We start from the raw sequence: 72,089 nt of genomic DNA, 5'->3' as shown, positions 1-72,089 counted from the left end.
TTATTTAAATACAACTGAAACGATAAAAGAAGTATAACATATAATGCAAGAGTGACATCGGATTTTTGCGGGATTTATTAACTTGCTGGATTGATTTTTACGAATCAACGTTTTGAGAAATTTCTCGAGTACCTTAACGGAAGAAATTTTGGCGGGAATGAATTCGGCGGATGGCTGGAAAAATAAAGTTTTGCAGGAATTTATTTTATTTTAGCGGATTTTGGCTAGATCCGCCAAATTTTCTTTCCGCCCAAATTTCTTCCCATAAGGTACTTAGCGAATGAGCTGAAGATCAACTGAAAAAGGAACAAAAAATCCTTGTTCCAAATTTCTAAATATATAATATATTTTAAGCTATGCATTTGATTTTAATTTCGCAAGCTAGCTAAACAACGCGGTTTCGCAAGATTTATTTTCGCGAAAAAGGCCAAGATTTGCGAAAAAACGAAATTAAATCTCGTGAAAATTAATCTAATCAAAGTATAGTAAATTTTTGGGCGAAACAATGAACACTAGGCAATTCTTAAAAGATCGAAATCCCCACAAAGAAGTCGAGCCAAAAGTGTGGTAAAAGACAGTGATTAGATGAAGAACGCTCTCTAGGGAGTTGAAAGACATCTTCATGGGTGGTCCCAAAAACACCTTACCGCCAAAGGCGGAAAACAGGCATTTGTGATCACTCAAGACTAATATACTTAACGAGACCACCATAGAAGGATAATTGTGATGTCACAACACAATTTTGTTTGTCTAGCGGTCGTCAATAACAACAGAATAAATAGAAGAAAGAATAACACTAATTAAAAATTTAAGATGCAAAAACAATGACATATAAATCGAATCTATGGAAAATGAAGAATATTGATTTAGTTCTTTTTTGCCGATTCAGCAGAAAAATGTTCTCAGCTATATCTAGGACATCGTTTGACGTAGCTGTTAAAAACATCCATATGTTTCCCGTGAATCATTTTTCAACAGAGATAAAAAAGGGGGAGAATGGGGGAAGAGGAATGGTTTATGAATTTTTTACCCCCCTGATGTTCATGAGCTGAACTGTTAAGTTTTCTTTCCTTTTGTTTGTTACTAGTTATCAATTCTTTGTTTTCTTCACTTTCTTTTTTGTGGGATTGTTATTAAGGTGAGAGGAGTTACTTTATAAAAGAAATTTAAGAAAGTATGTGAAAATATTTCAAAAAGAAGTTTTTTTTTCTGAGTTGAAGAGTTTATTAGTAAAAAGGTTTATCCTCTGATTAATTGGTTTTGGTTTGTAGCTTGTTTTTACTTCTTTAAAACCCTTTAGGGTGAATACTTCTGAATAGGTTTTTTATTCTTAAGTGAAATTATTTGTTGACTTTCTATGTCTGTTGATAAATAGTTTCAATCCAAAATCGTTAAAATCTCAAATCTCCTTACGGGAGATGTTCTGGTCCTTTTACACAGACAGAAAGGCAGAAATTCTCGAGTTCACACGGACTCCAGTGACCCGAGGGTGGGGAGGGGGTGGTACTTCTATTCCGAATCCCCCCCCCAAAGGGTACCCTACGGGGGACTGATTTTTCTATTTTGGTGCTTTTGCGACCCTTCCTGGAACACATGGAGGTTAACAGCCCCCCTCCCAGGTCCAGTGTAATACGGAGCAAAACAAAAGCTTACGTTACAAAATGATAAATACAAATGTTCATGGATATTTTCATTATTTTTTGGACACGAGTAACCCCATAACTTAAATATTTACATAAATGATTTTGATTTCTCGAATAGTACATCATTCCACAGTTTCAAAAAACTTGGCTAAAATAAAAGTTAAGGTGGCCATCCACTGAGTTTGAAAATAGTGATACTTTTTTGGTGGTTTTTTATTTTTTTGGCTTAAAGTCAAGTATAACTTCTCTGGAACAACCTCTGAAAATTTCAATTCATAAAAGTAAAGAATAAGCAGAAAATTTTAGGTTTTAAAATACCTAACTTTAAGCTTTTAATGCTTCGCCCATGGACGCCCTGCTTCCCGCCCGTTAGTAAAACAGCAATTCTACCTTCTCTAGCTGCTCAAACGGCTTGAAAATCTTTACGGGTCGTCTTCAAGTCGCTAGAAACATTTCTAGAAGGTTTGAAGTCGCTTGGTGTACCCATATTCAGTTTTCAAACTTTGTAAACAATGACCGCCCTCGAATTTTAAAGATGGTTTTTGGGGTATCCGGTTTTTGGACAATTTTGGAGGATGAAGCTCACTGACTTTTGATGAGTGTTTATTCCACATTTGTTGCTGTAAATGATGTTTTATGGTTCTCTTATTATACAAGGAGGTTTGAGAGAGAAGCAATAACTACACCCAACGCACAAATAACTTCGCACCAAGAAACAATAATCTAAATCAGTTAACTAATAACTACAATCAAAGACCCCCGCGAATCCTGCAAAGGCCACAGCAAAACAACGCCCCCGACCGTGACGAGCAAATTGACAAACTGCAGGAACAAATACGTGAGCTAAGATCACAAAGAACAACAAGATATACACCTGAAGAGCCTGGACCTTCAAAAAACTACAAGCCTGCCCCTTCTCAAGGGGCACAAAGCACAAACGATATAATAAACCTCATAAACACTACCATGAAAACGTTAAGCGACTTTGCAACACAATTCCAACAACAAGATACGCCACAGACCCCTCAGGGAATGTAGTTAATCTTTCAAAACAAAAATTCACAAAAGCAGAATACAACCTACTTGGTAAAAACCTAAACTTTTGTCCAACACAACAGAACAACGCTACAGAACGACATAAACGACTTCGCAAGAAAAATTAAACTAAAAGCACATTTTGGAAACGACCCTAATGTAACAATGGCTAAAAAGCCATTCTACATAAAAAAGAAAAATAACCAATGGACACCAAATAACCCACATCACACAGTCAAAACTTTTATTGACGCCTTTGAAAACGAGATAAATAACCATGAGGTCACAAGAACCAAACGCAAATACAATCTGAAAAAAGAAGAACGTGAAGCTTTAGAACAACTAAGGAGAAAAGAAGACATCATCATCACAAACGCCGATAAAGGAGGCGCCGTAGTAATCCAAGACGTTGCAGATTATATAAATGAAGCCCTAAGACAACTAAACGATCAGACTTTCTACAAGGAGTGTGACCAAGATCTCACACCAAAACATAACAAAAAGATACAAGACATCATAGAATCACTGAGAAAATCCAAGCTACTAGACGATAAAACCACTGAAATGCTTACCGAGACACAGCCAAATACACCAAAATTTTACACCACACCCAAAATACACAAACCAGATAACCCAGGAAGACCTGTCATCAGCTCCATCAATTGTCACACAGCACGTATCTCCCAATATGTTGATTATCACCTACAAGACCATGCGAAATCACTGCCTTCATATATCAAAGACACAACAGACTTTATCAACAAAACCAAAGATTTACATATACCAGCACACGCAATACTTGTAACCATGGATGTGTCGGCATTATATACCAACATCCCGAATGTCGAAGGCATAGCCTCCATTCGTAAATCATTAACAAACGTCGAGTCGTCCATTAAACACATGACAGTAATTTTAACATTCTTACGCCTCATCCTCACCCTTAATAACTTCATATTCAACGACAAACACTATCTCCAAATCAAAGGATGCGCAATGGGTACTAAATGTGCCCCATCGTATGCAAACATTTTTATGGGAGAGTTCGAAGAACGAGAAATCTATCCACGCATAACTAACAACATCATAAAATACCTCAGATTCATTGATGACATATTTTTTATATGGAAAGGCACAGAAAGTGATCTAAAAGAATTTTTCACAATCATCAACACAGTTCACCCATCAATTAAATTCACGACGGAATACTCTCATAGCGAGATCAACTTCCTGGACACAACGATAACCATAAAGAACAATCGACTAGATTACAAGATCTTCAAAAAACCAACAGATCGGTCATCATACCTCCATAATACCTCATACCACCCAAACAACCTAAAAAACAACATCCCATACGGTCAAGCACTAAGGATAAAAAAGATTTGCTCCAACCCCGAAGAATACAACCAATCCCTCCTCCAAATGAAAGATGCATTCATCAGAAGAGGATACAAAGCTGAAAACCTCAATAAACAGTTCGACAAAGTTAAGATTAAGAACCGGGAAGATCTCCTAAAATACAACAACACCAAGAATAAACAACAAATCGCCTTCATCACTACCTTCAACAAAAACTTACCACCTATCCGTACCTTACTGGAAAAGCACTGGGATATCCTAAACATCAACGAACGGTTTCAAGATACCTTCCAACAAACACCAGTCATTGCGTATAGACGCAACAAAAACTTGAAAGATCTACTTGGACAAACATCAATATCCAACAACAAAGTCTCAAGAAAACAACAAAAACTGAAAGGAAAGTGCCAGCCTTGCTTAACAAGGACAGGAAACCTTTGCTGTAAACAAATAATGTCAACCTCAACCTTCACCAGTCAACAAACCAAAAGGACGTACCAGATCTTCCACAACGTTAACTGCAAAAGCACTCGCATCATCTACCTCCTGGAATGCAACAAATGTCACATCCAATATATTGGAAAAAGCGAGACCCAATTCAATCAAAGACTCAATAACCATAGAAGTAATGCATACAGACCACGACAAGAGACAATCCCAGCGTGTAAACATTTCCACCAAACCAACCACGATTTCAACAGAGACGCAAAGTTCACCATCATCGAACAGATCAACGAGACAGATATAGAAAGAATGAAAAGGATAATACTACAGAGAGAAAACTTCTGGATCAAAGAACTGAGAACCCTCGCACCTCATGGGTTGAACCAAGAACTCAATCTTCTCCAACCGAGCGCCTAAGTCTGATTTACACGTTCATTTTAGACCAAATTCAACTTATCAGATGGCCCCATTTACACCAACCCATTTTCAAGCCGAAATCGCCTAAAATGACGTATTTGTCCAATTTGACGTCAAATAATTTTGTATAAAAACGCTTTTTTTTTCTATAGAAATATCATTCCCTTGAGAACGGACCGAGTCCGAAACATGTCGGGAAAAATCAAAATATAATAGCCGCATTCTTTTTCACCGTCCAACATATACAAGGAGGTTTGTAAAGCTCTAAGGAATATTTAATCATGATTTAACTTGTGATTTCTTTTGATTAAGAGCACGGTCGGTTGTTGTGTAGCTAGTGCGCCAAAGGCAAAAGGTAGGTAGAACTTTTGTTTGCTTGTTTATTCTTTTTTGGGTGCTATTTTAATGTTTTTTTGCCAGGAATCTCTTAGAAAACAACACAATCATCTTCAAATTACTTTTTCAACTGTGTGGGATTAGATTTTGACGGTTTCATTATGCTTTCAGCGATGGCATGAAAGTGAAAGTGAAAGTGCCCTGTAACACGATAATGAGTCTTCAGTTCCAGAGCTTTTTGAATGAATATTTTAACTTAATTGATGTAGTTTTTAATCCCTGCTGATAGGAATAGTCTTACAATGAATGTGGGCATTGTTATTTACATTTCGGGGTGGTTTTCGTGGTGAAAATGAGTTTTGCGGTCTTTTTTCAAAGTTTTGCGGTTTTCTGGAAATGATCAAAATGTCACTCAAATTGGCCAAAATTTTCACTGTAAATAGTTTTAAATCCTTATTTCCTTTGAAATAATGTAGAAAACTCCCTTATAGGCTCAAATCATAAAAAAATCCCTATTGAAAACTATAATCTTTTCATTTAACCGCAATTATTAAGGGCTCTGACCATAGTCCAAAAATTGGTATTTGGTATTTGAACATAAAAGTTATATTTCAGGTTCCTTTACACTTTTAACAAAGAATTGCCTTTATAAATTGCTTTTTAATCGAATCCCTTAAGAGTAATTAAGAATTTAATTGCAAAAATGACGTTATGAACTTTAAAAAGATGTTAATAATATGTTGCATCACCCTCTTTTACAAAAAGTGCTTAGTTTTAATGGGTAATTAACTTTTTTGTTTCAAAATTTCTTTACCCTGTCCGCAAAGAATTGAACTATTTTAAATTTTGCGGAAAATTTTTCTAAAAAGATGTGTTATAAGTTATGACTGTTTTTTAAGCAAAATCCAGATGAAAAATTGATGAAAAACCACTACTTTGAAGATTTCGAGACAAAGAAGCATTAACAAAAATTTTCCGATGCACCATCTACTGCGAAAATGTTTTCAAAGTGTTTTTTCTTCGCCGAAACTAAGCTCTTTAAAGTTGAAATACTCTTCCTCGCAAAAGTCTTCATTTTCTTCTTCATCAAATTTTTTCAATGCAATTTTTGAATTTTCAGATTCAGGAATAGTTTGTCTAACAGAAAATGTATAACATGCCATAGTTTTGTTTTTCACTGTCGAACGTGGTAAACACACTGGCTCAACTCTAGCTCAGTATCTTTTAAATTACTCGTAGGCCCAATTGTAAACATCAACAGAAAATCTTTTATGTAAATAAGAAATGTTTTAGCTTCGTTTTAGGGTAAACCTTGTGAGTGACTACGCCATTAAAATGAAATTTTGAAAAAAATGAATAAAACACCCCCAGATAATCTCTCAAGGAACAAGTGTGCAAAATTTCAGCCGAATCCGACCATTTTTAAGTCTTCAGCCTGATCTAAAGTTTTGAGGTGACAGACAGACAGACAAACATTCTCAGATTTCTAGCTCAAGTTGAGAATTCTAGTCGAATGATTGCATTCGTCGATTTGTAGGTATTAATCAGAAACAAACTAAGCTCTAGCCATTACTTGAGGTAGACCCTTAGCCTGGAGATCCATGCTATGATTTCTTATTCTATATACTGATGGCGAAATATATAGCATGGTATGGACTGAGAGTTTGAATTTCCCAGATCCTAATAACGGTTGAAAACATAACCAATCAAATTTTGTTATTATTTTACTGGTCACACTTTATTAGAGAAAGCGCGAGTTTATTTTAGTAAGTGAGGACAACGCTAAATTTGAATTTCCCACTGTAAATATTTTGAGGTAGAAATCTGCCTCACAGGTCATACCCGTCCTGTATACATCAGATTATAAAAATCCAGGACGGGTCTCCTGTCTAGCAGGAGGGTTCCTATCCTAGGGTATGAGCACTCTTTTCTTGGCTTCAACTACTTTTCTTTTTCAAACTACAATATAATGAACCATAACCTTAACTTGTGGACTTTACAAAAATAAACATTGAGCTAATACTGTAACTTGAGTCTGATAGAACTTTCCCGATTCATAAATTATCAAACTTACACTTCGACAACATTCTGACAACTTGAAAACCTAGCTTTATAAAAATAAGAGTTAAATCAGTTTTTAGAGAATTTTTTAAATCAGTAATCTTTAAGCATGTCAGCTTATCATTTTTGAAACATATGCAGACAGCTACTTGGTGTGCTAAAAGACAGGTTGAAAAACAGCAAGATATTTAAAACGTTTTCATTTTATTCTCCAGCATTTACAATTTACTGTATGTACAATTTATATGTCTCGGGCAGACCAGGTATATATACGAAGATTCATCATGCCGAAGCCGAAAAAAATACAAAACAATGTGAAAAGAATGCGAATCTGATTGAATCAAATTGTAATGATTTTCAAAAGATGGAGACTTTAGTATAACTTTTTACCCCCTTGGAAAAATGAAAAAACACCTCCTGCAATTTTTTCCTGGATTACCCTCTGGAAATGCTCTTCCACCCCCTGTATGGATATAAAATAGAATGGCCCAATAACTCAATAAATACTGATGACTTTTTCTGTTTGGTATTTTCGCGACCCTATTGGAAGACTTGCAGAGTCCTGTCTATCTCACGTTTATCGTTTTGTAGTACACTCTGTGTCATGGCTCCGAATGGGGTTCTAGGTCCCCCCAACAAATTTAGGTCCCCCCTACGATTTAGGTCCCCCCACTTTTCAGTAAGGTTCAGGTCCCAGTTGAAATATAAAGGTTCAGGTCCCTGCAAAAATTACTTTCAAGGTTCAGGTCCCAGCAAAAAAAGCTTCTGTCAGTTCTGGTAGTATTATTACTAGTTTTTTTACGTATCAACATGGCACGTCAACCAACTGAGGAAGAGAAGAACGAATTCATGTACATCATAAAAATGCATAAATATTTGGTTACATATCTTGGCAAAATGCTGATTATACAAGCCACGATGATAATAAATTTCAAGAACCTGAACTACCATGGGCCCCGGGTTGGGATTAAAAGTCGGGGGTCCAAATTGAAAATTTAAATAAATGTTGCCCACCATGGTTGGGCAACGAGAAAATTTTGGAATTTTAAGGGTAGAAATCTGCCATTTTAGCCTACATTTTGATAGAATGTAAGAGATAAGTTCAATAGAAAAATCCTTAACTTATTAACCAAAACAATAGTGAGGGGGTATTTTACAGTTTTCTAATTAGCCCCCAGAACTTTAGTGTAGCCCTTCAACACCCCCCACTTTTTTAGGTCCCCCCTGAGTTTAAAAAATGAGACAGCTCCCACCCACTTTTAGGCCAATTTAAGATTTACACCCCCCCAAATAAGTGGGGGGGGGCGGAGCCATGTGTGTGTATTGTCTGTTTGATACAAAATTTCCCTTACGGAAACCTCTGCGATGAAATGTGATTTATAAATAGCAACACTTCTCTCGTTGTCTCCCCTTTCTCACCCGCACTCCATCGCAGAATCAGAAAAGACAATCACAACGAAATCTACGGCAATGAATTTAGCCGTATAAATCGAGGGTGTGTACAGACTAAGAACTATCTAGCGGCACATCCCGTAGCCTTTTTTCGTTTTCAGAGACAGTGTTTAGTTCTATGGATACAGATTGGTAAAAGGTCCTCTAGAAATCTGTAGTAGTACGAATAATGAAGATTCAAGTAAAATATTGACCTTATAAATGCTAGTGTCGCGTCTCTGTTTACAGACAGATTTTCTGACTGTGCTTGAAAAGTCGTAGACTGAAAGGTTTAATATGAGCTATTATCTTATTGCAAACATGCAAAGGGAAACAGCTAGGACGTCATAAAATAACCCCGATCTAATGTGCATGTCAAATGAGGATAAAAGGCTGAAAGATAGAAGCACAGCTTCTTCAGAAAACATTAGTCGATGATAGAGATCTACCATATGGACACAATCCTCAATAAACTATATCTAAAGAAAAATACATTTGGAAAATGATTCAGTTATCCAGTAAAAAGTTTGCCTACCACTGAGGATATGATTTTGGCTATTTTGTTTAATTCTGCTTGGCATTTTGTACATGTTTTTTGAGGTTGATTGGACAAGCAAACCCTTGATAAAACGCTTCCTAACCTTCACTATAAGGGTCGGTATGAGAGATGATGTACTTTAACTTTAGTTTTAGGGGTGTAAAAAATGAGACAGTACAGTATAAGTACAGTAAAAGCAAAAGACCAGTAAAATCCGTCCTAACATAACTAGGGCAATGTGATGAGAGCCCTTGGGGGGGGGTACTAGGGTTGCGAGCTGACGGAGGTGCCGACCGACTTTCGAACTTTGGACCCTTACCAGGACTAAAAAGGAGAAAACAAAGGAAAATTTTTGGGAATTTTACGACCCTTAGCGGGACAAATTTGATTTTCTGATTTTTCCAACCCTTAGCGGGACTTTGGAAGTCTAAAAAAGGTACCCTTAGGGGCGGCACTACCTAATTACCCCCCCCCCTCCCGGGACGAGAGACAGTACAGATTTGGAACGAATTTTGCTCAAAGGATAAGCTCTGTTATTATTTTGAAAATAAAAGTAACCTAGACTGTAGACTTTATATCAATGGAAAAAATATAGAGGGATAAGAATCTAAAGAGAACTCCTATTAATACACATGTCTATAAAAGAGTAGGGCAAAGGCTGATGTATGAATTGCAAACTGGAATTTCGCTATCATAGCCCTGGAGGGTTACTTAGGAGATGAAGATGGTATTTGATAAGATAAGAGTCCTTTTGTAGCTATCTTTAGCAAAGAACTAGAACACCAAGGTACAACCGTCCAATTTGATTGAGATTTTTGATTGGCAAGAAAATTTTATGTCTATAATGGGTTTTCGTGCGAACCCCTGGAAAATATATTTTCAACTTTCGAATAAAAATAAAATATTAAAGGATATTCAAATAGTGATGAAAAAGGGGGAGAAAGTCGTACCCATACGATTATTGCTTCCCAGTAACTTGGCGGAAGGTCTTGAAAATTAGAGGGTTTGGAATATTTTTAAGATTTCTAAAATAATGTGAAATATCTTGTGTGAGTAGATTTCTTATTTTTTGTTGAGGGAGTCGATTCTAAGAGGGAAGATAGCGGAGAAAAAAGTGGATTGAAATTTAGCAGATTGAAAGTAGGGTTTAGCCCCTTTAGTATGAGCTCTAAAGTAATTATGTCTCCGAAAAGATAAAACATATTTAAAAGACAGTAGGCTGTTTTTGACGACTTATACAAAGCAATGAAATCTTGAAGACGAAGAAAACTATTTTTCCTTTGTACACCCCCTTCTCACAGACCCACTGGAAAAATTGGCAAAAAATATCGTCCCCACTGGAAAATTATACTCCAATTGTTATCCCCAAAATATTGTGCTATTTTTTCCATCCCCCACTGAATTTTCTTTCTCAAATACAATGGAATTCAAATCCCCAGCCATAAAAAATATGAGAGTGTCAATCACCATCGAGTTTTGGTCCGTTATTTTTACCCCCACTGTCTGATAAAACCCCACCGGGTCTGTGAGAAGGGGGTGTCTTTATTGATTATAAAAGCATTTATTTGTATTTCAGGGAAATTTGGGCCTCAAAAGTTGTTAGAAGAAATGAATAAAAACAGTACTAAACGGGCGTGGTCCAGTCAAAATGTCATTCAAAATGTCTGGTATTTCTTAGAAAATCGAAAAACTAGACCAGGAAGAAAAAGATTTAAAAACAGATCTATCGAAGATTATCTTAAATCTTTTATTAAAGTTTTGAATTTTCCAAAGAAATGTTAAAGATGTTCGTCATAAAACGAAATAAATCTTTGACAATCTGTTCTCTCATATTTGACTTCCAGGAGATATGAGGACAACATAACTCTAGCTTTATCATAGACATATCTTGGGTACTTCTAAGCACAATCAAAATTTGATCGGCCAATCAGAGACAGTTTAACGAAAACCTCCAACAAAACTTTTTTACTTCTTGGGAGGGGAAAAGAAATGACGTCATATAATGTCATTTGAAAATGAAAAAGACAAAAACATTTCAAAATGTAGGAAATTTAGGAAAAAGTCTTCAGTGAGGGTCCATTAATCAACGTATTCGAATTATTCAGAAAAAGGCAGGAACTCCATGTGGACCAAAGGGTCTTGATTAAATAGAAAGGCAAGTCATGTTCGGAGACTTCAAGGTGACTACAATAATGAGTCAAATATTAATAAAAGTTTTGAGTCAGCGAGAAAAAACAATAATCCGAAATCCGAAAAAGAGAATGATTTGAAAAAAGTTTTTTAGAGGCTAGGCGAAGTGAATCTCACTAGTCTGAACTCTTGACTAACTTCAAAAGTGCTGTAGAGAAGAACATGAAATGAAATTAGAACAAAAAGAAGGCTATAAACTAAAGCGACTTGTAATATTGTCACGATCGAACAACTTATATTGCTTTTGCAAGATTTTGAATGGTTTGATGATATTTAATGGGCGAAAATTTTTCGGTGTGCAGGGTATTAAAACCAATATCAGAGGAGTTGAATAATAAGATAATCACAGTGTACAAAATTTCTAACTTTATCCTTCGCACATTACAAACTCTATCTGTACAATTTTTTAAAGTTAGTTTATTAGTATATACATCTATAAAGTTTGGTAAGTTGGAATGGCGAATGTTAAATTTTCGAGTTGCTGGAAGTGTTTGTAGAAAAAAGCAAAAATAAGGAAAACATAAATACATCAACGCAGAAATTGGGCTCTTCCAGAAAAAAATTGTACATGGGGGGTGGAGGATATAACAATTTTTAGTGATTTACCCCCCGAACAGGGTGACTTTTGGCTCCCCGGACAATAGATTTTACCCCCCGGACAAGCATCTGCTGTCCCCTGGACACCCCAAATTACCCCCGGACAGAGCAAATTTACCCCCTGGACAAGGCAAATTTTGATGATTTTTTGCTACCCCCCGGACAAAATATCCTCCACCCCCCCATGTACAATTTTTTTCTGGAAGAGCCCATTGTAATATATCAAAACTGTGGACAAAGTATAGAGTAATGGTAAAATCATTCAATTTTTATTTTATTTTAGTGAAAGTTAAAAAAAAATCATGGTCGAAAAACGAAAAGCATCTTTGTCACAAATCTTCCGTGGCAACAATCATTTCCTAATCGACTTGGTATGCCCTGATAACACCTCTATCAATAGATCACACTCTATTCGAGACACTGTTGCTGACGTGTTACAAGACTCGTGCAAAGAGTTGGGAATTAAGCGTGCAGATATATTTGGTGTAGCGCTACATGAATATAACGAATATCGGTTTATATCGGATAAGAAAGCATTGTATAAATTTTTACCGAGTGAAGCTATTTTACCGTATGACCAAAGATCAAGTATAGATGAAACTTGTACTAAGAAATTTACCATCAATAACGCCATTAAAACATGTCGCCTTTATTTGAGAGTCCGCATATTTCTACCCAACGTAGATAGCCTGAATGGGCGATCACTTTATTTCTATTACGAGCAAGCTAGACTGGACTCTCTACGTTATCAAAACTGGCTACAATTTTCCGGGCTAACCGAAATCTATCATAATATAGGGGCTATCGCTATTTGGCTGAAATATGGAGAATCCTCTTTGGAGGGCATCGAAAATCGAACAATGCATTTAAACATGTATCTACCAATCAACGAGCAGAATGATAACACGTGGTGCATGTTAAAAAAAAGATTACAAGATTTAAACACTGAATATGGTTACCATGACTACAGAGTAAACACACCTGTGATAAAAGAGAGTTTAATCACTAAGCTACCATTATCTAAGTCAGATTCGAACCAATCAGCAATTAGTGTTACGCGCATGCGTAAAGATACGGTAACCGAAGATGATGTTGTTATTGTGGATGATCGAGACACAATCATGGTCAAATTAATAAACGAAGCAAAGAGGTTACCTTTTTACGGAGTTCATTTTTATCATGTGTCAATGCAGAAAGATGAGGATAGTAAAAACTTAACTAATTGTAAATTAGGTTTAGGGCCAGTTGGTATTACAGTTGTCGTGTCACCTTTTTATACAACTTGGAGAGAGAGTTTGAGTCTTGGTTGGAGCTCCATTGAAGAAATGAAGTACGATAGAAATATTTTGTATATCACAGAGAAAAGTCGAGGGAAGGGAAAGAAATTAAAATCAAATGAAAGCGCGTCATCATTATCACATCAATTTATCTGTGTGAACGAGAAAGAAGCTAAATATCTTTTCGATCAGTTAAGAGACTATCACTTCATACAGACCACTATTCAACAAGAACGAAAAGCTGATCGAACTAAACGAAATTCCATCGGAATTCTTAACGCACCTCCGGTAACAAAAGACAACAAATTATCTGCCTCACCAATCCCAAGACGAAGTTTATCCTTCAATTTATTATTGTTTCCTAGGAAATATTCAACATAGATGGCAGGCAGAATAACAAGCTGAAGTTTGTTCTTAACCTAAGAATAAATTAAGAACAATTTGACCAAAAAATTACGATGAGTGGGACCATCTTTAAGATGGAAAGTCTAGTTCTAATTAAAGGTTTTGTTTTTACATAAGTGTTCCCGTTTCATATCATACCGGGACAGTGTCCGTCTATTGTTATATTATGCTGATATAAGCAAAAAATGTTTTTCTTTTCCTCTTTCTGATCAATCTTGCTCCACACCTGTGTCAATCCAATGTAAAAAAACTTGTGAATCAAAATTGATGAGTAAGCAAATGATATCACTCTTATCTAAAAACAAAACCTTTAAAATGCTGTTACGGTAAAATTGAAGTTAGGTTTAAGTCCATTATTTACGTTTACTTATGCTAATTTACTTTCATACCTTAAGGGAACTTATTTTGGCGAGAACTAATTTTGGCGAATTTGGCGAATTTACCCAAAATTAGTTCCCGCCAAAATTAGTATTTTGCTCACTCGTCAAAATAAGTTCCCGGCAAAATTTAAGTTTTTGTTTTCTTGCTTAAATAGCCCCTGAAATTCATCAAAATTGCTCAAAATAAGACAAAATAGAACAAATTTACGCCGTCCTTCGCCAAAATAAGTTCCCACCAAAATTAAAAAATTTCATCATTCGCCAAAATAAGTTCCCGCCAAAATTAAAAGTCTTTAAGATTTTTGCTGAACGCCAAAATTAGTTCCCGTTAAAATAAGTTCCCTTAAGGTATTTAATAATTTGTTATTTATTTTGTACAATCATAGAGAGATCTTTATATTTTACGTTTGAACATAAAGAAAAAAAACATTGCCTGTTTTCTGGATGGAAGGACTTCTTATTTACTTATAGACCCCTCTTATGCCAGCCCTTGTTACCCTAAACATTTAACTCTTCTGAGTAATGAGTTGAACTATCCTTTCTTACTTAAGAAAACTTTGATAGAAGAAATTTTCACGAATAAGTTGATTTGATATAATTTAGCAAAATCTCGCGAAATTAATGGCGAAATATGAAATTTTATGGTTTTCCGAATCGCAGAGTGGAAAAGAATTAAATTTGATTTTAATGTTGGTAAAGTTCGCCAAATTCGCCAAAGTTTCTTCTTTTAAAAACGTACAACAAAATAAATAATTACAAATAAAACAAGACGACTGATAGTCGAAAATTTCGCCTTTTGTGCGATTATTAAATAGATAAAATTAAGAATTAAAAGCCCGAGGTCGCCCGAGGTACAAGTCAGAATCGAATAGACGAAAAAATTACCCTTAGAGAGAAATGTCTGGTAAAGTTCAAAAAGAGCAAAATAATCTTTTTATACTTACTAGTTATACTAGAACAGAGATACTAGAACCTTAAGATTTCCGTTTTCTCAAAATTCATATACACAAAATTATCTTTCCAACAAAATACTACTTTTAATTAACAAAAAAAAATTAAATCACCTCTAACAATATTCTGTTCTATTTCAGAACAGGTAGACTTGATAGACTTGATCTACTTTAGTCAAAGAATTTGGCTCTGACTCTTTCTGTTATACTGTTGACGAGAGGGGCAGATAATACCTGCAGACCCCTTCTATTAAGTGACATAATTATGAACTTTTTGTTGAAAAAATGTTTGTCTTTTCATATTTGAGACATTCATTTGTCCTTTTTCTTTTGGAATGTGATGTAGAGAATTCCCCCCTTAGTGACACACTGTCATATTTAATAGACCTTTTACTACCTAGTTAGGATGTCATGTTGAATAATCAAAATTCCAGCATCAAAACAATGATAAGAAACACAAATGTACAATTAATAAAATAATTATGCATTAATGTGTCAATTTTTTATAATGCTGGAGTTTTTAATTATTCAACATGACATCCTAACTAGCAAAAGGTCTTTATATAATGAAAAACTCAAGCATCACAACATGCCCCACAGTAAGTTAGTCTAATGTCTAACTTACTGTGGGGTACTTTCTGTTTGAAAAAATAAGAAGCTCCAAATCGCTGATTTTTACTATCTATTTCTTGCTTAGCAGTCAGAGAAATAAAAGATCTTTTGTCAATACTCCTTTAGGCTAACACGACTGCCTATTGTACTTAGCTTAAATTTATGATACCTTTATACTTAGTAAATGCAAGTATAAGTTTTGTTCATATTGGCTATGAAATATAAGGGTTTTATTTCCATTGTACGTAGCAAATAATTTCTGGCCTGAATGGCTGGAGTAATTTAATATGCAGAATTGGGTCAATAGGTCATAGGTTGACGCGTTTTTCCAAACAACTGTCAGGCAAAGCAACCTTCCTGTTATTCCTATCTTCAAAGAAGGGTGACAGACAGACAGAATTAGATGAGCAATAGACCAGCTTATGGTAACACACGAAAGCATATTTAGTATAAACACGTGTAACTAGATATTTCCTTATTATTGTTTTTATGCTGGATTCAGTGGAGTTGTTGATTATATAATCGTTTGGGATAACGTGACAACCTATTCACTCAGTTCCGCATATCGAATTACTCCACCCATTCGGGCCAGAAATTACCGTGAAGTCGGGTAACTTACATCAGTGGAGGGAAACTTGCATAGCCATCAAATGACTGACCAATCAAAGCAGCAAAACTTCAAAACAAATGAACTCACAGCTCTACTCTACCATTTTTGTTTTGATTTAATTTTGTATTTCATTGACCAGCCGAATCATTCATTTGAGGGCTATACATGTTAACCTAACCTCCACTGATGCAAGTTACCCAATCTCACGGTACAAAGGAAGGGAATGTTACGCCGGAGCTGCGCTAACTTAACTGGGAAAAGTTGGAAGCAGCAGATCTCAAACCTCAAATCTACGCCGGAGATATCCGGCACACAAGCCGCAATTTCCAGACTGGCCTGCTCCGTATTACGAAAATAAACCCTAATATTTGAGCTAACATTTTATTGAGCAATGCCCAAGAGGATTCGCAGCCTTATGACGTGCTAATTTAGGAGAATGTTAGCGTGCCAATTTCCTGCTTGCTTGTTTTACCTGCATCTATGGACTTACTGAAGTGTGGAGCAATTATTCATGCAATAGACCGTCGCGTTCGCCAAAAGGAGTATTCAACATGGAGAACGTTGCGTCCTACACAAAAGGCATTTCTTCTATCACTTCGATAGACTACATATTCTTTCCTACAAAAAATAGAAGATCATACCTGTGTTGTTGTAGTGATGAAGTGTAATGTGTGGTGGAGAAGTTCGAAAAGTATACTTTAAATCTATGTCAAGATCCCTAGCCCTATAATAGTTAGTTGGTGCATTCACTAACTACACAAACATAAAATACTAAGTACAACTGGAAACGAATATAAATCTCTTTAAATAATCTAAAAAAAAACTCCAAAAAACGAACATTATAATGATACACCACTCAACTCAAGCTCGAGCAGCCATTAAAAAAACTCTCACGAGGAATGTTTACAAATGCTTGGTTACGTTAACTGTGCATTTTGCGGTCTCAAAACACTAGGTTTTATCTTAGCAAGTGAATCCATTTTTTGAATCTATTCGAGAATATTCTAGAAGTTTCTACGTTTCTACACCGTGTTAGTTATACTTTCGTTTTCTAAATTTTCGTCCGATATCGCACCATGCCTATTGTAATACTTTCGCTAAGGCGAAATTAATAAAAATTGCCACGAATAGCACGTTATATACTATAATTCACTCTGATGAATGGACATCAGCCGATAGAATTTGTAAGCTTTGGAACATTTTAGCCTTTAAACCATCATCATTATTTATAAAAGTAACGTCAGAGGTATAAAGTGAGTATCCATCCAGTCCTGTCTGACCTTCTATCATTTCCCATTCGGTTATACAAAATCCATAATCTTGCGCCGACTTTCCTTCTTGTGATATAACTTCATCAATTTTCCGAACAAATGGTAAGCATAGCTCTGCAGCAAACTTTCGTTCCTCCTCCGTGAATTCACGTATTTCAATCTCATCACCTGCTTCATACTCTCTCTGCTCCTTTGTAGCACGCTCTCGGATTTCTTCGTTTGCGACCAAGTTTTGAAAACCATCGCTGTTAATAACTCCATTCATCCAACCACTACTTCCTATATCCGAAAACCAGTAAGATTTTGTATTATCAAACTGCGGACCAGTTTCTGCGTTCCATTGATTCCGTAAATAAAACGACTGTTTTCCGTATACGGTATTTTCCCCGGAACCACCCCGGAACTGTAAAGTTGCATAATTTCCAGATGAGTGGATTATTTGTATTTTACAATCTTTGAGAGAATCTACTCGTCTTTTGTAATCTTTCAATAAATGTCCCCACCAACATTTTGACCAGTGATTATCGTCAGCTGTATCACGCTCTTGTTGAAGCCTTTTTATCATTATTTACTGAATTGTTTTATTCACTTGAAAAAAAAGACAATACAAATCAATTTATCGTAATACACGTTTTTTATAAGACATCCACAATTTTTGAAGCTTTTAACCATATGTTCTTATCGTGTTCTTATGTTATTTTAGAAACCTTGTGTTTTTATAAAAAAATGGATTTTTATCCGGGAAAAGGGCTGGGTTCGAAAGGAAACGGCTTATAAAATTCATAACCCCACAGGGCATTCTATCAATAAACCAAAATAGTTCACTAACTTATAGTGAACAAAAATCAACCAAAATGAGATTTCAGCCCGGGGTTTCAAGTTAAAACCAATTATTGCCGGCTAGATAAGAGCGTTGTTTCAAAACCCCCGGGGGGGGGGGGGTAGTCAGGCAAATTGACCGACGGGTATGTGCGGCGGTTAAGGGTGGACTTTAGATGAATGCACTGTAAGGGTGGAAATTTCAGCAAATTTGGGAAAAATTGCAAATTTTTGCTCGAAAATGTTGATTTTTTTTCTCTAAAAGAGTTTAAAATTTGAAAAAATGCACTGTAAGGGTATGAATTTCACCAATTTTTTTCTGCACTGTAAGGGTGCGATTCTAAAAGCCATTTTTTTCGCCGCACATACCTTCAGTTGGTAAACCCACTGCCCCTGGGTTCAAAACCAAGACATTTAACATCATCTCCAGTCTATTGCTAAGCAGTGTTCTAAAAATAACATAACAGTGTTAAGAGCTTTCCGAAAGAGAGGAAACTGAAGTCATTTCGGGACCTTTAATAGACAAACCACTAATCATAATAATGGCTTGCATGTTCCTTCTTGCGTAGGAGTATTAATGAGTGTGCACGCATGTAGAAAGCTTTTTATACGCATTCGGCCACTATTTTTTCACAATCACAATATATTACAAGCTTTTTTAAAGAGCCAGTAAATTTTGATCGAGGCTCGGCTGTTCTTATTTTTTCGTAATTACCAACCATAAATATCCTTACATTGTTCTTAATTTTCTGACCTCTTTTTAACTTTTGGCTTAAAGGGGCTTAATTCCTACCTTTTCAATACCATTTCGGAAATCGTAGCATTAAGTTGTTCTTAATTTGTTCTTATGCTTTGGTTATGTTTCGTCAGAGACTACGGGTAAAAAAATACACATTTTTATATGAGAACTACCTTTGTAAGAGTATAAGCCTTTGATGTTAACAACATTTATTTAGGAAATTGCACCAAAAACTCTCAAAACAGTGAAAATAAAAACACATTAAAAACATTTTCAGGCTTTAAACTAAAAAATTTAAGAACATTCGAAGTGTCCAAAAAAACTTTTTAATTATAAAAATGTTTTAAAAAGTTATTCCAAATACATACAAAGGCACCACTGGAGTTATGTCAAATCCAAACAAGTACACAACGCGGTTGGTTTCAACGAACATTCATCTAACGCTCTGCATTGCTGTTATGAACGTTGACACTACGTTGCGTGCTAGTTATGATAATATCTTTATGCAGGGAGTTTCTAAACATCGACCAGAATGGCGACCACGACCAGCGACCGGCGACCGGCGACCAGACCGGTCGTTGTCGCTGGTCGCCATTTCTGGTCGATGTTTAGAAACTCCCCTTCATGCAAAACACAGCTGTTGATTCATCGAAAGACATTGTATCGTGTGGCACTTTTCCACTTATACAACCTAACGAAAATTTATGTGGTCGTTTGGATGCAAAAGCAGGATCATTTAGATTGAACTATCGACCTTAAAAAAGTTACACAACTTAATGCAAGGACCAATGAAGTATAAGCCCGAAGGGCTAGAAGTCAATCTCTTTGGTAGGATTTGAAGCCAACAAATCCTACCAAAGTTGCGCGGCCTTGAGCCTCCCGTCTGGTTTTTTACACAAATGACAGATTGAAACTAAAATTTACCGCTTAATTTCGAAAAATATATCACTCAAAAACAAAGGAATTGCTAGATTCAATCCGTCATCAAAAATACGGCGCATATTTTAAGGCTTCAATTTTTCTTGCCTGAAAAAGGTTAGAGATTGACCTCTAGCCCTTCGGGCTTGAAACTCAATGGCAAGGACACGCAATGTTCAAGGTCATAACTCATAACCCCCTTTAGGCTTGGGAAGACTAAATAGCAAAAGTAACAATAGAGGTTAGTAGCAGTAGCTTACAAGAAGAAGGACGGAAAACCTGATATATGGGCTAATTGTCAAAGACAAGGCAAAGTAAGTTACTCTCAGTTGGGGGGGGGGTCGGAATAAAGGAAGAAACCCTCCAAAAATAAGGTAAATATAGGCGAAAACCTGGCAATTTTGAGCAAAGGGACTCTTCTTTTGACAGCTGAAGATATTTCAAAAAATTAATTACCGGAGAAGGTGGTCCTACTGGGGCCTTTGGGGGTTTAGGAAAAAAGTACAAAAATTATCAAGTGTGGGAGGGAGGGTTTATTAGACACCTGAGAGTAGTTGATTCAGTTAAATCCTGATATTTGGAAAGGTTTATCATTTTCTCTCACAGTTGTCAAAGATTATAATTTTTATGGACCATATTCTAAATACCCCATTGTTGATTTAGCTGCAACAACAACTTGTTCCAGACCATTCTTAACTTCGAAAGACAGTGGGTTGGGACTTATTTTTCTTCTATTCAAATCCTGGATATGCCAGTGCGCTTGAAAACTCAGCATTTTATGATACTTCAAACACTCCTGTCTCACAGCCCCGGTGGGACTTTTTCCCTCAACGGGGATAAAAACTTCTATCGAAATCCTAATGGGGATAGAAGTTCTATTGTTCCCGAGCCTAAAATATCAAGTGGGGATGGTTTTGGACAGCAAATTTTTGCATTGAATTTCCAATGAGGAAATTTTTTTAGTGGGGCTGGGGTCCCAGTGGGTCTGTGACACAGGGGTGTCTTTAAGCTAAGGGGAAAGGGGAAAGGGGAAAGGGGAAATGTTGAAATCAATGGAAATATATTTTTCGCAGAAGTCCGGTAAAAAAATTCACTCTTTTTGAATAAACCCATTTTCGGGAAGATGCATTTCTGCACGTTATTTGCTGAGTCAGCGAAAATTTCAAACTCAATATCTAGTCAAGGGAATCAAATAAACCTCGAATACTTTTGGAGATGTTTCCTGGAAGTAATTCTTGCAAATAATATTTTCAAAAAGATGCTTATGCCTACGTCAGCATAAAATATTCCAATTTCGAAAACACATCAACCATTTCTAGAAACTAAATCAGAAGAAAAACCAGGAAATTTAAAAATAGACTTTCTAAAGATGACAAGATGACCTACCCCCTTCAAGGCTTTTAGAAAACATTTCCTCTGGAAGTTCGAAGGGGTCATATAAGGAGGAAAATAAAACAAAAAGCCACTATACTGCTTGCTTGTAAAGGTTGAAACAAGAGAAACTAGTTCTCCGCCGGTCTAAAAGATAAACAATTGAGAATTTATTTGTCATATCCACCATTTTTTTATATTAACATTCTCGATTTTGTCTTCTGCCTAAACTTTCTTTTTAACTGATTGAAACTGCTATACTATGAAGGTTTAAAAGCGCGAGGAAAAAGTAAATCTCGTTAAATCTTTCCATGTCACAGCCATTCAAGATATTGCTAAAAAGCCAAGAAAAAGATCTTGACCCTCTCCGCATTCTCCAAAACATAGATTCAAAAAATACATCCCAACTTTCACGTATTCTCATTTTTGACGACAAATAAAGCGTTACTTAAAATTTGATCAACGACAGTCCTTGCACGTTCGTCCACGACCACACTTGCACTATTCTCATCGTCATTGGTCGCACTGCCCGGTAAATAAACCGGAGGCTGTGGTTCATTGCGAGTATTTATCCGTTGTTCGTCTTTTAGGGTACTAGAATGTTTCGGTAAATCGGCTGTAGTTTGAGGTGAGCGGTTTTCATCGTTTTTATCTTCCGTTTCATCGTTTTTAACTTGTAACATAGCTTTCGACATGATATCATTAACAAGGAAATTAGCGTTCGATCTCAAATGTGTACTATCAAGACTCGCGTTTAATTTATTGTTTTGATCCCGTGATTGTTTATTCATATCCTCTAATATCTGGTTTTCTTTTTCCAAATCTTCTGAGTCTGTGGACAGTCTGAGGATTTCAACGAGGTTCTGATCATACTCCAGTTTTTGGTTGGAAGTCTTGTTTGGAGAATATTCATTATAAGTTCTTTCACTTTCACTTTCGTTTTCGTTTTCATTCTCAAGTTCTTGTACGGGTGTGTGTTTTTTCTTACGTTTCGTTTTCTTTTTGACGATGTTTTGTGGCGTTGTATTTTGCTCGCACAAAATGTGATCTTTTGGAGATGGGGTGCCTTCTTCAGGTACGGAATTCACATTTGGCGCTAAAAAGAGAAACTCTGCACGTAAACAATGCCGTAGTGGAAAATGATTCTAACCAAAATAAAGGGCAAATAGAGCTGACGATTAAGGCAAAACTTTAAATTCATTGAAAACATGAAAGTTACTTTTACTTGCTTCCGGAAGCGGTTATAACTATATACGGTTTTAACTGTATATGCGTAAAACCCCGTGTAAAAGAGTTATGAACTATTTTAGGTTGTGAGAAAACCACTTTGAGGTTTTGATATTAAGATACATTAAAGACACAATTAAGACAAGGAACTTAGCAGTTAAATAGGCGTAACTTTCATAGGTTTATTTGTCGGTTACTGACGTTTAAATAAGATGTACTTTTTGAACTTCTTAATTTGATAAAATTGGGGATGGTAGAGAAGTGACTTCAAATTTATGATAAGGAATTTTTTACTATTTCAGTATCCGTTCCCTGGTAATAATAAAACTACCAAACTTTTACCAAACAACCCATTTTTCTCATCGGAGTCATCAGAAAGGTAATGAAAGGTTAACTTACTTGATTGTCTTGAGGAGTTTCTTCTCACTTTATTAACTTCCTCTGGTGCAAGTTCACTGAGTCTACGCAAACGACTTCTACTTTCTTCTTCTCTCCGTTTACGAGCGTCTACGATGGAGAGACGATCTCCACGTATGTGATTACCGTTCGATTGAGTGTCTTTGTCTAAAAGAAGTAAAGAAAGAATGATTGAAATACATAGGAGTAGGAACTGGTGGATGTTTATTATCACTGATATCACTCATATCATCATCGACAAAGGTTATACCAATTTTGGGAAAATTCTTTAATAATTGACTATAAGCTTTAAGGGAATTGGAAATCTACGAATTGAAATGAGTTTTATTTATTTAAGAATAATAACGGTAAAACTGAGCCTCCATATCTCGAATACACGCACGGGGAACACAAATTTGTTCCAATTATCGAAATTTCGAGTTATGGAGGTGACGGTTTATATTAGACAATACTAAGTGAGGGAACAAGAGATAAGGAGACATTCGAGTTGTAGAGGTTCGAGTTATGAAGACTGAACTGTACTTGGATTTCATTTTAGCTAAAGTAAAATATTAAAGTATTTAACGTGAAAGATACAAGAAGTAACTAAAGCCAAAGATTGTACTGTTAGAATTCGGTTAATTTGAAGGTTTGTGCATCAATTTTCAGTCAGTCTCAGACATGACTCATGGGAAAAAAGAAAAAGAAAAACATTCACCGATATCTTTTACTGACGTCAAACAAACCACAGAATGGAAGGGAAAACAATTAGCTGGGTTTAAATAAGCAGCATGTAAGGAATTAGCATTTGTGCAGGCTTAGCATTACACGAAAAATAACATGAGAAAATGCACGGTTGAGGAGTCCATTATTACAGAACGTAATTTCCAGTTGATGACTTTTTTAATCCAACCAAAGCAGTAGGGTTTTTTCCTTTCATTATCATTATTTATTTAACGTTATTTATCGACCAGTATACGTAGGTTTGTGATTTAGGTGGCTGAGAAGTCAAATTGTGACTCAAAATGGCTTTTTCCCAAGCTAGCAAATTATATTGCAAAATTCCCGCATCATAAATCAAAAAAGGTCACAGAAACAAGGTCAACCACTCGTAATGCCGTGTAAAAGAGTAAGAGTTAAGACTACACGTTTTTTTTTATAAAAACAAGCTATATAAGAACATAAGGCTTCGATGGCCAAAATGTTAAGAACAAGTTAAGTACATTTTAAGGCTTTTTGAGTCCCAATCAAACACCCAATTTCCTAGGAAAATGGACGAAATTGCTCAAAAAATGGTGAAAACCAAGAACATGTTAAGAACATTATTAGGCTTGGAACTTAAAAAGTTAAGGACATCCGAAGGCTTCAAAAATTTTGGATGTTTTTATAAAAAAAACGTGTAGGAGTAAGACTAAAGGGTAAAGAAATATGCACTCTACGTCAAGATTCTTTAACTGGTTATTCTGCAACATACTAATCATTTTACTATAATACTTTGCTTTGATAAGTTTACAAGTTGCATGGTTAGCAGGGATATTGGAACCAAGTCTTCCTGTGACGTCATTAGTTTATAAAATCATTAATCATAAAGGAACAATGCAATTATCAAAAATAAGCGAGAATTGGATGTGAAAAGAAGAATTACTCAATTTTTTGACAAATAGACAACAAATCTATAATAAGCGTTAGGATATTACGAAATTCCATAATTAGAAATGATAATTTATAAGCAAAATTTGCGGGGGAATAAACTCTCTAATAGTCATTGTTTATGATGAAGTTTCTTGAACTAGAGCAAATATATATATAAATATCTTGTTACATGAAAGAGACGACCGTTTCCATGGTTACCGCTCAAAATAACTATTTTTAGGGGTCACGGTAAGGTCTGATTTCAAAAGTAGACACTTTAAACACACTTGTGTTTTCTTTTACTTGATACTAGTAATGATTTTGGTGAAATTCAGATACACGTTTTTTTATAAGAACATCCAAAATCTTTAAAGCCTTTCGATGTTCTTAACTTTTTGAGTTTCAAGCCTAAAGATGTTCTTAACATGTTCTTATTCTACCCATTTTGTGAGATGTTTGTCCATTTTCCTAAAAAGTCGGGTATCTTTGAGTCCCAAAGCCTTAAAATGTTCTTAACTTGTTCTTAGCATTTTGGCAATCGAAGCCTAATTTTCTTATATATAATTTGTTCTCATAAAGAAAAACGTGTATTAGGATTTCCCTAAGGAAAAAGATTAGTGGTAATTTCCCAATTTATGAAGCTTAATATTTAGAAAAATTAACAGTCGTCGTCAAGTGTAATTCAAATGAAAATTTTACAGCCTAAGAATTAGTGATTCCAGATACATACAGTATAGCAGTTTGGTCAAAAACTATGTATAATAACTCAGTGGCAAAATATCGATAAAAATGCGAATATAAAATACCCTTTTTTACTCAACTTTTATACAGATAAATTGTCCAGGGGTACCGAAAAACAAACTGCCATACTATATGTCTTTGGGGAAAATTGTTATTGTCAAAGTTGGGCAGATAATTTATTAATATATCCTCTATTCCCCATTAGCAGATTTTTTCTGGAGAGCTTATAAAAACAGATAACAAATGAGAAACAAATCAATTGACACAACTTACCATTTCCCTTCGTTGTAGGTTTGACTTTGACCGAGCTTGAGCATCCCATCTCTTGTGCCAGCAACAAAAAAAATTGTATCCAAAATGTAGCCAACAAAATTTGATATTCTTTCTGTAATAGCAAGTCTGTTCAAGGTGTTTGCTTTGTGAGTTTATAAAAAAAATCTTTGGTTTGTATCAATCTAATATTTTGATAATGTCATCTGTGTATACAACATTCACATTAAATAAGAAACTATGTTGATTTTAATAGAAATACAGAAGTCCGCTAGGGATAGTAATTTTATACCTCAAACTTCAGGAGAGAAATCAAGTCTCAGGTTTGCAAAAGACATGTTAAAAAGATAAAAACTAAAAAAATAACAACGTTTTTGCAAGGACTAACAATAATTGAACTAGTAGAATTCTTTTTTTTAGCACTTTTGCCAATTTTAGCCTCAAGTCGTTCATGAGCCTAAGTATAAGAGGGTAGATGAGGCTCATTTTATGAGGCGATTTTATGAAATTGTTCAAGAATTAAACAAAAAATCATGTTATATGTTTTCTACATGTTTAACCTTTTTTATTCGGTTTAAAGCATGAAAATGTTCAAAAGATGTTCCAGGATGTTCTAATAACTGGGATTTTCCTGAGTATTTTGATGTAAGGCTAACCTTTGGTTTATCACTCCTTTTGCCCCATAATATACGCTTGAAACAGTCCGAATTCCTACACATTAATTCTTTTTAGAGAAAGAATTAGCGAAAAATGAAAGTGTCATAGAAGCCCCACCAAAAACCTGTCAAAGTGGACTAATTGTCAAAGAAAAGGTCATTTCATCTAAACTAAAATCTTTTCAAACATATAATCTAATAAATGGATTAGCTTCCTTATGATAATGAAAATCGAGAGTTGTAAGGTCATAATTGTTTGAGATTTGATTGATCTATTTGAATTCTACTTTGCAATTAAAAAAGGCTCAAGTTTCCAAATGGGCTGATAAAATGACGGTCTTTAAGCAATGAAATACATAAAGAACTTAAAACATAAGCATATGTGGCACGATTTAAGAGAAAAATAAGAACAGCTCAGACTAAATTTACCGATAAATTGAATATGTGAAAAAAATGTGAAGAAGAAATTTTGTTATAAGAGGAGTAAAATAATCTTGATGTAGCTTTTGTAAAAAACCATTGCAATTTCCTTTTGTTGAAAAGATATTTTGAAGTGGATCTAAAATAAGAGACAATGATGGTGCCATTTTAGTGAGGCTAAAAGAAATTCTATAGATAAAAAAACCCGCAAAAGTAAACAAACAGCGCAGAGGCTATCCGAAAAAATAACCATTCAAAATAACACATACAACCAACTTTCTTTACAACTCCATTCACAGAAACTTAACAAAAATAAATAGCAGAGAAAAAACTGAATTGAAAATGCATCCTCATCGTTTCACTAAACAATAGAAACACTGCGGTAACTACACAAAACAATAACAATCGAAATTAAAGATGCCATCTTGAATTATGATAATAATAATTAAATTTGTTGAGAGTACTTTGTTTTATAATGGCAATCTATTTATTGTCATGTAATTATGGCTACTGCTTAAAATCTTTATAGTGATAATGATATTATTTCAAAATAGCAACATTTGAGAAAAATGAGTATTTTCCTCCTACTGCTGACTTGACGATGATTGCAATAAAGTTGCATAATCTATAAAGCTGATTGTAAATTTAAGAGCTATTTATTTAATGTGGCAGAGAATGCCTGGGTCATAATGGTGGCTTCAAATTAATTATTTGCATAAAATTTCCATTCTTTCCCTAACCATTTCAGCACAGATTCTCAGTTTGGAGATTTTAGTGTATCATGTATTAAAGACTCTCCAGACAAAGAATTTCCATGTGGTCTAGCCTCTTTAAACGTGTAGAAAACCAAGAAAATAGGTTAATTTAGCTTGCTTTTTGCTTAGGATTCCCCTTAGCAACGGTAAAGAATTGTATAGCAATAGCCTTCTGCTGGCTTCCTAACTCTTATAAAAAAATGTGTTCAAAATAACTAAAATATTTTCCTCCTGCAGAAAAAGTCCAAATGAATGTTAATATTAATACTCCTGAAACTTTTGATTACGTACTAAAAAGCAAAGGAAAATTTGCATGGCTCTGGTTTGTTTGTGCTTATCATTGAGTACTGTCCGATAATATCTTTCGTGATAACCATTCTCTTATGGAACAGCCCCTTGGTAATAAGCCAACCTATTGTATCGAGACTACAATTTTTTTTTGAACCAAGTTTATAAGAACATTTAGGCTGAAATCTTAGGGAAATAAGAACATCGTAAGAACATGGCCAGTGAGAATCGAAATTGAGTTCCCAAGTTTGCTTAAAATTATCTGAATTCATTAGAAAATTTCGTAATTGCAGTAATTCTTTTCTCCTCAACTTTAAATTAGAGCAGACTTGTTCGACTTGAGAACCATTTTTGTATATTTAAGTAAATCAATTCCAAGAAAGTCAATAAGAAGCTCAAAGTTGTCAGAAAAAAAGCACATGTAATAAAAACCACCAAATTCACCAAATTGTTCAAGATAAACGTGAAGGAACATGGATCTTAAAGTTTTCACGCGTACCTTTCACGTTTTGTTAAAAACTCATCCATGTTTTTATAATTTGATTTCTAACACTGTAGTGTGGACTTGTTAATATCACTATAGTAACACTAAACCTTCAAAATGTTCGAAAAAATTCTTTGAAAAGCTCAAATCTCATACTTTTTACGGTTCTAAAAGAATTAAAGTCCCAACATATTATTTTTGTTTTGACCCTAGTGTTATAAAGCCCAGCATGCGAGATAACAATATTAGAAAATAGAGGCCTCTATTTTTTTTCTTTGAATTTTTCACACAATCAACAAAACAAAATCGATAATGAAAAACGTTTAAAAAGGCTTTTAAAAATTTATTCGTTTTGGCCCACTTCCATTTTCTTAATCGTAACATCTAGCCTGAGTTCAAAAAATAAGAGACGAAAATTAGAAACGCAGTAAGCCAGTGATCACACACCCTTCTCCAAAGCTGAAAATAAATCTATTTCGCATTTATCAGTCAAAGTTTTAGATTTATTTGAATTTCATTTACAAAGTTCAGAAATGGCATTAAACATTGAATAAATATTTAAGAAAAGCTTTCATTCGAAGGTTTACTTTTACAGTGTAGAGGGGAAAACTAACGACAAGATCTAAGATGTCACTAAAAAATGGAATGGCTCAGGAAACTATTAGCGTGGGTTTTGTGAGAATATTTTATAATATAACTTCTGCCCCAATATACCTTAAAGTGGGTTAGGAAACTTCTCTTCTACCACCACGACAAAAGACACAGGAACCAAATATTCCTCTTTGTCCCAGCGTACTTATCGTTAACTTTTAGTTTGGAGGCACAATTTTAAGCATCACTTCCTTTTCACTGGAGGAGTATGATCTAAGTGAAGGATCATGTCAGTAGCCTACCTACATCCCTGTATCACAGGCCCCAGCCCCCACTGGAAAGATTTGCCAAAGTTTCGTCTCCAGTGGGAAAAATACCCTTCATTTTCAGCCCCACTGGAATATTGATTTTGATTCATTCCCATTTAAATTTAAATAGAAAAAAATTGGCCTCTAAAACCTGGATTTTTGTATAATAGAATTTCTATCCCAATTGGACTCGACAGGAATTTTCATCCACACTGTGGAAAGTAGCTCCACCGGGGTTGTGAGACAGGGGTGATATTCGAAAATGCTTCTTGAGACAATATAAATTTAGTTGTAGTTTTCAGTATAAATGGTTGTTTATGATAGGTTGGCGACTGGCGATTATCTTTGTAGGTGTCTCATTAGTTAGTTATTGAGGAAAGTTCATTAATTTTGTCCGAATTATCGTTGCTTTCTTCCTATTTTGATATAATTTGTACATAAAAAAAATTTACAAAAGTGATTTGTCTCTAACTTGTACGATAATTTTTTCCTTGATTAAAGTATTTGTCAGGAGAGACGGACCATAGAAAAGTATGCTCATACCTTGATGAAGGTGTGGCCAAACTAACTGAAAAGATCACGAAGGATTTTCTGCTAAAAACCTTTTACACATGTGACCAATCTTTGTGATGTTTTGGAAAAATACAATCTTGATGACTCCCCGTACAATTTGAACATTTTCTGAAAAGGGAAGAATTTGGATCTAATTATCAAACACGGATCGGTGATATTAAGTGAGAAGCGGAAAAAAACTAAATGTTTATTAAATAATAATAATAATAATAATTTATATCTGTAGTCAAATGAAGGGATGTTGTATACTAAGGGCATCGGTTCGCTTGGCTACGCAAGGGAAAAGTAGTTCTAACCAACCCTAAAATGTGTCTCTATTTAGTAGTGCTGAGCAGTCAGTGGCACCTTCTCACTAAACTTTTTGATAAAGATAACGTTGCCACATTAGTTTTGCATTGACATCATGGTCAAACAGAGGATGAGAATTTGAAAATAGGAAAATAATGCATTTGTATATTTTTCTACTAACCTGGATTGGGTGCTGGTTGAGGGCGACCGAGTTGGTCACGATCAATGAACCGGTCGGGTGAATTATTACTGATCTGTTAATAGGTAAGCAAAATAATCATTATGAGAAACTGGATCAGTTGCTCCCACTGACCTTTATATATCCCTGAACCAAGCTATATCCGCCAACTCGATCGAAGTTTTTTGAAAGTTGGTACCCGCAAAGAAGCCATTGTAGTGTTTGAAACTTTGCCTAACGACAAACCACGCTACATCATTAGTGTACAAGCGAAACTAGATCTAGCGCTCTCTCCGCGGGTACCAATTTCAAAAAACTCCGATCATAATACTTTGCCTGGCCGGCATTGAGTAGATTGGTCCAGGGATATATAAAGGTCAGTGGTTGCTCCAACCAAAGGAGGAGTAAGAATAAAAAAATAGAAGCTTACTAATGTCCTTAAAAAAATATTCTTAACATTTCGATGTCATTCGTGACATAATCCAGAAAGGCATGTCTAGATTAAAATCAAAAAAACAAACGTAGAGAGTCGTACGTAAAATGATCTGTCAATAGAAAATACTTACTTTTAAATATTTCCAAATGGCGCTCAATATATTGTATACTTCTTTCGGTTTGATGTGTGGGAAGATGTCATCAATGCTATCGAAATCTGACGGTATCCAACCAGCCTGGTCAAAGGAGATAAACAAGAGTTAATTTGCAGTTCAAATAAATTATTGAAAATGAATTGATACTCCTTGGAATAAGGCCAATGCAAAATGAAACTCTCAGAAAAAGTCTTCTTTACACCATAAAGGGAGGGTGGATGAACTAAAATCGGTCTTTTGCCCCTTTGAAGCTTTGGAATAACATTTTACCCCCTGGAAAAATGAAAAAACTTTCCTTAGATCCCTTGGAAATTCTTTTCGGATTAACCCCTGAAAATGTTCGTCCAACCCCTTTGTATGAATATAATATTGTTAGCTTTTTTGTCCAGTCATTTTACAGTGAACTCCCGTTAATTCGAACTTCTATAATTCGAATCGTTCTGCAATTTGATCTTATTTTCAAGAAGAAACGCTCCTAAAACTGTTTCTCAATTCAAATGTCTCAGTGATTCAAACAAATTAGATTTCCCTTTCGGATTCGATTTAGCGAGAGTCAACTGCAAAAACTTTCCATTTTCCCACTACACCAATCAATAGCAATATACAACTGGTTTACACTATAATAACGATGAGCTTCAAGTTGATTCTCGCTTATTCAAGTTCGAACGGGAAATCTAAGGTTTGAGAATGATAAAACCTCGAACAAGCAATTACGTAGTCAACTGTTTTACCCAGGGGTCGGGGTAATTTGTCTCTAAAATTGGTTTCTGAGATCTACTGGGTCTACTAGAGCAGTCTACGTCAAAATTTGAAACTTATGGAAACTTTTTTTGAACCACCAGGTATTTCACTGCAAGGGTATCTATACATGTTTTTTTTATAAGCAAGTGCAGGCCCCTTAGTCAGGCTCCTGTATGCTTAAGTTCTCAAAACATTCAGGCATAGATTATGCTTTATTATATGCTTATAAATCATGCTTATGATTCACCCCGAGCTAAGTTTTTAGTGAATTTTCAGAAATTTTGTAAAAATTTGTTCAGATTTTGGGAGCAATGGAATGTAGCCAGCCGTGGAATATCCTTTTTTACTTGACCTCTACCAAACCTTTTTAAACAGATAGAAAATGACAACTTGAAAAATATTTCAGGCTGACATATATGCTTATGTTATACTTAGGAATTCTGCAAATCTGAGCCTTTATATGCTTATAAGTGTTATGCTTATATAAAAGAAAAAACATGTACAATGTTTGAAAAATTGCACTGTAAGGGTATGTTTTTAGTGAAAATCAAAGCCCTGTAATAGTCGTTTTGGAAACACCCAGTTTTGGGACGCACATAACGTCTCCTGGGCTGTGAAAAAATCAAAATAAAGGAAGTACTTGTTTTAATATATTGAGAATGCGTCGAATATTTGCCAATTCTTTTGGTGTTGATGTAGTGTTTGGTCTACGGTTGGATTGCCAGAAGTTCAAGGAGGTGCCAAATAAACTTTGGATGAGAACTGAACAGTGATATAATGAAGGTCGAGCTGGAAAGTGAAATAAAAATATTTGATGACACGTTCTAAAAACCTTAGATGAGAAGTATACCAAGATCAAAGACAAAGTAATAAAAATGTTTTCTTCTTGAGTCTCAGTTTAACAAGTAACGCTTTCATTGATCGCGTGAACAAAGTGGAATCGTGGTTTGTTTAGATCGTTCTAGAGCACCATGTGGTAAGCCAAACTTTAGGTATACATGTGTAGAGTCTTACCAGTGGAAACCAGGTCTAATACATCCCAAAGTATCGATTCTTGATCAAATGCATTCTTCACTTTCAAATCCCTTGAAGGTAAGACAGAGAGGTTATCAGAATGAATCATGGGAAGGAATTATTTTTAAGAATTTTAAGAAGTTGTATAACTTACTACCGGGTGCGCCAATAAAAAGAGCTATGCTAATTTGGAAATGCCCAAAACTGTCGAAATTCATTAAAAACAGTGATCAAAATTTTGAATGTAGAATTACCATAATAGTTGTAAATTTAGAGGTAATGGTAATTTCATTGAGATGAGACTTTTAAGCATCGTTTTTTGGGAAAATATTGTATTCATGTTCTTTCACGACCCTCAAAATACTATACCGTATAACAACAATTCAAATGAGGCGTAAAACATTATTGGCCTCGATATAGTGGCATTTTGAAACATTCTCTTAAGTTTTGGGTGCTTTTTAATAATTTTAGGACTATTCAAGTGGTTTATACAAAATTTAAGTTTAGCCTAAATAAAAATGGAAACCTTTCTATAGTATATTTCAAGAAATCTTCATCCGGCCACGGACATACTGGAACACATTCAGGACATACTAACTCAACCAGCAAATTAGCAGTGTACGCATAACCAGTAGGAAAGGCTCTTGAGAATTTGGCGTCTTCCCATGAAGTGAAAAAAGTCTGTTGGCTTTTCATCTCCTCATCATCATCATCTTCATGGGTGGATTTGGGTGAAGCGTAACCAGAATTAGTGGAGAGCACCAAAAAGAGTGTTTTCATGAAGCGTTGATGTAAGTTTGACTATTAACAAGACAGGGAAAAAGTTATAAAAATCTCATTTATTTCATCCTTTCATTTTGCAATGGAAGAAACCTATTTTCATTATTTAAGAGACGTCGAAAAAATAAGACGGCACTGAGAGGGGGAACAATTCATAGCAGTAGATACAACTTAAACCCTTCTTCTGGGATAGCCCTGGTGAAAAGCTTTAGCCGAAGTCATCTTAAACAAAACCAGTCAAAGTGAAAATTTTTTTGTAAACGTATACCTGATTTACACCGGAACTTTCTGAATTTAGACTCCTTTTGTTCAACCGGAGACCATCTTTAAATACCATTGAGGTTATATTTCCATGGAAACGGTTTTGTTTGATCATTTTGTAATTTTTATCCATTAGTCCAGATTTTTCTGATGACTCTTCAGGTTCTAGAAGACAACAGAAAATGTGTTGTCATGTTGTCATGCACTAGACCAGCGGCCGAGGTAGTGGATTGTGTCACTTCGTAGGGCACCCCTTAGATCAGGGCAAATTTTTGATATTATGCTCCTAATAGGGTGCAGAATTGACAAAAAAAATTTGCCCTTCGAATCTCCTGCAGTTTTCGAGTGAATCGATTTTTAGTTAATCGATAGAACTTATCAAGGGTCCCCCCTTTACTAACGGTTTTTTCGAAGTCTGAAAATCAAATATCTGAGACTAGTAACGGATTTAGCGTGAAAAGTAGATAAAGAAAATGGGGTTATTTGTTAAATTTCGATCACCTGGTGCCGAGAAATGGCATTTTTAAGGCGAAAATCGACGTTTTTGGGCGTTTTCCGATGACGTCAGCATTTTCATAGAAGCATTTTCAGAAAAAATCATTCCCACAAATGGATAGTCCTGAATTAGTAGTATCCAAAAATGGTATGGTTTGTTAACTTTCGATGTCTAGATCTCGAGATATTTTGGTTTAAATATTGAAAATTATCGATATTTTTTGCTGAGTCAGCAGTTTTTCAGCATATTTATCCACCTTAAAAATGAATTATCTCGAGATCTATACATTGAAAGTTGACAAACCATACCATTTTTGGATACTACTAATTCAGGGCTATCCAGCTGTGGGAATGATTTTTTCTGAAAATGCTCCTAGGAAAATGCTGACGTCATCGGAAAACGCCAAAAACGTCGATTTTTCGCCTTAAAAATGCCATTTCTCGGGACCAGGTGGTCGAAATTTAACAAATAACCCCATTTTCTTTATCTACTTTTCACGCTGAATCCGTTGGTAGTCTCAGATATTTGATTTTCAGACTTCGAAAAAACCGTTAGTAAAGGGGGGACCCTTGATAAGTTCTATCGATTAACTAAAACTCGATTCACTCGAAAACTGCAGGAGATTCGAAGGGCAAATTTTTTTTGTCAATTCTGCACCCTATTAGGAGCACAATATCAAAAATTTGCCCTGATCTAAGGGGTGCCCTACGAAAACCATTTTTAAGGCCTTTTTTGAATCTCGGACGCTGGTCTACACCAGACGTGAGAAAATTCATTCGAGATTCACCTTAGTCTAGAGGGTTGGGCTCACAAATCTTTGTAGGAAATCTTTCTCTAAAATGTAGAGGTATGTGTAAGGAGACATTTCTGTACGGTAAAAGCTAATCTTAAAGAGCGGTTATCGCTCGTTCACAGGCCAAAATGTCAGACAGGCCCCCTCAATCTCTGTGTTTCCTGTTTTACAGCCTAAAAAGTTTAGTACAAAATATGTTAGTAAGGAGGTTGCATAATCTATGAAGAGGGTTGATAACAAGTCTCTCTTTAAGCTCAAAAATTACCCTTTGAAGCCTACGCGGAAAAGAGATGAATCAAGAATGAATGAGTCATGAATTTTCTATCAATCATGCTGATCCAGTTAGCAGCAGTAGCGTAGACAGGAGGGGCGCAAAATTTGTGTAGGAGAAGAGCGAACTTTTGTATTATGATTAGATAATTAGTGTTATTAAAATCTGCTCTCCTAAACAAATTTTGCACCCCTGCTGCCTACGCTATTGAGCAGTTCTTATAAAAAAAATACTTGACCAACTGAAGATGGCCAATGTGAAGAATTCCATCTGTTTGAATTAGACAGACGGTTGAAATTTCCATCCAACAAAAACTAACCTGTGTCGAAATGCTCCTTATCCTATGAAACAAACAAAGTTGAAAAACATGAGATTAAGAACTAGTGGCTTTGTGACTCATAAATCCCTCACAGATAAGCCAGAAGGCACAAAGCAAGTTGAAAAACAAAGGAAATGTGTTACGGATGATCCGTTGTTATGACGAGAACAAGTTCTACTGCACTAAAGCTTGGTCAGTAAACAAAAGATAAAAACTAAACCATCTTGGTACTTCATGGTATCGAAGTTTTTTCTTTAACCCTATTCGGCCTAGGGGAGGAGGGGGGGCTGTTTCTGTTCGGAGGTCAAATTATTAGTAATAACTCCTGAAATATTAAAGCTTTTGCCATGAAATTTTCTATAAATTCCCAACTTTTATTTAGCTTCAAAAAAAAAAATTTGACACCTAAAATCTTTCACACCTTGAGCATGATGACATTTCTGACAGTAAGGTGTCACAAAAATTGACACTTTTCCAATATAAATTTATTTTTTATGTCAAATATATCGTTTAAACCGTAATTTATTGAACATTTAGGATAAAATAAGCAATTTAAACTAAGGCAACTTTTTTGTAAAGCCTTTGTTAGAATACAATAGCTATTTATAAGAACAAAGGAAATTTTCGGTTTTTGCTCACTTTGCACATGATGAGTGACGTCACCAAAAGAAATTTTTGTCAAAAGTTACCTTATGTGACAAGGGTCTTGTGTGCCAAATTTCATCCAAAAAGACCCACTAGATCAAAAGTTAAGGTGGGGTACAGGAAAAGCCCCCCCCCCCCTAGTTCTGAGCCGCCCCTAAAAGCCTAGGTTGAATAGGGTTAAGGCCGGTCTCCATTTACGCGCATTGCGATCACACCGTTTGGCTTCAATCCTTTTTGCTTGGAAAAAAGATTACGTCATAAAAATGTAGCGTGTCAGATCACGCCAATGGAATTGCTTCATTTTTCTTTCGACCAATAGTGTGGAAGCTTGACAGATAAAGTGCGATCGCAGCGCGCGCAAGTGGAGAGCGGCCTTTAAGTTGATTTATAATAGATTTATAAAGCCCGAAGGGCTAGATCGAGTACCTTAGGCTGAAAAGTGTGCCGTTGTTCGTCAATAAATCCTACCTAGGTCACGTGACATTACAAGACAATTTCAGTGCTTGACCAATCAGAAGCTTCGCGGATTTTCGAAAATAATGGCAACAATATTTTTTTGCTTGGAAAAGCTTAAAGCATTCCATCTAGCCCTTCGTAACCTGTTAACAGCTGGTCGTAATTTTCTTACGGGCACGGTAAACCTCTGAGGAATATAGTCTTCCCGCAGAAAATTCTACAACAAGAATCTTTTTGTGCGCCGGAAAGTTATAAACTAAATTGAAACTAAACTGATAAGGCCCTATCTTTAAAAACAATCACGCAACTTTGTTGTAATTCCCAGTTCTTTGAGACGAGCACGGTCCTTTCAAAATCGAGATTGTATATTCATCAGATTGTTATGTTTTCAACCAATTCTATTGGTGGACAGAAAACAATCACGATCTGATCTCAAGTTAGCCCTTTGTACTTTACATAAATCCCCCATGACCACTAAGACTATATAATGAACGACAATGAGCTATTCCAGAAAAGCATTTCTTTTTTTTGAGAATAGGAGGTCAACATTTTGAATGTCAACCAACCAGGATCAATTTTGGACACCCCTTGAACCTTACCAAGACAGACCAACCTACATTACATTGACCGCAAACCTTCTGGATTTTTACCCTTTAAATCAGATGACCACTTATATCACACATCTTCCCCTACGATGTACAGGATAGTTCAAAAGGCCTCTCAAAACTTTCAAAACGAGTATATTCACTTTACTTTAGTATACAAAAGTTAAAGATCATTAAACTGCTGTACCTTTTTCAAAATAGCTTCCACCAGTAGTCTGATGACGTATTGTTGTATGGGTTTATGCGTGTTCGTCAAATTCTTCAATATTAAATCGTAAGGTAAACTCGATTGATCGCTTGTGTTCCCCCCTGAGAAAAAAGAAGAATCTTTTCTTGTTTGTTTCTACACAGTCCGGGAATTGACCATTTATCTACCAGACAAAATTTTTCTCCGGTCCATTTTTGCAAAGTCTGTACAGAGATCCAATATTTACGGCTAAAATATATACAGAGTAATTTTATCAGGGCTGTGACAGAATTCAAGGAAAGTGACTAAATTATTTTGCCGACAGACTTTGCCTTGCTAAAAGCGCTCCTATATTTTTTTTGTGATTCTAGGTGCAGCATTCCATAAAGGGCGTCGCTTTTTTTTGAAATCTGAAATATCCATCCTAAATGATGACCTCTCAGCTCATACAAAGAACACAAATTTCAAAATTCTACTTAAAAACATGAACTTTAGTGGTGTATGTTATATGGTTAGTAAGACTTTGCAATTCCACTCTTGAGAGTACGGCGATGTAGAGGGAAAGAGAGTACCGCTCTTCTAAAAGTATTGATTTTAGTAGGCTGCTGGCATTCACGAACGGATTTATGCCCCATACTACCAGCGGTTTTGTAGAGATTCAGACTACGATTTATGTAAGACACTTTTAAAGTTGTAAATAGGTACATTTTAATACGGGTATGGATTATGGTTCAAAGAAAGGAGAAAACTTTACTATACTTCATACTATCATACTTCAAATGAAGATATACCTTTATTTTTTTTGGTACAATATAAAAAGACCATCCATTTAAACAATATCTCATAATAACACTGGATGGTGTTTAAAACGCTGGGTGAAAGATCTACCTAACTGATGAAGCTTCAGCCCATCCAATAAGTTCGAAAATAAAAACGGCAACCCAAAATATTCACATAGGCTCAAACGTGTAAAATTTGAGCAGACTTCAACTATTTCGAAGTATCCAGGCTGCTCCAGTCTAGCTTGGAAAGTAAATCCGTGTCTGATCTGATAGCAAATAAAATCCTAGTAATAAATAGATAGATATACCTGTGAACATTTTAAAGTAATTGTGCAGCACAGCTTGAGCCACAAGAGCATATTCAGACATGCGCAACTCATGAGCGGAGAATGTTTCCAGCATACGAAAAGCTTCTTTCAATACAGACTCGTTTTGTACCGAGATGCAAATCTTGGCAATGACTCCTATGTATTTCTTGATTTGCGTACCAGCAGCAAGGCTAAGAGAAATATATAGGGACAGGGAAGTAGTTGAAAATTTAAGAATGACTTAGCTCGGCTATTCCAGAGGAACGGGTACGTCACTTTACGTCACGCTCGTTTTTGACTGAATGCCACCAGTAGGGACCCAGGAGCGCCACGACTCATACACCATTTCATAGCTTCCATTGAGGCGGCGCGGTTCAATTGGGCATACACTCCAATCGTGGTTGGCAATTTCTCGGAATAGCCCAGTTGCACTTTACAAATATATTATACTTTTTTTCGGTTTGAAGTCGAAAAAATACCGAATGGGATTTTCCAGAAAAAAAATTGATTATGGGGGTTGAAAGATACAAATTGTTTTGGAATTATTTGGGACATTGTGACTTTTGACCTCCGGACAACAGGTCTATCCCCCAGGCAAGCATCAGTTGGCCCATTGGACATTCAAAATTACTCTCAAACAGAGCAAAATTACCCCAAAATAGACAAGGCAAATTTTGTAGATTTTTCACTACCCCGACACTATATCCTCCACAAGGATTTTATATTTGAAAAGGCTAAAACGATTCCACCTAGGTATTGATGATTGCAAAATATCTCACAAACACTATCGGCTTGAAGGAAAAATTCTCTTTAAAATGAGAGTTGATTTTAGAAGGTCTACGTCTCTTTACTTTGTTCTTGTGTAAGTTTATCTCTCACAAGAATTTCTTCAGAAGCCAGGCCCCTCTTTTAATATTCTAATACCGTATATGATGAAATAAAGGTCGCATAGAGGAACTCTATCAGACATAAGCAACCGCACTAATTACATATTCCCAGAACAAAAGAATATTCGAAAATTTGCGGCTGAAAGTTAAGAGTACGGTTACATTGAGAAAAAGGTGGAGAAAAAGAAGAACAAACAAAACAAAAGGAACAAAGGAAGAAAGGGATTAACTAAATTTTGATGGAGAGAGTATATTACCTTTCGTCCTTCTGTTCGTAAAGATGTCGAAGATTTCGTAATAGCTTATTCACCTTGAGAAGAAATATAAGAGAGAAGAATGTCATGACGCTCATTTGTTGCTATTGGCCAAATATGGTCGAAGCAAAATGAAAACTATCAGTAAAGCCAAAGCGTCATGTATATGTCTAATAGGTTTTGGTTCAATTCCACAGTTTTTTAAATAATTTCCCTCATTTCCCATAATACGTTCTCACTACGTTTTGGACTGGGCAGTGACTTAAATTTTCTCCGAATAAGTAACGATCGACCGATCCTAAGATCTAACTTTTTGTTGTTGTACGTGAACCAAGCAAAATATACAGAGACAAAATATTTAGCAAAAACTAAGCTTTAAAATACAATATCAAAAGTTTTGATTGTGGAAATATACTCATTGGAAAAATCAGCGATGAAAAAGAGGCAAATTCAAAAGATTGAAAATCAAGTATAAGGCTAGAAAGCTAGATTTAACTTTTTCGACGGATTGAATATAGCGCTTAATACGAGATCTGCCGTTAAATATTACTTTCGATAAAGCTCATGTTTGAAACCCACGCGGGCTACATTACTAATGTCGGAAATAAGTTGCTTCAAATTCGATTCTAAACCTTCAGTTTAATACTTCTATGAATACCTGCGAAGCTGTGTAAGGTGACGAGAGGTTGATGGAGTTGAATACATCATTCACCGTCTCTTCAAACAGCTTACTTTCATTCATACCAAAATCATTCAAGAAGGACGTCAATGTGTTTTTCTAAACAAAAAAGCAAAACACAAAAATTATTTTCAAAATGGAGAACCAATTCGGTCTAAAAACCAAAAAAGTCTACTTGAATCTCAAAGTGTCACTTTTTTAAGTTGAATTTGCAAGAAAATTGGAAAACGGATATTATTGTCCTGAATTGTCAAATGTTTTTGTCATGTATCACTTTAATGATTGAAAACTATATCTGGTAAATGTAAAAATAGTGAAAACATGCTGCTTGATGAAAATAAAAATTCAAACGAAAAAGTTTTGAGAATTACCTTTTTCGCAACATTGAGTAAAAAATCAGGAAAAGATATTGCGACGATTGTGCACAAAAACCCGATTTTTAGCCAGTTTTTACACACTTTTCAGGCACTTTTTTGAATTTTTGATTTGAATTTCAATTTGTCACTGGGAGATAATTCTCGCCATTTTCCTTTATTAGTTGGACTTTTTTTATTTTGAACAATCGCTCCCCCTCGAAAAGAAAAGAAAGAATTTCAAGGTCTTACAATTTTGCCTGGAAAACATAAAATTGGTAAGAATCAAATTTCGAATCAACATCCTAAAATTGACTAAATGCAATTGTCAAACTTATTACCCAATATTTTAAATGCTGTTTTATTTTGGAGCTTCAGCAAACCTCTGGCCCTTGTCTTTGAACCAAAAAACAAGAGGGGTGATACTTACATCCGATTCCATGGTTGTATTGACGAGAATGAAACTGAGGATCTCCTTCATTTTCTCACGCCCTTCTTGAAGTGCCATCAGTGTGACAAAATCTTGTAAAATCTCTTTCCTAACGAAAAAAAAACGTGAAACTCAAATTTGGCCTAAAGAAATTAAGATTAAACCCTATTCATCCTAGGGGGGGCTGTTTCTGTTCGGAGGTCAAATTATTGGTAATAATAGAGCTTTTGCCATGAAATTTTCTGTAAATTCTAACTTTTATTTAGCTTCAAATAAAAAAAAAAATTTGACACCTAAAATTCTCACACCTTGAGCATGATGACATTTCCGACAGTAAGGGTGTCACAAAAATTGACACTTTTCCAATGCAAATATATTTTTGATGTCAAATATATCGTTTAAACCGTAATTTATTGAATATTTAGGATATAATAAGCATTTTAGCCTCAGGCAACTTTTTTCTAAAGCCTTTGTTAGAATACAATAGCTATTTATAAGAACAAAGGAAATTTTCGGTTTTTGCTCACGTTGGGCATGATGAGTGACGTCATCAAAATTTTTTTTTGTCAAAAATTACCTTATGTGACAAGGATCTTGTGTGCCAAATTTCATCCAAAAAGACCCACTAGATCAAAAGTTAAGGGGTGGCAGGAAAAGCCCCCCTACTTTTGAACCACCCCTAAAAGCCTAGTATGAGTAGGGTTAAGTAACTTTGTTTTTAAGGCCATTCTAAGTATGTTAAAGCCTGAACATCCCTAAGAAATACAAGCAGCCGGGTTTTACCTAAAACCTTTCGGACCAGTTAAATGGTAATCCAATATAAAATCCCTTAGTAAAAAAGAATAGGATTTTGTCTGAACCAAGTAATCTGTTAGTTAAAGGTTTTCAAAACTTTTGACACATCTTATCACTATAGTCGGCAGAAAACCGAAAACAAGTAATATCCTAGACATAAGATCCTTTTTTTCCGGGAAAAGATTAATATTTTACTGTCTGACTTCTTTCATAACTTAACCATGATCACAAAAAAGTTTAAACTTCTAAGAAATGGGAAACAGACATATAAATTATATTAAAGGATAAAACAGCCAGTTTTTTAAAACGACTATCATACTTTAAAGAATCCTTCAATTTTTGTTCGTATAATTTTTACCTTAGTATTGGCCAGTACTTGAACCATGACACTATTTATCAGGGCTTATTCGTCTTAACAGTCTTCTATCGAATGAGCCAAAAAAAATAATTGTCGATGACGTCAAAAGTTCGAATGTTTAGAGACCGAAAACCCAAGCTCCAAACATTCGAAAAAATTGCGTGAAATAGACGTCACTGCGTAAAAAAAGACACGACGTGTAGTATAGGCTACTCCGTACTGTAGTAGCGGAAATATCTAGCAGCCCATTAAGTGTGTCGGTACATGACGGGACAGCACCTGTTTTGTTTTACCCTGTCCGAATAGAAAACCAAACCGAGAGTAAAAAAAAAAATTTTCAGTAAGGAAATCAAAAGATATTCGGAAAGTTGAAGTTACGGAATAATGGGATTCACTGTTTGTTCTCACAAAGGAGCCCCGCAATCCAGGAATCCCTATTTTTTACCCTGCCCGAATAAAAAACCAGTCCGAGACTGACGATTATTTCTCAGTTAGGTAGTCAAAAGATATTCAGAAAGTTGAAGTTACGGAGGAGTGAAAATGATAGGATTCACTGTCAATTCTTACTTGGTTCCAGATGAAGATGAAAGTTGTTGACAGCATTGCTTCGTCGATGGTGTTAACGAATGTAAGAAGGGCGCTTTCATCGGATCTTCGCCCTTGATTTTGATTGGTTCTTTCACACTACGGGCGTATAAGTGCACGTCATGACGTAACTGCAAGAGTAGCGATTCCTTGAAAAAAAATATGTGAAGAAATAAGAATTTCTGTCAATCAGGAGATATATATGACAGAGCAGCATATGCATTTCGTTCTTATTGGGACTCATCAGCACTGCATACTGCACCCTGGCTAGGCAGATTGGATTCCCTATCATCTCATTTATATAAAATCAAAAAGTGTTCGAAAATGAGGTCGATCATTTGAACTTCATGTCGAAAGTAAATAAGTTCAGTCTTAACCATTAATCATGGAAGATGACCAATTCAGATCACCTTCACAAATTTATGTGAATGTGGAACAGGTGAATGATTAATGATTCGAAAAATTGTTAAATTTTAAGAAAAATACACGCTTTTTATTTTTAAGATCAATTTCATGAGAACACCAACCTCATATTTAGGCCCTCAGAACATTAGCTCTATTGTTTGGAAAAAAAGAAAGTTTTTAAGAACAATCTCATGAGGCTTAGCTAAAACCTACTGGTTATTATAAAAAAAAACAAGCGTGTATTAAGAAGTTGGAACAAGGAAAACAAAAATGACAAGCTTAATAACTGAATTATAATGAAACGTACCAATATAACGAAGGCGACGTTCTGAACTGATTTTGCCAAGTCGGGATGTTCTAAAAAATCAACGACAATACCAAAATAATTTTCATAAATTTCTATCGATTTAAAAACTTTTAATTGGGATGTAAAGTCAATTTCCCAGTAGGGCTGAAATTGTAGGGTATTTTTTCCAACCAAGACGAAATTTGGGGCAATTTTCAAGACCCACTGGGTCTGTGACACGGGGTTATTTTCTATGAATCCACCAAAAAAAAAACATTTGAAAAAAAGGGAAGTGTAGGTGCGTCTCTAACGAGGTGTATATGATATGCTAGCATTTTGGAACAGTCATGCAAGTTGAGGCTAAACTCAAGTAATATCGGAAAGGTCTAAGTGCTACACTTTTTATTGCACTTTATGCAAGCTTCATGGTATCACGGGGACTTGATGTCGGAAATGACACCCAAATCACGGAAATTAAAGCCCAGAGGTTCGAGGCAACTTGAGGCTTTTTGATACGTTAATATTATCTTCCACATGGAAATATTGGTGAAATAGACCATAAACTTCATGAAGTAGGAAGAACAAATACGACTGGAATTTTTAAGTCTTTTTGTCCATCGAGAAATCGGTTCCCTTAAGGTATGCTCATACGAGTCGTAGACTGAGATAAAAGTTCTCCTCGTACACACTGCTTATCTTTCACATTAAAAGTCAACAAGAAGCCTGTTGGCTTGAAGGCCCAGCGAAAAGTAACGTGTTGAAAACGAGCGTGCAAAACAGCAAATGTATGACGCTGTTGATATGGATCAAAGTGAAGACAGGGAAAATTTTTCCAAAATCACCGCTGTACTTCTCATTGGTTAGACGCTTGAAATTTTATTGAATGGTCTCCTACCAACCGGCGCAGGTTCACCCGGTTGAATACTCTCAGGTACTGTGAGATTGGGTAACTTGCATCAGTGGAGGGTAACTTGCATCAGTGGAGGGTAACTTGCATCAGTGGAGGCTAACATAACATGCATAGCCCTCAAATGAAAGACCTGGCTGGTCATTAAAATACAACTACGCAGCTCCGCTCGCAGCTCTACTCTACCATTTTTGTTTTGATTTAATTTTGTATTTTAATGACCAGCCAGGTCTTTCATTTGAGGGCTATGCATGTTAGCCTCCACTGATGCAAGTTACCCAATCTCACGGTACCTAATAGTTGGGGGGGGGTTTGTAGGGGTTCGAAATACCGTTTTCCCGTCAAAATTTCGGAATTTTCGGAATCCCGAAAATTGAAAAAATAATAACACCGCCACACCGGCTTGTACAGGGCAAAAATGTACCTAAATACCGTCACCGTCTGATTTTAAAATAACGTTTTCCCGTCTCTTTTTTCGTCAAATCCCGTAATACTGTACTAAAAAAGGGCCAATCCCGTCACACCGTAAAAGTACAACCCCCCCCCTAGTTGGGGAGTTTGGAATAAGCGGGGTGAGGTTGGAAAAAATCTCAAAACTTAATAAGCGGGGGGTGAGTTGGAATAAAAATGTCCTAGGTGGAAAATTTCCATAAATTATTCGCGCCCATGGAAAAATATTTTTAAAAACCCGCGAATAAATAGTGAGTGGGCGCTTTTTAACCAATTACGTGCACTCACATATTCAGGGAGAAATATCCCTACAGGCATGTTAGTTGGACCAGACCGTAAACCAGAAAAATAATCTTTAAAAAACTAGACGATAAAATAGTTTATGGTCTGCATATCAAGGCTAATATAATTCATGAGATTTAATGTGAGTTAACAGTTAATGTGACAGATCCAGAAATGACCATTTTCACTGTTCATGCATTGTAACCATGAAAAATGTTTCAATCTAGTTCAAATTTACCCATGAGCTGCATTTTAGTGTCAATTAACAGATTCCAGAATCAGTTTATACTTTAAATAATCATGTGAGTCGAGTTTGAAAAATCAAGCCACCGATCGTTTAATGTGACAAATCCAAAAATGACCATTTTATTTAATATACGTGTAGAATCATGAAAAAGTCCTAATCTTGTTCAAATTTACACATGAGCTGCATTTTAGTCTCCATTAACATGATTCCATAATCAGCTTATTTGAAATAATTCTGTGTCGAGTTTGACAAATCAAGCCACCAATCATCAAATGAGACAGATCCAGAAATAACCATTTTCACGCGTAGCATCATGGAAAAAGTTCCAATCTTGTTCCAATTTACACATGGGCTCCATATTAGTGTCCTTTACCCAATTCCAGAATCAGTTTACTTGAAATAATTATGTGTTGAGTTTTGAAAATCATACCACGTCCCACCACTACTAACCACCGTTGTCTTGTTAACAGCCTGAACAGCGACAGATCCAGAAGTGACTGTTTTCTTATGTAGCATCAAGAAAAAAGTTCCAATCTTATTCAATTTTACACATCAGCTGCATTTCAGTTTATTTATTTCTATATCAGAAGCCATTATTACCTAAAAATTTATAAAGTCTTTTTGAACATGAAAACAAGAAACAAAAAATGAAAGTGATTTAAGGTAGAATTTTCACTCATAAAACTTTATGAAAACTTGAGCAAAGACGATAAGATATGGCAGAATGTTGAAAGAGGTTTATAAAGAAAAATAATTACAAAATTTCTTTGGTTTGAAAGTCTCTTGACCAAAAATGTTCAAGAAAGTATGAATCAACCTCCTCGCTTCGACCGCCATCTTGTTTTGTTTTGAAAATAGTTTTGTAGGAGCGCGGAATCAGAAAATATATCTTTTATAGCCAGTATCCGACTTTAGCCAAGCGTTTCCTTCTCCAGACGGCAAAATTAAAAAGTGTGTTACTGGTTTTAAGCGCCGTTTCTACCAAAACGGACAGACAGATACACGGACGGACGGAAAAGTGCTAATGAAAGGCCCTATTGCTAGCGCTGGGCCAAAAATAAGGACTATGTTTGAAACAAGTTAAGATGGTCGGCTTAAAGCAATATTTTATAAAATAAAGCGTTTAGTCATTTTAAAGGTTTTGTTTTTAAATAAAAGTGATATCGTTTGCTTACTCATCAACTTTAATTTACAAGCTTTTTGCTCCGGCCTAGGAGCCTTAAATTCTCTCTCGTCCGAAGACGACGACGGTCAAGACATTTTTTGTTTGTTTATTTAATCCGATGATCTATTCCGAATTAATAAAAACGGATTATCTGATTCCAATAATACTGTGATTTGATTGGCCGAAAGGGAATTCCGGCCGAAAGTATTTTTAAGAAAAAGATGGCTGCCGAAAGTGGCTAGCTGGGAATTCCGGCTAGCTGACTGTGTAGCAAATACTTGCATGATCATTTTCATCATTATTCATGATGTTTTGGACTAGATTTATGAGAAGTTTGATGCATACTGGCTCTCTAACAATGTGGAAAGACTTTGGAGAAATTTTGGCCATGAATCGTCAGCTGGTCGAGTGCTTAAATCTTGCATATGGCTAACAAAACCATAAAATTATGTAGGTAACTTGACAATGAAACTTTCAAACACACATCCTTTGGAATTTAAAAGAGAATACGAAAATTACAACATTACAGTGAAAATTTGAAAACGATCTCTGTAGTTTTTGTGGTGTTATGTTTATGGCTGAAAATGATCCTGTTTGTTTTGTATTCATCATTGTTGACGACTCTGGCGACCGCTCCTTTTGATTCTTCAAACCCGACACATATTTTTTACAAACATATGACTATGAGAATTCAATAAAGTATACTAAAACACAATTCCAGTGTAAATTTGAAGAAGAATGGAGAAATCTTCACAGTTTTATGGCTGAAAATGATCGTTTTTGGACTTTGTCGTATAATTTCATCGCGGCTTGCGACCGTTCCTTTTGATTTTTCAAACCCAACACAGATTTTTTACAAACATATCACTATGAGAATTCAGTAAAGGATACTAAAACAAAATTCCTGTGAAAATTTGAACAAGATTGGAGAAATTTCCACAGTGTTATGGCTGAAAATGATCGTTTTTGGACTTTGTCGTAATTTCATTGCGGCTGGCGACCGTTCCTTTTGATTTTTCAAACCCGACACAGATTTTTTACAAACATATCGCTACAAGAATCCAGTAAAGTATACTAAAACACAATTCATGTGTAAATTTGAACAAGATCGGAGAAATTTTCACAGTGTTATAATTGAAAATTATATTTTTTGGACTTTGTCGTAATTTCATTGGCTGGGGCGACCATCCCTTTTGAAGATTTTTCAAACCCGAAACAGGTTTTTTCCAAATATACCACTATTTATTACATACACACTATTGTATACCATTTTATTTGGTTTATCCTACTCTTTTCCAAGTATTATCCCAACAGAAAAAATAATGCTTAGCTCAAAGCCGTGGCCTCTAATTTAGGCTATTTTTCTCCCCAAAATTTTATCCGGACAATCAAATCAACGGCGCATCATGGCTTCGCTATTGGCAAGTTTAGAAAAAAATTAATTTATAAGGTCTTGGAAATATTCACTTCTAAATATTTATCTCCTTTAGCTCCAATTTGGAACTTTTTAGTCGAGGATGAGTCGGCGGGGGTGGGATTGGTTCTTTAGGCAAGAAAGTGCATGTGTAATCACTTAGAAGAGCTAAACTTCCCGCTGGTTTATTTATTTGTTAAGATTATTTCTCATACTCGCTCTGCAATAGAATTATTACTTTGCTTTCTGATCTGTTCTGATTAGTAGTTTGTGGGCAACAGTCTAACAAAACTAACTCAACAAGCTCATCTTTCACATCTTTGAATCTCTTAAGCCGGAGCTTCCATAGCCTATACTAGACGTACCCGCGTTTTTTTACGCAATTAACGTCTATTCCACTTTGCGACTTTTTCGAATGTTTTGAGCCCAGTTTTTCGGGCTCTAAACATTCGATTTTTTGACGTCACTTTTAACTTTCGAAGCTCCTGCAGTAGCAAAATGATCGAATTTGCGTCAAAACACTTGAAAGGCTTCTATTTTTCGAAAAACGTCAAAGTGGAACTCACTAAGAAACGAGATGAAAAATCCCGGTTTTTAGTGAGGTGCTCGCTAGAGCTTCCAGCGCAGCTGGTTTATTTTATATTAAAATTGATAATTTTATTTGTACATTTGACAAGTGCAGTAGCACGAAACTCTGAGTAGTGTAACTTTTTACTTTCTGCTGTGATGAAAGATATCTTTTAATATTTTGAAATTGAATTGACACAGATGTGGAACAATATTGGTCAGAAAGAGGAAAACAACACATTTTTCGTTTGACATACGCTATTATGTTTAAAGTATCACTGCGAAAAGAAGGTCGTTTACTAAAAAATCGCGTCAGAAAATATGAATTTTCGATGTTTTCAATTCTAGGGGGGGGGGCTTCCGAGAATCCGGTATTGACCGGTATTCCGGTATCGGGCCTTTTTTCTTCCGTTCTTCCGGTATTGGAATACCTGCCGGTACCGGTATTTCCACTAAATTTTACCGGTATTTCGGTAAAGAACGTGAAAATTACCGGTATTTGGCGAGAAAATTACCGGTATTCCGGTATTTCGTACCCTCGGAAGCCCCCCACATTCTACTGTATATGGTAATATCAGGGCTGCCCCCCCCCGCAATGACATAATTTGGGCGTGAATTTAATAGTTATCTTGGGGTGATTGAGCGATCAAGATTTTTGAGTGGTTTGTAATAGGGCAAAGAGTGTAAAATATAAAGTGTGATAATGAGGGGGGTGCTTAGGCTTCTATTCATCTCTAGCAAAAAGAGTTTCTTATAAAAGCTGCTATATAGAAAGTATATCTAGGGAGGTCTACGATTTAGACTAGAGGGTGTCGGGCTTAGGGGGGGGGGCTGCTCCTTTTACTTTTGATTTTGACGTAGTTATTTCTTTTTCAGTACTCTTTCATTTTCCTTAGATAGAGAATTAACAAACGATTCACTGCTAAATTTCTAAGACCAATATTCAAACATATCATGAAGTATCTGACCCTCCTCCATACTACATGTCAGCATACGAGATTAAAGAGATTAAGTTTTTATAAACATGTTACTACCATCATCGGTATTAGCAGGCCAGATTTTAGAAAGACAAGGCAGCGTTCGTTGGTGGCCAAAAAGGGCACTTTTTCCAGTGCTTTTCCACTAAAAAGGCTGTTTATACCAATATTTTAGTAATTTCAAAAGGGGCAGCGTCCGATAACTGGCCGCTTAAAGGGTATGAAAAATGGCCTGATTAGGTAGGTCGGTCAGATTTATCAGTGGTCACACTCACCTTTGCATAGTTTAGTATCTTCCATACAGGTGTATTTGATGAGGTATTGCAGAATCTTGTAAGTGGATCTGGTCATCATTTTCAAGCAGTTAACCGTTCGACGCACAATACTGTTAAAAGAACGATGCAAAAACTTTATTCAGCTAACCTCCATCAAACTCATCGTTTTATGTATTTTCTTCGTTCAAAGATTGACATTTGAATCTAAAACTTCAAATTAGCATTATATTATAGGTTGTAAAATGGTATAGAAAGTTATTGGTACAATTTAGATTTCCCTACCCTTTTTAAAATCATTTGGTATATGCTTTTGGTTAAATGACCAAAAGGTACACAGTAAATAAAAGAAATCGGAACGAGTGACTAATAATTTGAAGGAGAATTAAACATAACATTAAAGTCTCCATAACTCGAACCTCTTTAACCCTATTCGAACTAGGGGGGGGGGCTCTTTCTGTTCGGAGATCAAACTATTGGTAATAGCTCCTGAAATAATAGAGCTTTTGCTGTGAATTTTTTAGTTCTGAACCGCCCCTAAAAGCCTAGGTTGAATAGGGTTAACTAAAACGTCTCTTTAACTCGAACATTGTACCGAGTCCCTTCAGACAAAAAAGCCTTATAAACATGTCTCTATAACTCGAACAAATCCCTACATTCCCGTGGGTGTTCGAACTTATTCACAAACCGTCCGAAAGGTTAACCCGATTTCGTATCAATCCAAGATATCTTTTCAATAGGATATTTTACTTGGGTCAACCTAGTCTGAATCGAAGACCTCTACAAAACCCCTGTTAGTATATAAGGAGCACGAATCGGTTAATGAATGCCAGCAGCTTAGGGTACCAACCTCATACCTAGAATTACGAGCACGTTCCGCTGTTAAAGTTACGAAAGGGATCCGGAACATATTAACTCCACAGGATTACAGCTATAGGTGATTAACATTTTAAGAGAAGAACATTTGATCTACATGTACCAGCCATACATTTTGCAATAGTTCAGATACAAAAATAATTAGGAAGATTTTGAAATTTTATTGAGTAAGAAAAAGCTCCATCTTTTTGCAAAGGGGCAAAAGGGCTACTAATGAACGTGAGTTTATTTTAATTCTCGTCTCGTTTTATGGTTAACGAAATGCGATTAGAAGAGTACGCTCTCATCTCAGATCATGTAGTTAAGGTCATTTTCACTTTCTCTCATTCTATAGACACAAATTCATGGCAGCTTCACATTCAGTACCTCATTATCTTCAAAAACAATCACTAGTATTTTTTGACAAATTAAAGCCCGTAAATCTTGAATGACACTTGGAAAAATATTATGCGGGAGGTTAATCTTTATGATTGTAGAGAGAAATGTGATAGGAGTGGTGAATTAGACGAAAACATCCACCCCCGTCTTTGCGTTTGTCCCCTTTTGATGACGCTCGTTTTAGACTATAACTTAGTCTAGAGCGCTTCGAACTTTATCTGTCTCCAATTTTGTGGGAAATTGGACATAAGGCAAAAAACGACGATTGTTCTTATTAAGCTCTTGAATTATTGAAAAACAAAAGATAGGATTTTACCTTCTTTGAAGCACGTCTTCTCTCAATTTACTTTGTTCTTGTAAAAGTTGCAAGTGATGTGAGGTTACTACAAAGAAAGAGGAACAAGTTACATAACCGGAATTGTTTGGAGAAACTTATTAACCCTTTTAGTCCCAACGTACCACTGGCTCAATTAGGTAGGTCTCAGCCTTGACTTTTACTGCAAGTGAACCCTCGTCTGAAAAAAAACACGAAATTTTGATGAAAATGGGTTGATTTTGGATCAGCCTTCCTCTTGAATGATGTTTTGTATAAACAAGTTGATAACCAACTACTTATCTTGCCCATGATTTGTCAAACAATTACCATGGTGGTCATGTCCCTTGAGACATTAAATGATTTTTTTATGAATAGAAAGTAGTTGTAATAAAATCTGCTGAGAGTTAATCACCATGGCAATAATTTCAAAACGAGGAAAACGATGTTCGTGACGTAATTTATGAAAAGGTCTATTGACTCGAAAGAAATCCCCTTTGAGAGGAAGGGTTATCACTTACCCTATACTAACTGTTTATGAGAGCAATACCGTAAAATATTGACCGGCCAATTAAATCGGTTAACGGTCACGACAATAAAGTGGAAAATGCTTCCTTTGGCTGCTTTCGTACTTGGAAAGATTGACGCAAATATTGCATTTAATAAAATTGACGCCACAGTCGGTCTATACCGTGGAATAAAAAAAATTCCTATGACGTCACTTTGATCTGCATAATTTGTGTCATTTTGTTTAATAATGGTTGATGTATTTATTTAAACGCAAAATTTGTAACAAAATCGGCAAAGCTTGTTGTTCTACGGTGAAAATTGATCTTGATTTTCGAAAAGGAAAAAAAATGATAATATCAGAAATTCCCACTAACGGCAAATTGATTTGGTCTTGCAAAGCATAGCAAAAATCTCAACAATACTCTCGACCGATATTTTTGAATTTTTTTTTTCTATCCCATTCTTTTTTGTTTGATTCGTCACAGGGAAAGAGAGTGCTTCTTTGGACGCTCAAAGTTAGTGGCAGATTACTATCTCGACCAACTCACCGAACTTCTTTAAACAAACTGCCGCTACATCGCCTCAATAAATTTCTCTCGTCTGATTCCTACATTAAAAACCTACGCAAAGGCCAAAAAGCGGATGAGAGAAACAGGACTTCGAAACAAAGTAATGGAAACTTTCGTAACTATACCACAAAAGATATATAGACTTTTTTGAAGGCACATTTGATATTGGTAAATTGCAAAACAACCTTTTTCAAAAAAAAAAAACACTCGAATTTTGTAGGGAAAAACTAAATTTGGTGTTTTTCATGCAAAGTATGAGTTTACTTTACTTTTTCTCTTTTTCATGGAAAGAAATGAGGTCATACGCATTTCAAAACTCTAATGAGAACAAATTGAAAAAAAAACTAAATTATTGACTAGCCGTATTGTATAAGGGTTGCGAAGCGATCCAGACCCCACCTCAATTCGCAAGTTGCTAGCAAAATAAGAGACGCTCTAAAAATCCCTCTAATAAATAAAGCCGCTATAGAGACAGGGTCGTAAGAGCCTTAATGCCCCAAACACACCACATAATCCACGGCGGCACAACATCCGCCGCCGCCCGCCGCGCATCGCTTTTTTTATTTTTCCTTCTAGTTATTCTAGTGTAAATGGTGCCTTAATAAAATCGAACGATATTCCTCGAACGATCGAACATTTTTATTCGAATCACGAATCGTCTGTCGAAATTATCAAAACATGAAAATAAAACAAAAACAAAAATGTACAAAGATAGCTTGTTGGTTCTTGGGCAGTTTTGATTTATTTCTTGACAAATTCGACAAATTTGATTATCTCCGTACTTCTTTATCATAGAATATCCACTTGATTTGCAAGGTAAGTTTCGTTCACTAAAAGAGCACTCCTCCCGCCCGCCCGCGCGACTTGCAAAAACCTCTCATTAATTGACCTTATTTGATACTTGATACTTGCTGTTAAAAGTCAAGGGATGATGAGGATCCTTTGTGTCAACGTTCAAACTATTTTTTTTTCCATTTAACAGCAAAATAAACATTTAAAGCCGAAGAACCACTGCTTTAGATTGCTTAGATGCATGCTGCGCCCGCGCGGTAATTTGATCAACTTCAGATTCTAAGTCCGTGTTTCGGCTTCCGCGGTAATTTTGTTGCTGTTCACTGTTAGGGTACACCATTTTAAAACGGCATTTTTCGCAGTCCTAGCTACCAAACCGAGAAAGTTTTCATGGCTTCAAGCCAAACCATTCAAGGTCATTTTGATAAAATCATCGGTTTGAAGATGTGATTTATATAGCAAATTTTATAGCAAATTTTCGCTTGGGATAGAAGTTAAAGGTACGTGTACAATATAGCAAAACTGCTTCGCTCATAAATTCGCTTCGCAAAAATTGTTTCACTGGTAGTGGAGTCGACATCAAGGGTATGAGTAAGGGATTAAGAAAAAAAACCGTCAGACTCAGACCCTTCATACATGAATAAATAATTGGGCAAAGACATTCCAAGGAGGGTAACGCCCTTAAATTAGATCACATTTGTTGATTGATGTTATCAACAAACCTAATTAAAATATGAACCAGGACAGTCCAGACACCTACTGTTGTAAATTGTCGGTAAACACAATAAAACTTACTTTGATCCAAAATTGTACCAACGATAGGAGTGAAGAGTTCGATTTTGGCCACTCCAAGGTGCAACAAAAAGGGGATGATACATAATAGGGTGTGGCTCTTCTCATCTTCATCTGATTTCACTTCAACAAGACTGGACTGAAATAAAACAAGCAACATGCTGAATGGACCTACCTGTTGATCAAAATCAGATAAAAGTAGGCGTTCTACATTTTACTATTGGTATTGAGCAAACACAATTAGTTTTAGAACAATGCAAAAACGTCTGATTTATTTTCTTTTATCATTGTGTAACTTGGTCGTCTTTTTTGAAAATTTTATGACGAAATAAAATTTTCCGAGAAAAATTACTTCAGCCACATTTTAAGGTACCTTGCACTCTATCTTTCTGACAAAAATCAGGAAAAACTAATGAAGCAATTTTGCACCAAGTCCAAAAAACCTTTTTTTTCAAAATCGGGCTCCGTCACTTTTTAGACAATTACTATTTTGTATCATTGTGCAAAAAAAAGAAAAAAAAATAATAAGCCGATCCCGAGAAAAGCTGCTAACAGGAAAATGGTAAAACAGAATTTCCCCAAAAAAGAAAATTCGTATTTTACGACGAAAAAAAATTTTCCGAGAAAAATTACTTCAGCCACATTTTAAGGTGCCTTGCACTCCATCTTTCTGCCAAAAGTCAGGAAAAACTAATGAAGCAATTTTGCACCAAGTCCAAAAAACCTTTTTTTTAGGTAGTTTTTGGCCCAAATTTGCCCCCCAAATTTTTTTTTCAAAAATCGGGCTCCATCACTTTTTAGGCATTGCTATTTTGTATTATTGTGTAAAAAATTAAAAAAAACTAATGAGCCAATCCCGAGAAAAGCTTGTAACAGACGAACGGACAACGGTCAAATTAAAGGACCTCCCGGTAGGTCCAAAAAACAAGTTTTATTTAAGAACAATTCTATAAGAACATGAGCGTCTGTTTTCTTTTTTTTTATCACTCACCCACTCACCCGCCCACTCACCCGCCCACTCACCCACCGACTCACTCACTCACCCACCGACTCACCCACCCACTCACTCACTCACCCACTCAACCACCCACATTCACTCACCCACCCACTGTTATGTCAAATCTAGATAACTGTTTTGTTAGTGGTCAATGGCATACCACCTCGGCTTTCGATGAGAAGGGCGTGAAAGAAGAAGAGGGGCTCAAAACAAGATTCCATGTCGAAACTTTCGTGTTCAATAGCAATCACACCTCTTAACTTCTATTGGCCTGAGAAGAGATAATCTCTCAATTTCTTTACACTTGAAGCAATATTACGTTACATAACGTGGATATACAACCTCTGTGGTAATCATGGTCAAATTTTTCGTTTTCCTTACGTTAAAGACGTGCATGTGTATGTTGCAGATATGAATAATTCAAAAGGTTTCTTCCCTACCATCTTCATTATCAATAGACGTAAAAAAACTACTGTCTAATTCTCATTCCACCATTTTAGAGTTCAAAGGGTTTGCTGATCATTATCAGTTGGGGTCAGGGTTGGAGCAAAGCTGGCAGGGCTGAAGGTGGCCCGATAGGGTTTATATTTTGGTCTGTAAATTACACGCTATAAGTATTTTTCAATAACAGCCAAGCTTTGCTCTTGAGGGTTTTTTCCATAGGAACGGTATAGAACGGAGTCAAACAAATCATTATGGCCAACATGTTGAAATAGAGTCCAGTCTTATATTGAAAGAGATATTTAAGAGATATTTAAGAGATATTTGAGAGATATTTAAGAGATATTTAAGAGTCGATAAAATTACTTTAGTTAGCATAAGTTTGACCGAATTCGTTGAAATGAATTGGGTTGTGACTTATCTCCTTGAGAACGGTGCACTAGTGTGTTTAGACCATTTCACGGTCGAAATGAATCATGAATTATCAGACCTGATTGCGCCTCGTAAACGGCTTCCCGTTGGTTAGACGCAAAAGCTTCATAAAGTCGTTATCACAGCGCAGTGGTCATGATTACCTATGAGTCATTTCGACTGTGAAATGGCTTATCTGAAAAGTAGTCTTCAAAAAGCTTTATTTTTGACATACGACCTTTGAGTTTGGGCCAATCTATACGGGCTGCTCGGTCTGCCACTCGCCCGGAAAGGTCACGTGGTAGGGTAGGTGACATAATTTTCTTCTTTAAGATTATAGGTCAAACTGCACGCATACATATTACTCATAAAAAAAGTCAAAAAAAACTGTACGTGTGTGTGTTCTAATAGAAAATTTGAAGGCAGGCAGAAATTTCATGCAATGGAGTTAAAACAAAATACCATATGCGTGCTTGTTGAAACAAGATGGTTTCTTGTTTTGCTTCTCTACGGAGAAAAAGAAAACGTTCTTTGTGAATTCCATAATCAATTATTGATGGCAGAGAGAACACTGCACAAAAAGTATTGTTTTAATGCGACTGCTTATCCCTGCCTTTTTCTTCTTTAGACTTCAGTTAAAAACCCTTTAAATAGGAGATGTAGAAGAGAGAAAGACAACAGTTTGTGATTTAGTGTGAAGACACAGAGAGCTTCTTGAACTGTGCGTGTGTAGGAGGTATAACAAGAAACTAAAAGGTGATTATATAAAATTGAGAGTCGAACCGAAAGAAGAAAAGCTTGCAAACAAAAGGATATAGAACGACAAGAGGAAGTGAAGAAAACCTCAAGGAAAAATTACCGAAACATCCTCTAGAAGAAAACAGATATTAACAACAGAGGAGTGACTGATTCACAAATCTTCGTTCAAAAATACAATAAAATCAACAAGGGATCGCAACTAAAGGCAATCAATTCAAAATCTGGCATTTTATCTCCCTAAATCATCTTAATGAGAAAGACATCAACCATCAGCATGATTAAATTCTTCAAAAGGAAGAAAGAAAAGAAAGTGCGGCGTGATGTCTACCAGAAGATTGATGACGAGATAGACCATTTAAAAGCCGGCGAGAATTTCATTGGCCGTTGTCAATGTATAATGTTGCAAGCCAAAACAGAATACAAATACGCCAAATCAATGCGAGATGCAAAGAGACAGAACTCATCTTCAGATCAATCTGATGACAACACCAAAACCCAACAAAGAAAAGAACAAAAGAAGAAAATAAAAACTCCTAATCTCAAAATCGATCCAGTACGGACGGCCATTTTGAAATCTATCTCAACAGATTCTTTGCATTTGAATTATGAAAATGTATGCACGAATGCGATGACTAAATGCACGTGTAAGAACATATTACAGGACAGGTTGAATTACAGACGACATGCCGTATATGAGATCAAGATTGAGGAACAGTACGGGCTAACTATGTTTACTGAGACTTATATTAAACGGAAAATCATTAATAGATATTACTACTGAATGATATAGAGAGAACAGTGAAAATTGTTTAATAACTTGTAGCAAAAGCGAAAACTTCTAAATTTATACATTACCAAGTGAGTCATAGAGTTAACTTGTAATATTATTTAATCAATTTTATTATCAATTTCTTTGTTGTAGTTTTTCAATAATTTTTTTTATAATGGGAAGAATGGAAGCAGTAGGTACACATCATCATTACTTCATTAGTATTACTATCCCATATGGCACACAACGTCCATATAACGCTAGATGAATGTTGAAGCAACGTTGTGTACCAGCTGGGATAGGTACCTTAACTTAAGGATCCTTTCCATGTTTCATATTCTGAGAGCACTTCGCTCCCACCCCACCCTTGATTTTCAGGATTGAGCCAAGTGGGAAAATATGTAAGGGCCCTGTTTTTCTAGCTGTCAGAGTTTGATGACGCTGTTAAATGTGATTGACGTCATCAAAAATGACAAGAATGACGTCAGAAGGCTTAAATTTATAATTTTGGTGACCCCTACAAAAAGTGAAATTTCTTTATAAAAATAACGCGAGAGAAGCTAGCACGAATATTTTTTGGTATCTTTTTCTTTTTTTTGGCTGAAACTTGCCGATTCTATGGTGTAAAAAAGCAAAGGACGCTGAAATTAGTAACCAGTCATTATGCCTTTCGGCACCCAAATAGAAATCGGCCACTGGGGCAAGTCGTCGAGATAAGTCGTAAATCAAGGTAAATTTCTTGAGAATAAAATTTTCTTAAAGCAATTTTAAAGAGTATCCAAGACGTTCAAAGGGCAATAGTCTGATAGTCTCATGAATTTCAAATATTAATTCCTGAAAACAAGGTTATCACTTTAAAGTCGATTACTGGCATCATCGAATATTCGAAAGACATATCGTAAAATAATTATTTGACTTTTTGTTGGCCACAAATTGCCTACACTGTACTTGTATTGTTATAGTTCATTACTTCACCCCTGTCTCACAGCCCGGTTGGAACTTTTTTCCGTTTCCTTGGTGATGATAAAGATTCCTATCGAAATTCAAATGGTTTTGGAGCGCAGTTTGTAAACATTGATTTTCAGATGGGGATTCAATCTAAGTCAATTTCCAAGTGGGGCTGAAATTCTCGGTTATCTTCCTACCGGGGACGAAATTTTGGCCAAATTTTCCCAGCGGGTCTGTGACACAGGGGTGTCTTAGTTACTTTGGCTGTTTAGAAGCTCTCGTGTTCTTAAGTTCAGTCATTTAAGGACATTGAGACTTGAGCATGGCTTGTATTCTTAGCCACCTTTGGAAGTTTCTGAACTCGATGATTTCTCCCATGTTTTAACCAAAATTGAGCCTCAAAAGTTTTTTTAAATATTTTTTTATAAAAAGTATGTAGATCGGAGATTTATCCTCCTAACCTTATAATGAGCAAGTATTTTTGATACGACCATATCATATCATTCTTGCCAATCACAAAAAGTAGTAAATAATGTTCTTGTTTTTAAACCTGGAGTAAGAAATTTGTTTTGAAGATTATAATGGAAAAAAGCCTCGTGTTAAAAGGGTAGCGGTGAAAAATTTTTTTTTTTTTTGACCACAAAGTTTGTTTTTCACTTTCACTTTCTCTAAATTACGTATGTTACAGGTATCACCCATTACCAAAGAGAGGTATTTTGACGTTTTTCCAAAAAAATAAGGAGAATATCTCCATAACAATTTTCAGTATACCTAGTATACCTAGTTAGTAGGGGGCCAAGCTTGGGGTCCCGTGACATCTTTTTTACGACCTAACCATTCTGAACCATTTATAGTTTATTCCAAAGAACAGCATATACTACAAGATTGAAGTTCAAAAACATACCGACGTCAGTACGATCAAGACAAGATTTGACGTCGAATCACTGTAGAGCTGACAGTTAGTTGGTCTTAAAGCGGCTGTGTTTATTTGTATGTTTTAGTCAGAGAGTTGTTGTAATAAATTTTTTTGCTCAGAATTTCATGCTTTTTCGGATTGTACCAATCATTTTCGTTTATTTTTGACTTTTGAAAATCAGCTTTTTTCTTACCCCTTATTTTCCCTTGCAGTCCCGCCTATGGCGTCACTATTTTAGTCATAAAAAGTTTTCCCGGGCTTAATCAGCGTCCTCCCTCTCAAAAATAGCTTCTATTATACTGTCCTTTGGAATAAACCAGGCTTGGCCCCCTACTATATAGACCGATTCAATAAAATCCAGTAGAGGGACTTTCTATCTCAAGCTGCCTGTTCCTAACTGACATATATTTCACTCACGAAGCCAAAACAAACAAAAAACAATGCGCAGGTCTAAACGGGAAATATTTGAAGATTTTGAGCGAAGGTGTTACTAAATCGTACGTATTCTTTCTAATATTTCTTAGGTAGCTCGACAGTGGGCAATTTTTTTAATGAGTGTTGAATTTTAATGAGTGTTATAAGGATTTTCATGGTAAAAGAATGCTAAAAATGCTAAAAAAAAGATTTTAAAGATAAATAAGCCGAAAATTTGAAACAAAAATGCGTAGACTTGCCTTCACGAGTACACTCTTTTTGTTTTAAAAGAACAACGAGGCTCAAAATCGCCAATTTAAGAACTATGCCGAGCCTGGAATTACTCAACTTCAAGCAATTTAGGGGTCAAAGCAGTAAAAATTGGGTATAAAGCCTAAAATACCTCAATTTCACTCTTCAAAATAAGAACTTGAGGCTCAAAGTGCCAAAAAAAAAACAAGAACAGCTGAGTCTCATCAAAAATCTACTATTCTTATAAAAAAGAGTATTACTTGCGTGGGATCTGTAGTGACAAAAATTAAGTCTCGGAAGTTGTCAAAGAATAGGGTGCAGGCATTGTTTATCACGATGATGATAAACTCGTTCGGTAGAGGAAGACACTAAGCTAAGTAAACAAAATAATAGAACGTCACACAAAACCAACATTTGACAATCAGGGAAAAAATATGCACACTTGAAATGTGTAAACAAAGGTTTATTTTGTCTTTTTTTTTACACACAAATCAGCAAAGAGGATATACTCCTGTGTGATACTAAACAAACTCCCACATAATGTTATCTTTAAAGTGGGTGTCCAACAGAGTGACTTGGGCGAAACATATATAAAGATGAATAGAACAAAACTTAAAGAGCACATAAGGCTGGTATTACCAGAATAGTAACGAAATGGGTTTCCAAAAAGCCTTTTTAAGTAACACAGCCAAAAAGATACTTAAACGAAAGGAAGGACGATTCTTACAAGAGAGTGATAGCTATCAATCACTGGATACCGAAGATGATACACTTTACAAGCAAGGAGAACTTTTTATTGAAAGATGCATGCGTCAAGTCTCAAAGGACACAGAACACAGTGAGCAATTAAAAATGGATAAAATTCATGGAAGGAAACTTTCGAAAATGGAAATACAGATTATGAGATTCTACGCCAGAGAATATGAAAAGAAAAAGTGCACGGTTGAACAAAATAAGGGTTTACTATTGAATCGAAGGAGGAACGCTGTTTGTGAACAGAGCATGGAAGAGCGGATTGGTCTTGGATTATGTTTACAAAGACATCAACATAACGAATACATGTTGGATTATGAAATGTGAATTCGTTTGTGGTGACGGTTTTTGGTAATTGGAGGAAAAGACGTGGTTAAGAACATAAGAAATGGGCTCAATCTTGATTTTACAAGAAGGATTACCAAACATTACCGAATTCAATGGTTCTGTATACAAGTCAATTTGTATGAATTTAGGACACATGTTATGAGACATGGAGAAAATTTTCAAGTATAAACCTTTCTTTAATGAAAAACCAGGACAAAATCTAATCTCTACGTGGAGAATTGAATAAAACACTTAGCCTTGGAGAAAACGGTAATAATTGTTGTCTCGATGTCACCCGCTCGTTTTTGAAGTTTCTGATGGCTAAAAAGATGCTCGTCTCGACTTAGTCTTTTCTAGCAATCTTCGACAAATAGAATTCTTTTCCTAGTAAATCTAATCATATTTTTTAAACATTTTAAATACAAAACTGTTGTAAATTTATTTATTTTTTGAATAGTGAAAGAATATTTCAATATAGCATGGGCTGGACCCAGTAGAAGATAAACAAAAATTTCTCATTGCTTTCCCCGTTGGAAACAAACATCTCACTCATGTTAAACACAAGAGCTTTGACCTATATTGTGACATACCAATATTTTATCTCTATGCTCTTAGGAGAATATGCAGCGCTAACATTTTACGAAAAATGACATTTGATTTCTGTGATTTATGAATACTACTCAAATAAAAAGAGGGATTTCTTCACCGTTAAAATGTGGTTTAAAAATGTAGGCTTTATAGTTGTTTTTTTTGTTGAGCAGACGTTAAATTTCTTTAAATCCTTTCCAATACAGAGTTTCGTAACCAAAGGTTAATTCGTATTATTATATACCCGTAGGCAAAAACAGCCATTGAATAATTCCCGATATAATTTAGCTTTTCAAAGTTTGATTTTTTGTGTTGCTTTTGTTGTTTTTCAAAGAAATTGGTCAAAATAAATATGTTGTCCATTTCGAACAAATTTTATGACTCACAGTAATTTAAGAAAATCATTAAATAAGAAAAACATTCGAACGTTCGATTATGGAAGTGTCTTATGTGAATCGTTCGACTATTTACATAATTTATGTTTTGTTTTTGGCTCTAGGTATATAATAAAACATTTATTCAATAGCTTTTCGTTATTGTTATTTGAATATCACCTCGGGTAAATAAATCTCAATAACCAACTACACGTTTTTTTTTTATAAGAATGTCAAAAATTTTCGAAGCCTTCGGATGTTCTTAGTTTTTTGGATTTGAAGCCTAAAAATGTTCTTAAAATGTTCTTATTTTCAGCATTTTTTGAGCATTTTGATGAAATTTCTTAAGAAATTGCATGTTTTTAAGTCTCCAAAGCCTTAGTATGTTCTTAGAATGTTCTTAAATTTTTGGGTCTCGAAGCCTTATGTTCTTATATAGTTTGTTCTTATAAAAAAAAAACGTGTAGGGGAAAAGTGAAACGAAAGCGAAAGTAAAAACCAAATATTACAAATGAAAGAATTAATCTTGTTTACATTGCGGTGCCTTTAAACCTTAGTCGCACATACCAAAAAAAATTTTTTCACTAAGTACGGGCATTTAACACTAAATGCATGCATTTAACGTGAGTGCGTCTAATGAGTCGAACATAGAACGTCGAAATAGAAAGCGACAACTGTACATCAAAATCAACGCCTATGTTGATAACTACGATCTATTATTAAACTTATGAAGATTGCTTCACAATTATGATCCCCTCTTTATTCATCGTGCATACTTTATTCCTTTATCATTCACGCAAAAAGATCCGATTTGCTCCTTTGCGAAAGAGAAGCCTTAAAAAATGATTAAGATCTAATTCTGAAGAGTAAAAACATTCGGATTCAGGGATAAGAAAAAAACAATCTTTGGAGTTGTGAAAGAGATAATAATTGCTGGGAATCAGACCAGTGTATGAGATAAAAAGATCTCCGCAAAGATGATGAAACTTTACAAAAATTTCCCATATGTTGGTTTTGACCAGATAGGCGAAGGTATGTAAACAACAACGCAAACACCATTTATTCATCATAAAAAAAGAAGAATTTTGAATCATTGAATCATCCAAAGTGATGAGTCATAACTCATAATTAATGTAATTTTGATATCAATTGAAAGGGTTTCAAAAATACCAAACTAAGCCGTCTGAAAGACTGTAAAATGCAATAACACATTTAAATTTTTAAAAGGTTCTCTTTTTGACTTAAAAGTGACGTTAAACCCCAGAATTTCAACGCATGACACAAAACACAACGTCAATTCTGCACCATAAATTTTATAAGAAGAAACAACGCCCTTATGCTTCCCTAAACTTCGCTGTGTACGAGACACATAACCATACATAAATTTTAGATCTTTCTTTCTAGCCCTTTCCGTGCCGATGTCGTATATATCCGACATGCAAATTTTCACTCTACTTGCCAATGTCGGATATATCCGACATCAAATTTTTTTTACCTAATTGCCGAGGCCTTTAAAAAGGAGGGAGCTCTATTGCCGAGAAATCAGCTTTTAGGAAAATGGTTTTCTTATTTGCCAATGTCGTATATATCCGACATAAAAAAATCCAAATAGTAATAGTGACAGTATATATTAAGTGCTCAAAAGATTTATTTCAGGTTTATTTTAGTCTATCATAAAATATATATAAAACAAATGTCAAATACAAATGTCAAACATTGGCAAATAGGAATAAAATATCCTTGTCGTATATATCCGACATGCGGCAACACGAGTTAAAATTTGCATGTCGTATATATACGACATCGGCAAATCAGGTTACTAATAAAAAAATTACCCCTCGGCAAATGGATTGGGGTACAAAAACAAGGTAACGGCACGCAAAGGGCTAGCTAGATAGGTTGATAGAATGTGGATTATAAAATTTGACATACCATGAACATCTCCTGAATACAATTTTGAATATGATTTTCAATTTTCGGCATCATCAAATCAAATATGCTCAATATGGTTTCCTTGATGACCTCTGCTTTTCTTGACTGTTTACTGAACGCATCTAGGGCGTGCCATAAAAGTCTATTTGGTACTATAGACGGAAATGCACAGCTAAAAAACGAGAGGTCATAAGAGTAAAGTTTTTAAAACAAAACGCAATTCTTGTCCACTTGTTTTCTATTACATGTTTAAATTGTGCACAAAGTTTTATTTCAAGGTTTTAATACGTACATAACCTAGTATTCAGACTCCTCTTTAAAGAAATTCAAGTCACGAAAAATCCCATCAAGTCTGTCAAATATGAACTTTTTGAATCCATGCACATAGTCAAACTTACCTTAAATGTGCCAAAGCCCAATCAAAGAAGGGTGAACAGCTTAATGTGGCTCCAAGCAAAGATTTTACACAACTTTCCTCGTTCTTGTCAATTCTATAAAAGGTAAGAAGTCTTTTTGTTTTATGTTTCTTGAAATTAAAATTTTGAACAGTTTTAGGTGAAAAGATCAACAACAAAACGCCATAAATTTGAAAGTGACTCTAACAATTCTAATTACCAACAATCCGTAAATCTGTGTACAAGTAATTCCTTACAATTTCTTCATGCAGGTTATTGTAATCTCCATAAGACTATTTGTAGCTAAAAAGAAGATTATAAGAATTTTCGATTAGAGGAGGCCAAATTTGTTAACGAGTGAGACTTTAAGAAAATAATAATAAAGTAATAATAAAATTGATGAAAACATTTATTTCACCATAAAGTATGGAAAAAATAGTACACTACAAGACTGTATACGATTTCGCCTTTTCCAGGCCTCTCTTATTAAGTTAACTAATAGTAATAGCAATTCTTTGTTTAATAACACATCTAGATATCTTTTTTTACAAGCAGCTCCAATTTTCGGGTCAGGGCTGGGGTTGCTTTGCATTCTAGCTCATTTTATAAAAAATTTGCTTTGACCACCCCTGATATTATACCATATTTATGCTTATTGGATCAAGGGCTTTCGTTTGCCATGATCATAATAATATCTAAAAAGCTTTTACTTTACGAGATTGCTCAAAACTTAGCAGCCCGGTTGCTCATAAAAAATGTGCAGTGGCTTCAAAAGATACCTGAGCATGCCAACCACATTTGGAGTCGCTCTTCCAAAGGCATAATACTAAAATCTAAAGAAGTGAAAAAAAAAACATCTTTGTGACCTTTATGACCGCAGCAAATTTAATGTATAATAGTTCTAAATCCAAGTTTATTAATAACATCTTCAGTTATCAAAGGAATGAGCAAAGAAGGTTAACAGCAAAAGATAGAATTGGACGAAGAAAAGTTAGAAAATATCAAATTAAGAGAAATTAAAACAATTATTGTCTTTATCAAGATGATGAATTGATCTTATTTTGTAACAAGGTGAAAAATGAATTGAATTTATAATGAGGAGAATCATCTTACGTCTACTGGTGCCATATTGAGAACATATCTGGCTACCAGTTTGCACTGCCCACTAAAGATAAAGAGAAACATCAGTGAGTGAATAAGCATTCATATACACGTTTTTTTATAAGAGCATCCAAAATTTTTTAAAGCCTTCAGACACTCTCAATTTTTTCTAAAAAATGTTCTTCTGTTCACAGTTTTGTGAGTATTTTTGTCTATTTTCTTAAGTAAATAGGTGTTTTAGGGTCTGCAAAGGCCTAAAATGTTCCTAACTTATTCTTAATATTTTGGCCATTGAAGCCTTATGTTCTTGAATAGTTTGAGATTGTGTAGATACTTTAAGATTTTGTAGTACTTAAACAAAACATCACATTGTGTAATCCCTTTCATCATAAAGATCGAAAAGTATAGTGGGAATTAACATACTCAATTCAAGTAAAAAAACATAATGAAAAGAAAAGAAAAGAAAATTAAGAACTCCTGTATTTGGATAATAAATATCAAATTATTTCCCTGGAAAACAAACCTGAAATATAAGGGGAGCCCAAGCTTTCGAGTTTGACTCAATTGATGAGATCAAAACATGTTTTATCTTCTTTATTTGTATATCATGATTAAGTGTTGCTGTTTCACTTATTAATGGCCCACCTAAAAAACAAAGATATATTTAAAAAGTTAAAAGAATGAAAACCATCAAATTAAAACATAAAAATCAGAGAAAATGGCTATACCTGAATCTGTTTTGAACATAAAATGTTGGATAGAAAGTTCTAACTTAAACTATACTTATAAATAGTTGTAGTAGAGCTTTGCTTTAAAAAAAAAAGAAAATATTGAAACAGAATATACCGTCTTCCAAATGTTGTCTTTCAAGCTCCACTATATACCTTTGTGCCTCATCAAAAAATACTTCACCGATCTTTTCAAGCACAGCATACCGTGCACAAGGTAGAGACTGTAACAATGTGATAGCATAATTTGTTCTTTCTTCTATCTTTTCATCATTTTTGGATAGAAAGGAGGTGACGTCTTTTAAAGTTACCTGAAACAAAAGTTTGTAATCATCATTATACAACTATTCTTTATAGAAAAACTCAATTGCATTTGAGGTTTATAAAGAGTTGATTAAACTCTAAGAAATAGCTGGGCCTAAGCAAATGCCTACAATTATAATGTATTGTAACATTAGATTTTAATGTACATGAGCCAAATTTCGAGTCTTAGTTTAGCTATATCAAAAGTTAAAAAGGAAGATAACCTTAACTTGTCAAGGAAAGATTTCTAATTGACTTCACAAGGATTTCAGCATAGCTGCAATCATTACCTTGTATTGTTGTGTCTCCATTTCTCATTAATTTTTTCTGTTATTTCATTTTGCATAACTCTATGAAAAGGTTCAACAGAATAAAACTTTAAGAATCTGATAATTGGGACAGTTAAAAGTGATTTTCCAGTCAAAGTGATTCCCTCTGTCATAATACCCTCTTTGTTCTCTTACTTCATACTAAGTATCAGAGATAGTTTTAAAGTCAACAGAGAATTTTAAAAAGGTAGATTTTCAATCAAATTCAATCATTGGTTCAACCACTTCCATAATAAACGTAAAAATAAATGACTACATATCGTAAATACTGCAATCCTGCAAGTAAATTTTGTGAAAAAATTGCAATGAACCTTTTCATAAATTGTTTTTAGAAGCACAGAAATCAAATTGCTAAATTTAAAAAGCGCTCTTATCAAACCATTCCTTCATATTGTTCGAATAATCAGAAGCATTTTATTTTTATTCTAAGATGTCATTGATTTAAAAAAGGCATTTGGCTTACATAATAATTTATAAATCAGCCAAATATTTTTATTGCAAATTTAGTGATACTAAATGAACAAAAAAGAAGTTCACAAATTGTTATCTTAAGATTCATCTTCTTCCTCCTCGTCACTGAAATATGATGACGGTTTATACTTTTTTCTTTTGACATAACTCTCTTCTTCCCTATCATTATCATCCTTGTAACCATCGTAATCTGTTGAAGTCCTTGATGTTGAAGGTTGGACAACTGTAGAGGAAAAATGTCTTTTTTGTTGACTAGAATCAAGAGCAATTGCATAACTGAGACTTGATTCATAAGGGTCTTCCCCTTGTTCTTCTTCATTAACACCATCATTTGCCTCATCAGCATCATAATAACTCTTGATTAAATTCTTTGAATGTTCTTTCTCCTCTGCTTTCTCTTTCTTAGTTTTTTTCTCTTTTTTAGGTGGTGGCTCTCGGCTCCCAAGTAAATTTTTTGGGCAAGCATAGCTAAGATGTCCAGTCTCTCCACATTCATAACAACTAGATTTATCTGGATAATCCTTTTTTCGAATGAACTCTGAAGCTCTCCCATTGTCTTTTGCAATGACACATTTTATTTTTCGTTCAAACAACGTTTTTTCATTAACTGATTTACAACATGTGATAGCAGAATCTCTCTCGATGAATTGAACAAAAGCAACGCCTTTACTGGTTCGTGTTACTTTATCTCTTAAGATTGTAACTTTAGCAATCCGTCCGAATTTTTCAAAAACCTTGTGTAAATCATTATTAGTAAGGGAGAAAGGTAGATTACCAACATAAACTGTACTTTTGCTGGGGGCAAGACCTCCACTCATTTTTCAATTATTGAATCTACAAAATATCAATAAGAAATTAAAAAAGGTATATAGTGTTTTTTGTTATCCTTTGAATGAAAACAAAAAAGGCTGTGCTAATAATAAAGATTTATTTGTCACAATCTCTTGTCACTTGTTGCTAAATAATGAGTTAAATATTGGACCCGGGGGGGGGGAGGGGTCGACCGACAGGGGTGCTCCGCTGAGGTTCGAAAAATGGACCCTACGTGGGACTTGAAATTTGCGGAAAAAAATGACCCTGAATGGGACTGAAATTCAAAAATGTTCTCAAATTTTCTACTTTTTCCCCAAATTTTCCAAAAATAGGCACCCTACGAGGGACTGATCTTTCTATTTTGGTGTTTTTGCGATCCTACCTGGGACTCGTGGAGGTTAAAAAAGGAACCCTGACCAGTGGAGCATCCCCGTAGCCCATCTTGCCCGGTTATTGGACATGAAAAGCCTCTCTGTACTTGAAAGCTTCCACAGAGAGGTTTCTTTGAATCATTTGTTCTGAACCAGCAGCGATCTTTTCTAAGAAAATCTGCCAGTTTGGGTACCTGGAAAACGTGGATCTATTCTTAGGCAAAATCTACCTACCTTGAAATTCAGATCTGTTTTAAATGAAAATCAAGGTTGATTTGTTCTGTGGAATTCTGATGTTTGCAGTCCTGGCAATTGGCCACAACACGCAGCAATACTGCGGTAAAAGTTGCAGTAAATAAGGCTATCCTTTGTTTGAAAATTGAAAATATTTCCAGCTGGCAAAATATCTCACATACATAGATACATTTTAGGGGAGCATATTTTTTAAATACAAAGTAACTACCTTATTCGCAAAACTGTAAGTGTGTTGAGGTGTTTGGCAATCTCAATGACCCATGGGCAAAGCAAAATGATAATGTGGTGATGATTACAACTCTTTCTCGCCCCTTTGATCTTTTTTTTGACTCAAGAAAAACAAGAGGAACAAATGGTTTACCCTAGCTATCTGATTGAAATAAAGCACCCAAAGGGGGAGAGAATAACAAATCATTGTATTCAGCTAGATCCAACAACCCTAAATGCCCTAAATGTCCTTTCAAAAAGGAAGACAAAGGCTTGACCAAATAGCCAAACATGATAAGATTTTGTCATGCTAAAACTTAAAAATCACCATTTTTACCAACTTCAAAATGTGTCTAAAAGTGGCAAAAGTGCTTAAATTTTTTGCCACCTAAGTTTCCACTGATCGTTTGTGCCATACGTTGTACTGATTGAAAATGTAATATAAAGACCTAGAATAAGGCTCTGTTGCCGTCGGAATTTTACCTAGAAGGACCACTATTTCGGACATGTATTAGAAGGAACGTGGTCTCTTTTTTAAACATTGCCTGATGCAAGTTAGCTGAAGAAGCCACTTTTCACACTTTTTTAAAATGTTTCAACTTGATGGTGGTAGAAGTGAGAATAAGGGTAAAAATGGCAAAAGTGTAAGCGAAACAATTACCCTCGTTGAAATTGGTTAAGTTAGTATTTCCAAACTTATTCTATTTTCAAAACACAAAAAATCAGCTTTCCAAAGGATTGTCTGCTTACCACGTGCCAGCAAGAAATAACTTTTGGAAAGCACCAAAAATGGCGGATGAAATCCAGCCTTCCTTGTGACGGGGCGTGAAGAGTTTGACTGTTAATGTAATGTTGTTAATAAACTTTAATTTATCACTTAGGTGGAAATAATAGTTAAAAACAAATTTTACCACTAGACAGCTGAAATCCTTAGGTTAGCTCAAATTTGCATGATTTAAAGGTAAGTACTTATCCATTGAGGTTCATTTTGGTACATTCTTCCTTGTTCTGCCCAAAAAATGTAGACAAGTGCACACCCTTTCTATAGTAGGTGAGATTTCCCTTCTCTTTTAATTATTTTTGAAGACAACAAGCGATACTTTATGGACCTACCTGGTTATCAAACTAATCAGTGAACATTGAAACAATGAAACACATAAGACATAACTGGTCAAAATACAAAAAAACAAAGAAAATGAAAGCATATCTATTGAGAGAAACTATTAACACCATTGAAAAAGATTTTTGAAAAAGAAATAAAAAAGCTATAAGCGCTTTTCCTTATAAAAACCACTATCAGAAAAATGCACAGCTTAATAAATAAGGTTTCCAGAAAACTCAAACCGTCGCGCTCTACCGTGACATTTTCTTCTGTTAGAAAAAATAATAATAAAAAAATAATTTGGCTAATAACATTGATCTATGCTCATAAATAGTGATTCTTATAGATAAAGATTTGTTTTTCAGCCAAAAAAATAATAAGTGTTTACAGAAAACTCAAACCATCGCGCTCTAAGGTGACATTTTCATTGTTTAGAAAAAATAATAATAAAATAATGATTTGGCTAAACACATTTATCTATGCTTATAAATAGTGATTCTTATAGATAAAAATTCGTTTTTCAGCCAAAAAAATAATAAGTGTTTACAGAAAACTCAAATCATCGCGCTCTAAGGTGACATTTTCTTTGTTTAGAAAAAATAATAATAAAATAATAATTTGGCTAAGAACATTGATCTATACTTATAATTAGTGATTCTCATAGATAAAGATTCATTTTTCAGCCAAAAAAATAATACCTTAATGGAACTAATTTTCGCGGGTTTTAATTTTAGCGTTTTTCGCGGTTTTTCGTCAAAATCGCGAAAATTTGATCCCGCGAAAGATTTCGAGAGTGGAAAACCGCGAAAATTAATTCCCGCAAAATACATTTTTTCCAATTTTATCGAAAAATTTGAAAAATCCCTAGGAAAATGAAAGAAATTTGTTCAAAAGAGGGCAAAACCGCGAAAATTAAAACCCGCCAAAATTCCAGAATGGAAAAAAACGCGAAAATTAAAACTCGCGAAATGCAATTTTCCGGATATTTTTTTTCGACCGCAAAAATTAGTTCCCGCGAAAATTAGTTCCAATAATGTAAGTGTTTCTAAAAAACTCAAATCATTACCCTCCACCGTGACATTTTCATCTTAAAAAAACTAATAAAAATAATAATAATAATATGGCTAAGAACATTGATGTATTCTTATTAAAAGTGGTTCTTATAGATAAAAATGCGATTTTTGAGCCAAACAATTTTTTTTGCAAAAATCTGCTTGAGCCATCTTTAAACTATGATTGTACCCTACTTTCATGCTAAAATTCAGAAAAAATTAATGATCCAATTTTTCACAAATCAGGCTCCGTCACATTCGAGGGTTTATGGTCATGCACCTTTGTGCCAAAAATCAGAAAAAACTAATGAGCCAATATCAAGAAAAGCTGGTAACTAAACCAACTAACTAACGAACATGGGTTAATTTATAAGACCTCCACCCCACCGTGGTAGGTCCAAAAAACAAATTGTTGATTGTCGATGACAGCCCAGGCCCACTAGCCTCCAAAAATCATACCAAAGGTTTGTGTAATGCCGTCATACTGGGTGACCCAGAAAAAAATATATAGGATTGATGGTTAACTGTGTCCAAAATAATGTGAGTTTTTATTATATTCTTTTTTAATTGTCAAGAGGAAAGGCAAACTTAAAATTTAGCATATAGCTTTTTAAAATTGGTAATGGTTCTCAAGTTAGAAGCTTTTGAAGTCGAAATTCATTTGAAAAAAAAAAAAACGTTAAAAAAGGCGTATAAAATAAAGCATTTCTTCAATGATTGCCTTTCCATTATTAAAACTTAAATATTTGGATGGGCCACAGACCAGAAACTATTTTTACAGAAACATTTTTTAACATTTTTTTACACTAAAAGTCTTTTGAAAAATCCCTCGGAATTACTGTTTTCCTAGTTTGTTAGGATAATTCATGAAAATCAGCAGAGATCATTAATTGAGACGTAAATTAACACAGTGAAAATATGAGGTTTTCTGCATAGAGTTGCGTTAATTGCGTTAATACTTCCATCATTTTTTACGTGTTTTTGGACTTTTTCAAAAGCAAATTTTGACTATAAAAGCTTATAATTTGAGAACCACTAAACCAAATTAAACAAGTGATACTTTTATGGACCTACCTG

At 35.1% G+C, this 72,089-nt stretch overlaps 4 protein-coding genes across 5 annotated transcripts; 1 reads left to right on the top strand and 3 right to left on the bottom strand.

Moving 5' to 3' along the window:
* Window positions 1-2,843: 2,843 nt before the first annotated feature.
* Window positions 2,844-4,901, top strand: LOC136810017 (uncharacterized). Its single transcript, XM_067066583.1, has one exon. The coding sequence runs from the start codon at window positions 2,844-2,846 to the stop codon at window positions 4,899-4,901; it is 2,058 nt and encodes a 685-aa protein (XP_066922684.1).
* Window positions 4,902-21,579: 16,678 nt separating this feature from the next.
* LOC136810000 (surfeit locus protein 6 homolog) lies at window positions 21,580-26,765 on the bottom strand. Its single transcript, XM_067066571.1, has 3 exons — window positions 25,676-26,765; window positions 23,033-23,197; window positions 21,580-22,502 (listed from the first exon to the last, which is right to left on the bottom strand). The coding sequence occupies exons 1-3, from the start codon at window positions 25,722-25,724 to the stop codon at window positions 21,817-21,819; spliced, it is 900 nt and encodes a 299-aa protein (XP_066922672.1). The 5' UTR covers window positions 25,725-26,765; the 3' UTR covers window positions 21,580-21,816.
* On the bottom strand, window positions 26,744-66,764 carry LOC136809999 (integrator complex subunit 5-like). 2 transcript variants are annotated; one of them, XM_067066569.1, is made up of 27 exons: window positions 66,703-66,764; window positions 66,228-66,420; window positions 65,905-66,026; window positions 65,394-65,445; window positions 65,060-65,113; window positions 64,538-64,583; window positions 64,284-64,376; window positions 63,886-64,057; window positions 54,008-54,143; window positions 51,345-51,411; window positions 49,778-49,887; window positions 43,515-43,564; window positions 42,785-42,951; window positions 41,065-41,173; window positions 40,261-40,380; window positions 39,606-39,658; window positions 38,462-38,652; window positions 37,372-37,493; window positions 35,479-35,500; window positions 33,607-33,764; window positions 33,085-33,359; window positions 32,559-32,629; window positions 32,185-32,333; window positions 30,780-30,884; window positions 30,217-30,289; window positions 29,718-29,855; window positions 26,744-26,887 (listed from the first exon to the last, which is right to left on the bottom strand). In XM_067066569.1, the coding sequence occupies exons 1-26, from the start codon at window positions 66,721-66,723 to the stop codon at window positions 29,752-29,754; spliced, it is 2,835 nt and encodes a 944-aa protein (XP_066922670.1). In that variant the 5' UTR covers window positions 66,724-66,764; the 3' UTR covers window positions 26,744-26,887; window positions 29,718-29,751. The 2 variants fall into 2 exon arrangements, with proteins under 2 accessions (XP_066922670.1, XP_066922669.1); XM_067066568.1 differs by lacking the exon at window positions 26,744-26,887 and having other exon boundaries at window positions 29,559-29,855.
* Window positions 66,765-67,208: 444 nt separating this feature from the next.
* Window positions 67,209-68,084, bottom strand: LOC136809998 (zinc finger CCHC-type and RNA-binding motif-containing protein 1-like). Its single transcript, XM_067066567.1, has one exon. The coding sequence runs from the start codon at window positions 68,028-68,030 to the stop codon at window positions 67,290-67,292; it is 741 nt and encodes a 246-aa protein (XP_066922668.1). The 5' UTR covers window positions 68,031-68,084; the 3' UTR covers window positions 67,209-67,289.
* Window positions 68,085-72,089: the final 4,005 nt, after the last annotated feature.

The sequence above is a fragment of the Clytia hemisphaerica genome, unplaced genomic scaffold (genome assembly GCF_902728285.1).
Source record: "Clytia hemisphaerica strain Z4C2 unplaced genomic scaffold, Clytia hemisphaerica genome assembly, whole genome shotgun sequence".
Lineage (NCBI taxonomy): Eukaryota > Metazoa > Cnidaria > Hydrozoa > Leptothecata > Clytiidae > Clytia > Clytia hemisphaerica.
This window is presented reverse-complemented; position numbering and strand designations above follow the sequence as displayed.

Excerpts from the sequence above, each read along its gene's own strand:
- LOC136809998 (XM_067066567.1), bottom strand. The coding sequence starts at position 68,030 with ATGAGTGGAGGTCTTGCCCCCAGCAAAAGTACAGTTTATGTTGGTAAT.
- LOC136810000 (XM_067066571.1), bottom strand. The coding sequence starts at position 25,724 with ATGGGATGCTCAAGCTCGGTCAAAGTCAAACCTACAACGAAGGGAAAT. Across the intron at positions 23,198-25,675 it reads ACCTACAACGAAGGGAAATG|ACAAAGACACTCAATCGAAC; the intron begins GTAAGTTGTGTC and ends TACTTCTTTTAG. Across the intron at positions 22,503-23,032 it reads AAACTCCTCAAGACAATCAA|CGCCAAATGTGAATTCCGTA; the intron begins GTAAGTTAACCT and ends TTCTCTTTTTAG.
- LOC136809999 (XM_067066569.1), bottom strand. The coding sequence starts at position 66,723 with ATGGAGACACAACAATACAAG. Across the intron at positions 65,446-65,904 it reads GGGCTCCCCTTATATTTCAG|TGGGCAGTGCAAACTGGTAG; the intron begins GTTTGTTTTCCA and ends CTTTATCTTTAG. Across the intron at positions 37,494-38,461 it reads TTACTTTAAAATGTTCACAG|GGGGGAACACAAGCGATCAA; the intron begins GTATATCTATCT and ends CTTTTTTCTCAG.
- LOC136810017 (XM_067066583.1), top strand. The coding sequence starts at position 2,844 with ATGGCTAAAAAGCCATTCTACATAAAAAAGAAAAATAACCAATGGACA.